Below are 72,089 nucleotides of genomic sequence, written 5' to 3'. Positions count from 1 at the left end.
ATTTGTATCCCATAAATTCAGTTGTCCTTGGCTAAGTGGGATGAATATGGTCAGAGGGATCAATGGGTGTATTGCCCCATCATCCAGCAGTCTTTCTGGGTAGGGTGAATGGCAAAAGGGAAGAGACACAATTTTATAACTCCCTTAAGGCTTCTGCCCTTGCCAAGGTGATTAATGCTTGACCAGTGAGCTCATAATCACTTGCCACTGTTAGATGCTCGGCAATATTTCTGAGACCCAAGTGGAAAAATGCAAAGGGCCAAGAGACCTCATGTGTTCCAGTTCTCACAAGTGGTCAAGAAAAGAACATCTCACTTTTAGCTAATCTCTTTGATGTACATGCCGTTAACCCCAGTGGACAAATACATTTTTGATGAAATACACATAATGATTTTTAAATTCTCACTCACCAGGGCAACTATGTCCTCCTAAAATAAAACAAGGCTCTCACTTAGACTGTCAGATACATGTGGATTACAAATTGTAGGACAACTGACATTGGGTCAGTCCAGGCAAAGTTGCTACAAACTGATAGCCCAAGCTACCGACTGGCCTGGAAGAAGAAGGAACTTGAAAATCAGGAGACTCAGCTCAATTACCTCAGTGTTGACTTGATTTACTTATTAAGCACTTGAATGAAATCATTAGCTTGATGAACTCTGATTATGTAGTGCTTAAAGAGTCCCCATTGAAAATGTGGAATTAATAATCCTCGACATTATGACATTTGGGTTTCTAAACTTAGACGACTCACAGAAAGGGGTAAACTATGAGGCACAGAGTGAAGGTTAGAAGCATAAAAGGAAAAAGTCACTTGTGCAGGTAAGTTGGCCTCCACAATTTGATGAAAACTGGGCAAAGCACAGCACTTTTCCACCTACTTAGATGGAGCAAAAGGTCACTTCCTTAAGCAGAAAATGAAATTAGTAATGAGAGGTTGGCCACAAATGGAATAGCAAACACAGTTCTATCTATGCTATATCAAAGTCTTTTTTTTTGCATGACAACTTGCCAAAATGATCTTGGAAAAGGAAGGTGTTGCCATTACATTTAAGAATAGAATAAATTGAGGAAGTTAATTTATTTAGTGTCTACCCCTTTCCATTCTTTAAATGGAAGATATCTGAATCTCCATTAAAAACCCAGGTAATTTGCTTATCTATTATTCCTTCTGTAGCTGGAAGAATCATTACATTTCTGCTATTTACTGGACTTTATAGTAAGCTAAGGAAAATTCTAACAATTTTGGAACATAAACACTTAAAGAGGAATGCATTTATTCTGAATTCTAAACCTAACGCTTCTGACAAATGCATATAAAGTCTGCTCTGCTCTAATGGGTTGTTTCACTATACAGTCTGAACAGATGCTAGGAGAGATTGTTAATTTGGAAAACTTCTTCCCTCAACACACTTCTGTCTGAATATAGCATGAGGCAATGTCAGAAGAAATAGTTCTGTGCATGTATGGCAGTGCCAGCTATGGCTAAATAACTATGAGTTTTCCATAGTGCAAGACTGTTCAGGACAACTTCTTTATAGAAGAACTGTTAGGTGAGTTTTCCTAGGTATCATATCAAGAATGCTGTCTCTTATTTCTATTCATTTTTTCCTTTCTGCTTTTCCTCTAACACCCTCTAAAACCTTCCTCTACACTTCTTTCTACAGACATGACACATTACTAGCTCTCCTGATACTTGCCTTCATAAAATACATTTTCAAACCTTTCATTGTTTGCAAATTAATTTTTCCTTTGTTGCATTAATTACTTTGTTGCTTGAGCAACTTTGCCTTTCTTCCACACATTTTTTCCCCATTCTTTAACCAAATATCCCTCAGCCAAGGAATATGGCTGAAGGCATCCCACTCTTATGCCAGTAACTTTCAGGGTGTCTTCAACCTAAAAATGTTGTGCCTTCAATACTCAGTGGCTTTGCTTTTAAAGAAAAGTGAGTGGTCTGACTCACTTTGTATTTTATTTTATTGTAAAGCCTTTAAATTTTAATAATAGTATTTTTTGCAAGCTTAGTATTTCATGGATAATTTATTTCCATAAAATGATTTACATGTGTTCAAATGTATTATTAGTTTTATGGTGGTAACATTACTGCCCTGAATTGCTTGACTTCATTCAGACACCATATTAGTGCGCTGCATTGCAAAGAAAACACTTGCAAATGGAAAAGTTCTCGAAATAATGAAAATCCAAGGTGATGAGCATTAACAAAACTCTTTAGAGGTATATTAAATAAAGCAAAAAAAAGTAGATTTTGGATAAAGTTTATCATTTTAGCTGCATCAGTCTCCCATCATTTAATTTTCTCTTCTATAAACTCTTTAGTCTATTCATCAGCTCTTATCTCAACCTTAGGAATTTCTTCATTCTGCACTGTTTGCCTAAGGATGTTGGCAGTGGAATAAATAAGATCGAGGTACAGGGAGTTAGGGTGGCATGAGATGAGAAGACTGTGTGGGGTAGGTTGTAATAGAAGATCAGTGAGGGTAGGTAGTAGGGAATGAGCTGATTGACTGCCTTAAAGCCAATGGCAAGGAGTTTCTGTTTGATGTGGAGGTTAGTGGGCAGCCACAGGATGTTTGTAAGAAATGGGGAGATATAGGCTGAACAATTTTTCAGAAAAATGTTTTGGGCAACAGAGTGAAGGATGGACTGGAGAGGGGAGAAAATAAAGAGGAGGCTGATGGAGTAGTCTTTACCTCTCTCAATAACTATTTAAAAATCACACCTATAATATTTTATGGATAAAAATTAAACAGCTGGAGTTAAACTAGTTTTTTTGCTACATATGCTTAAATGTGGCATCACCTAGTTAATATTCCTGTTGCTCAGTCTTTAATGGTACTGGGCTTCTGTTCCTAAAGTGGTAGAATTCTCACTGAATTTGTTTCAGTGCTTTCAATAAAAATACCTGACATCCGCAAAATTGATCACAGACAGTGGCTTTGAAATAATCCTGTAAGAGACCACTTTAAATGATTAGGCACAGTTGATATAAAAACAAGCTTAGATAGACTTGCTTGGAAAAAAAAATGCAAAGGAAATGGCAGGAAAAAAAATGACAGGAAATGAGGAACAGGCTGACCTAGAATTAAATGATGGATTGGTCTCTATTGTCTTGTCAGACAAGGGATAATAGAACGTTCTGTTCAAGGTCTTCAGTGCTGCTTTATCCTTTGATATTCTGAACTCATTAACGGTGTCTCAGTGCCCTCAACAATGTCTACTTTCATGTCGCAGCCTCACCCCAGAGCCATTTGGCTGCAAATGTTCACCTTAGAGGCTTTTTATTTTTACACCACTCCAAGGGCACCTCAGGATGGCAATAGATCATATTTAAAACCTGAATAAGCCTGAGGTTTACCAGAACCTAACCTTTCTGGTCAGTATCAGCATGCCACCTAAAAGAAATACTCGAATATTGTCTTTTAAAAAAGAAAATGGGATTTGTTAAGCACTTACTATGCACCACACATTGTACTAAATGCTGCTGGGGTAGTTACAAGCAAATCAAGATGGACACAGTCCATGTCCCACATGGGGCTCACATTCTTAATCCCCAAAGACCCTCCCCATGGAGAATGCTTGAACTTCACCTTCTCCAGCTCATCCTCTAGACTATAAGCTCCTTGTGAGTAGAGAATGTGTCTACCTACTCGCTTGCATTGTACTCACTCATTCATTCAATGGTATTTATTGAGTGCTTACTATGTGCAGAGCACTGTACTAAGAGCTTGGAATATTCAATTCGGCAACAGATAGAGACAATCCCTGCCCGATGACGGGCTTACAGTCTACTGTCCCCAGTTCTTAGTACAGGACTCTGCACACAGAAAACATTCAATAAAATACCATCAATTAGTGGGACTAGAGACCACATTCTGCTCCTAGATGATTTCCACATCTTTCAAAGATATTTTGTTTTAGAGGCATTTAAGTTGCTTTTCATCTTTTCTAAATCTGCCAAGTTTTAAAAAACTTGTTAGAATGAAAGGAACTGATGATCTGATCTGTGTCTGATTTTTTTTTTCCATCTTGGGCACCAAAGGCCTAAGCTATCCAAATGAGGTTGTTGGTCAGAAATTCTGCCTTTGATGTAACTCTCTTACGAAAACTAAGTTGTCTCTTAGTTCAGTCCCAATCTTCATATCAACTTTAGGGTAACGTACCTCACCACTGCATGTAAGTGATAGAGTTCTTTTATGTGGGACAGACTTCTGAATCAACTCAGTGGTGCCTAGGAAGGATAATGAAATGTTTGACTAATGCAGCTTTGGCACTAGCTAAGCATTAGCAGGTATGATAAGAATCAAATCAGCATCTTATTATTCAAACATTTTCTCTAATTCAGGTGTTTAAATGGGTGTGTGTGTGTTCTTCCTCTGGTATAAAGTGGAAATTTTATTTCAGCTGTGTTTGCAGGGTAAGTTTGCTGAAACTCATGTAAGCCCAAATTATCTATGCAAGCAGTTTTATTTATTGAGATTTCTTTCAGGAAAAAAGCTGCAATCAAATCAGTCAGCCCAAATTATCCTTGACATTAACAAGGGGCTAGAAGATCATTGTAAAAAAAATGACTTTCGCTTCTTATTACCAGGCTGATTGTGTTGTAGCTCAGTTTCCAAAAGACGGTGTGGAACTCGGCTCCCAAAAATGTTTATAAAGAAAATGTAATTTGCTTAGTAAGCATTTATGTCATATTCAACGTTTGAATAAAACTGGCCCAAATATTGAGTCAGCTGAAGGTTGAATTCTTCAGTAAAGAAGACAATAAACCATCAAGGTAAATATTTACTGTTGGTTGCTGAAGGTAGATGTGAGGACAGCAAGTTTAATGCCCCTGCAGTCTGTTTTCAAAACATTAACCACCACACTAAAATATTAAACAAGAGTTTGTCTTGTCTTCAAACGTATTAAATCAATCTTGATACTCAAACTGAAGCTATAATTGAGTTATTCAAAAGAAAGACATATTAATACTGTTCATTTTTCAAAAAGTGAATCTGAAGTGAAGAACAGTGTGTATGCCTGAGCATTTAGTGTTTCTGAAAGGCATGGTGAAGTCAGGGAAGTCAAAATGGGGCAGAGTCTTTTTCTTGTTCTTAAGTAAATGCAAAGAAACCAAACTACTTTTCAGGAATGAAAGCATGAACCATAAAAACTCTGACTTTCCATGGAATTCAGTTGAAAGCCTTCTTTCTAATAAGGTACTATGAAATGACTCACCACTTTCAGGGGTCACCAATCAGGACTACACAGTATCATTTCTTATCATTATGGTCCATGTGCAAATCCCCTCCTGAAATACCAATCAGTCAATTTTATTTATTGAGCACTTACTATATACAGAGCACTGTACTAAGCCTTGGGAGAGTACAATACAAACAATATTACAGACATGTTTCCTGCCAATAATGAGTTTATAGTCTAAAAGGGGAGACAAACATTAATACTAATAATTTGATATATAATTTAAAGATATGTACATAAGCATTGTGGGCTTGGGGTGAATATCATGTGTCCGAAGGACACAGATTGAAGCACATAGATGATGCAAATGGGAAAATGAGCTGCAGAAAAGAGGGTTTAATCAGGGAAGGTCATTTGCAGGAGATGTGACCTCAGTAATGCTTTGATTGAAAGTGGAGAGAGTGGTGGACTGGCGTATAGGAAGGGGGAGGGAGTTTTTTTTTTAATAGTCTTTGTTAAGTGCTTAATATGTGCCAGGCACTGTACTAAGCACTGGGATAGGCAAAAGTTTATCAGGTTGGACACAGTTCTTGTTCTACATGAAGCTCACAGTGTAGCACTTACAACAGCACTTGGAACATTGTAAGCACTTAAATACCAGTATTATTATTATTTATTCCCCATTTTACAGATAAGGTACATCTGTAAAATGTGCTTCTCTGAGGCACAGAGAAGTTAAGGTGCTTACCCAAGGTCACAATCGGGATTAGAACCCAGGCTCTTCTGACTTCCAGGCCCATGTTCTATTCATAAGGCCACACTGCTTTTCTAGGCTAGGAGAATGACATGAGAAAGGGGTTCACGGTGAGATAGATGAGACCGGCGCACAGTGAGTGAACTGGCACTAGAGGAGTGGAGTGTGGGTGCTGGGCTGTAGAGAGGTGAGGTAGGGTGGGACAATCTGATTAAATGCTTTAAAGCCAAGGGTACTGATATCTTGCCTCTGTCTCTCCCACCTCCAGTATCTATTTCACTCTGCTGCCCGAACCATTTTTCTACAAAATTCTTCAGTCCATGTTTCCCCACTCCTCAAGAACCTCCAGTGGCTGCCCATTCACCTCCAAATCAAACAGAAACTCATTGCCACCTGCTTTAAAGCAATCACCTTGGTCCCTCCTTTCTTACCCCCCGATTTACTACAACCCAGCCGGCATATTTCACTCCTCATGCCAGCCTATTCACTGTACCTTGATCTTGCCTGTCTCAACACATCTCTCACTACACCCTGCTTCTAGCCTGGCAACACCTTTCCTCTTCATACCCGACAGAGGATCGCTCTCCCCAACTTCGAAACCCTATTAAAAACATATCTTCCTGCAGTGCCCTTCCCTAAACCCTCATTTCCTCTTCTCCCACTCCTTTCTGCATCACTCTTGAACTTGGATTTGCAAGTTCACTCCTTCAACTTCAAGCACTCCTGTACATATCTCTAATTTATTTATTTATATTAATGTTTGAGTCACTCATTAAATCTAGCTCACTGTGGTCAGGGAACGTGTCTATCAACTCTGTTATATTATACCCCACTTACAGTGCTCTGCAGTCAGTGAGCCACTCAATAAATACAATTGAGTCTTGATTGACTCCCATCCCTACCTGCTGCTGCCTTCAAACTCAGCCAGAAAAAGAGTTCCATTTGGGGAGGTATTGGACACAGTCTCTGTTCTACATGGGGCTCATAGTGTTTATTCACCGTGACACAGTCTTCTTTCTGCTATACTTGGGGTAAGAAAGCAGTGAGCTAATTTTGGGTTCTTTTAGTCTAATCCTTTTCCAGCCACATCTCCCAAGCAAAGTCTCAGGATGTCCATGTGGCCAAATACATGGTAAGCAGCTAAGAGTAATAATGCAATCAAATTTTTGTATGTGTAGCTTTAAACCTCAGGGCTGTGAATACATCATAAACCTTAGTCTTTGTTTCTACTGATATTATTGATTAATCTTGACTTCAGCCATTATTCTATTTGGGAGCCTGGTTTGGCCATAATTACTGAGCTATCAACAAGACTCTTGGCTGGATTTTCCTATTCCCCATTGTTTTTAGACATTCCCTCTGAAAATACCAAAGCCACTTTTAGTCCTACTTTGGTGTTATACAGTTAAATGGACCCAATCTCAAACTTAAGAAACAAATGCTTCTAAATCTAATAATTTGATGGCCAGCATAGGGCCAGTTTGCTGTAATGTAGAGGAAAAGATGCAGGCCCGCAGAATTTAATACATCTCTGGAGATTGCGTGATAACACAGAAAAATTGCAGCAGAATGACTAAAAATCATTAGTGGATGCATAGCTACAGCATACCTAGATTTTATTTGTGTCACATTTCTTGCATAAAGCAAACAATATGAAAAAAATCATTATTCCTATTTTATTACACTTTTAAAAAAAAAGACTTTTCCATTCAATATGGTGTATAGCTAAATCCTTCACCAGTTCGGCATCCAGATTACCAGAGAGAAAGATCAATGCTGTGATAAGAAAAAAAGGCAGAGAGGAGGGGAAGGAAAAAATGAGAAGAATGATGAGAGGGAAGAATGAGGGAAAAAAATGAGGGAAGAAAAAAAGGGAGGAAAAAAAGAGGGAAAAAAATGAGAGGGAAGAAGAGGGAAGAACCCAAAGGGGAGAGAGAGAAAGAGTGAGAGAAACAGAGAATGCAAACAATTCTGAACTGCCAATAGAGAAAATTATTGCTAGTGTCAAGCAGCATGGCTTAGTGAAAAGAGCATGGGCTTGGGAGTCAGAGGTCATGGGTTCTAATCGCAGCTTCGCCACTTGTCATCTGGGTGACTTTGGGCAAGTCACTTAACTTCTCTGTGCATCCGTTACCTCATCTGTAAAATAGGGATTAAGACTGTGAACCCCACATGGAACAACCTGATTACCTTGTATCTACCCCAGTGCTTAGAACAATGCTTGGCACAGAGTAAGCACTTAACAAATGCCATCATTATTTTCAATTTGCATCATTTTCTCAGATACCCAAGCTTGGAAAAGAATAAAAATGCATGAACTTGAAAAAATGCAGAGAAATCTCATTTTAGGTAACATAAGTTAATATATCATCATCATTCTTCCAATGCCGTTGAGTCATTTCTGACCCATAGTGACTCCATGGACACACACACCCTCTTCAGAGTGTACCATCTTCTGTAATAGAGTCATTCTGGTATGTGTATCCATAGAATTTTCTTGGCAAAGATACGGAAGTGTTCACCTTCTCATGCTGCTGAGAAGCAGCTTACCTCAGTGAAAAGAGCCCGGGCTAGGGAGTCAGAGGTCATGGGTTCGAAACCTAGCTCTGGCTGATGAAGCTGTGTGACTTTGGGCATGTCATTTTAAATCTCTGTGCCTCAGTTACGTCATCTGTAAAATGGGAATTAAGACTGTGAACCCCATGTAGAATAACTTGATCACCTTGTAACGCCCTCCTCAGTGTTTAGAATAGTGCTTTGCACATAGTAAGTGCTTAACAAATACCACCATTATTATTACCATTGTCTTCTTCCACTCAGTAAAAACTTGAGTCTCTGCCACTGTCTTTGATTTTGATCACTTGATCATCTGCCTTTGACTTTTCCCAAGCCGCTGCTAACCAGCACAAGTCAATCAACTTTGTCTGATGCTTTGGCTTAGAACCTTCCATTATGGGTAGCCCTATATGGCTTAGCTCTAAGCTTCATCAGCAAAGGCAAACTCTCCTGACACGATAAGGCACATCAATTCGTAGGAAAAAGGGAACTGTAGTATAACGAATTTGTATCTCCACAGTTTATTTTAAAAAATTATTCAATTCGGCCAAACGTCTCGATTTCTGATGTAGCATGATATATTACTCTCCTATGAATTGATGCCTATCATGCTACTCGAGAAGTTCAGCAGAATTGAATAATTTTCAAAAATCCACTGTGGAGATGCAAGCCTGTTACACTACAATTCTCTTTTTCTTCTCTGGCATTTTGAGGAACAGATGTTTTCAAAGGGAAAACTGCTCATTATTGTTTTGCTAATGTAGTGGCCAACATCTGGTCTCCCTTCTGCTGTTTATCAACTATAGAATATCACTCACTGAACTAGAATTCTGATTAAAATGTGAAGTATTGTTTAAGCCAAATTATTCTGGGGAAACGTCAAGCCAGTAAAACATATTCAGGCCAGTCAAAGAAATGACTCCTGGGGTTCTGTATATATTTTGTGTATTCTTAAAGACTTTCAGACAATGTGGATTCTTATTTATTAAAGTAGCAGCAGCATTTACTGGTTACTGACTTGAGGTAGTGCAATGTACAAGAGGCCTAGGAAGTACAGAATAAGGAAATGGCATTTCCTGGGCACAAGGAATTTAAACTCTAATGGGGGAAAGAAACAGAAAAATATTTACAGTAAGTAATTCAATATGCTTTTAAAAATGAGTGCTGAGGAGGGTAAAATTATGTTCCTAAATACTGAAATTCTTGTTAAGACTTCCAAAAGGTTTTTCTTTACTCCCTCTTTCTGTTAAAATTTTGGGTGCTATGGAGATACATCGTTTCTTCTACTTGATATATGATTTGCCTATAGCAATAACAAGACCATGGTATTACTAGGCTTCAGAAAGATGTGTTAAACATACACTTTAAGTTGATTTTGTTTCTGAATTTGAGAAAAATCACGATTTCTATGGCATGACCCAAGATTTTTTTTTCCTTTTAGAAATGTAGTTTTTAAACACAGTAAAATAGTGAGCATGTGTTGAAAATCATGTAAACCAGTCTAAGCCTAGGCACTTTGATTATCTTTGTCTAACATGCATTTGAGTTGAGCATGTCACATGATAAATGCTGCAACCTGCAGCTTCTAAATGAATAATGGAAATTGGAAAAAAATAATTCTTTACTGTGGGTCACCTTCTATCTTCCTAGTTGTAAAATATAAATAAGTAAAACTACCAATATTAAACTCTAAATATCTGTTCAAGGAAGTTCAAGAGTGCCTAAGAAAAAGACATTCAGGCAACTGGGCTAGGTAGCCTCTTTCAACAGTTTCTCTATGACAACTAGTGTTATTTATTGAGTGCTTACTGTGTGGAGAACACTATTCAAGAGTTTGGGAAAGTACAATATAATAGAATTAATAATAATATAATAATACTAATAAGAGAATTAATTATATAATACAATATAATAAAATGCAATCCCTGCCCCCACAGAGTTTATAATCTAATGACAGTCATCTTGCAGGTCTAGACACCACTTACAAGGTGGACACAACTTGACCTCTAAGTACTTGCAGGACTTTTGCTTGGCATATAGTAAGCATTTAACAAATACCAACATTATTATTATTATTCTTTTCCTATGGAACAGTTGCCTTTAGAGTCTGATATTTACTGTTAAATTAATGCTGGTTCCAGAAATTTCTGCTTAGGGGCTCTGAACATCTATTAGGCATGGCCTAGAAGAACGAGGAAAAGATTGGAAGTTAGGAATCCTGGTTCCTAATCCCAGCTCTGTGACATGCCTGCCATGTGACCTTGAAAAATATTATGGCACTTCTTAGTATCTCAGCTTCCTCATCTGCAAATACCTGTTCTCACTCTCTCTACAACTGTGTACCCCGTTGGGTACAGGGACACTGTCAGATTGGATAATATCTTCCTTGCTTTTAGGACAGTGCTTGGCACAGAGTAACAACTTAAACACCACAATCAGTATTTCATTATTGGTGGCTATTTCATTTAATTTTTCTCCTCTTAAGTTTTCATTCCTTTGGGTCTCCCTTATGTTGACAATTGTCATCTCTTGAGCTCCTTTTCTAGACTCAATGCTTCACCAATTCATAATTTCTAGAACACATCAAAATCCCACCAAACGTGTTTCAATTACCAAATTACTACATAATCTCATCTTGCAGTATGTGAATTTTCACTGAATCGGGATATAAAAGCTGTGTCTACTCAAGAAAAGGGACAAAGCAGGTTGCCTGAAAAATTTAGAAAAAAATCTGATTTTTTTTTAAACCTTGTTTATCTTAATACATCTGTAAAGACAGAATTATCTAGATATACCCAGTTCTTCCAGAAAGTATTTTCACTGAGTATTTTTGCTAGACTTATTTTAGGAAATTAGGCAGTGCCCTTCTTCAATATGAACCTCTTTGGATTGAGGACATAATAGTGTTGGAATAAATGATTTGTGTGTATAACCACAGCATCATACAATACGTATGCTAAGGCATACTTCCTCAATGTGGTATTTCACAAGAATGCAGTATCTACATTTTAGGAGAATTTGGAGAGAAATTGCTCAGCTCTACCTTTCACCTAGCCTATAACTATTCAGGTGGAGCCAAACTTTCATACCTACTTTGTTTATACTAGTTTTCATTTCATTTAGTACTATAATATTCTATCTTCTACCTACATGTCTTTCCCAAAAAAGCAAATTAGTGAGCATATATTTAGTAGCAATAATAATAATAATAATGATATTTGCTATGTGCCAAGCACTGTTCTAAGAGCTGGTAGATAAAAGGAAATCAGGTTGTCCCACGTGGGGCTCACAGTTTTAATCCCTATTTTACAGATGAGGTACCTGAGGTACAGAGAAGTTAAGTGACTTGCCCAAGGTCACACAGCAGAGCTGGGATTAGAACACAAGTTCTCTGACTCTCAAGCCTATCCTCTTGCCATTAGGCCATGCTGCTGCATGTGATCTATAATCTATCATAACCTATTCCCTTTAAAATGTTTCTCAAATCAAAATTCAACTCTGTTGTGTACTCAATAGATTAAAATGTTTTCAAGACACTCTAACAGAGAAGTGGTAAAAATTTAAGATGATCCTGAGCTGATGTTTCAAACAATTCTGTTTGCAGGAGAGAAGAATATTTTCAACCATGAATCAAATCCATCCCTCAATCGATGGTATATATTGAGCATTTACAGTGTGCTAAGCACTGTTGTGTTTGTAATTGTATCTTGGAAAAATTTGAGGGTGATGAACAGTGCAACATGTTTTGTATTTTTTGGGGGGAGGAGGGAGATGACCAGAAGAGTGAGTTAGTAGATGTAGATAAACTCTTTCAGGATTCTGCAAACAAATCTGTTTGCAGTATCTGGCCATTGCTTCTTGACCTACCTGCTATTGATGACCAAATTTTTACTAGTTCCAGAAACCTCACTGGATATCAGTTCATTCAATCACATTTATTGAGTGCTTACTGTGTGCAATGCACTATACTAAGCACTTACTTTCAAGAAGAATTCAAGGGAACAATTTTTTACATCTTAATGGTAACAGAAAAGGCAGGGGAAAGAGGAACAAAAACATCACTATTGGCTTTAAAGCTCTCCATTACCTTGCCCCTTCCTACCTCACCTCCCTTCTCTCCTTCTCCATCGCAGCCCACACACTCTGCTCCTCTGGTTCTATCCTTCTCCCTGTACCTCAATCTCACCCTGTTTCACGGCCAACCCCTGGCCCCTGTCCTACCTCTGGCCTAGAACACCCTTCCCTCCTCAAATCTGCCCGATAATCACTCTTCCCCCTTCAAAGCATCTCCTCCAAGAGGCCTTCCCAGACTAAGCCCTGCTTTTCCTCAGCTCCCCCTCTTTTCCACCTCACCACACTTGCTCCCTTTGCTTTTTCCCTCTCTCTCTCCCTCACAGCATTTATGTATACATCTATATTTCTATTCTATTTATTAATATTGATTTCTGTTTACTTGTATTGATGTCTGTCCATGCCCCACCCCCCACCCACAACACCCTAGATTGTGAGCCCATTGTGGGCGGAAATTGTCTCTATTGCTGTATTCTACTTTCCAAGCACTTAGTACAGTGCTTTGCACACAGCAAGTGCTCAGTAAGTACCACTGAATGAATGAATGAATGGTCTTCCAACTCAAAACTCATTTCCACTTCATTTGACTTCCACAGAGGGGTAGAAAAGATGGGATTACCTTGCCAATACATTCAAAGTAAATCTCCTTTGCTCAATTTTTAATGCTTTGATCGGGTAGTTCAGCTCAATTTGTTTGGGGATAGAACTGCCATTTCAATCCAGTAATCTACTTGCTATCTTGAAGTTGTCCGATTGACTTCAATCTGGTGACTGGAATTTTTAAACTCACGTATCCCTGAACAATAATGAAAAACCATAAAAATCAATAGAGGACAATTTAGTAGAAAAAGCAAGCGAAAATGAAAAAGTTATTATATTTTCAATAAAATAATCATATTCTACAAAAAATACAAAAAATCGCCAACAATAAAAAAGGAAAAAAAGGCCTAAGGAATCTAAAGGTACTACTGTAGTAAGTATTGTAAAAGAAGCAGCGTGGCTTAGTGGGAAGAGCATGGGCTTGGGCTTCGGGGTCGTGGGTTCAAATCCTAACTCTGCCACTTAGCTTTGTGACTTTGGGCAAATCACTTCACTTTGCTGTGCTTCATTTCCCTCATCTGTAAAATGGGGATTAAGACTGTGAGGTCCACATGGAACAACCTGATAACCTTGTCTCTACCCCAGGGCTTAGACCAGTGCATGGCACACAGTAAGCGCTTAACAAATACCATCAGTGTTTCAAAGCAGCATGTCTTAGTAGAAAAAGCCCGGGCTTGGGAGTCAGAGGCTGCGGGTTCTAATCCCAGCTCCACCACTTGTCAGCTGTGTGACTTTGGGCAAGTCACTTACCATCTCTGTGCCCCAGTTACCTCACCTGTAAAATGGGGATTAAGATCATGATCCCCAGGGTGGACAACCTGATTACCTTGTATCTACCCCAGCGCTTAGAACAGTGTTTGGCAAATAGTAAGCATTTAGCAAATACCATCATTATTATTACTAATGTTGTTCCTTGGTATATAGATCTACCTAAGTACTGTGCTAGCTGTACCGAACAAAAAAAGATGCATCATTGTCAAAAATAGTAGAGATGAAGTAGGACAAGTGGACAAGTAGGACAAGTATTAAAAGTTATTTTAATACTTTAAAGGCATGCCTACCTATGTCTTGTGGCTTTAAAATTAGATGTTACATCTTTAAAAATCAATTAATGGTATTTATTGAATGGTGTATTATATGCAGAGCACTGTACTAAGTGCTTGGGAGAGTATAATACAACTGAGTTGGTAGACATATTCCCTGCCCACTATGAGCATAACGCATAGAGGAAAAAAAGTCTCATTTCTAAAAGCATAACAGAAAGTTGAAATGTCAGTTAAGAATGCATTTTTTTAAAAAATAATGACCATTTTTTTAAAGGCAACATCACCAAACCTTAAGACATTTGGAGGAGTCTTTTTGGTGTTATGCATAAATTGGAGACATTCTTAGTCAGTTCCTATTAGACAAAAATAATTTGAAATAATGAATACACATGCATCAAATATTCTCAATGGTAAATTTGCATTATGAAATGTAATTATGATATTGACAGGTGTTATAAAATACAGTGGGAGGAAAAGTGTCCTCTAAGTCCCTTTTGTGCTTGGGAGATTTGCCTAAGCTAATTTGAAATTAAACATTTTTTTATTACAACTTGAAATGTCACTCTGTTTGCATTAATGTCTACCCAACATGCTCTTCAAAGTGTGGTAATTAGCAATTAGTCAAGAAGCGCTCATCCTGTCTTGGGTCTCATCTGCATGGTTATAAATATGATATTTCTTTTCCTTGAAGTTTTGCAAAGACTCCTAGGACTTGAAGATATCTCAAGAGGCCCTCCAGCCTCTAGAAAGGACATACTTGAACCTCATTAGAATGGTGGAGGCCATCTCCCAATTTGTCCCTCTTTCCCTAGAGTGGTCTCCTGTGGATGAGCTGGGGACAACCAGCATGGGTCTGGTAGACAGAAGGACTGGGTTCTAATCCCAGCTTTGACGAGAGTATGCTGTGTGACCTTGGGTAAGTCACAATTTCTCTGGGCCTGTTACCACATCTGTAAAATGGAGATTAAGACTATGAGCCCCATGTGGGACATGGACTGTGTCGAACCTGATTAACTTGTATCTACCCCAGCACTTAGAACAGAGCCTGGCACATGGTAAGTGCTTAACAAATACCACTGAAGAAAAAAAATCTTCAGACCCCTCGGTAACAGGAAGATGGAGGGGGGAAAGAGAAATAACAGGGCAGAGAGGAAGAGAGACAAAAACCAAGAAAGTGAGAGAATGTATCAGTTCTTGTTGTTATTTGTAAAAATCACCAAGGAAGGTAATTTCACAACTTCTTCAGTAACCTCTTCCAGTTTTTCATAATCAGGAAATTGAGAAATCCTTCCTGTTGCATTCTGTCAATTTTCTTACGTGTTTTCAGTGGAGATAAAAAAAAAAAACCTTTTAATTTTTAAAAAGTGTACTTCCTAACGATATAATAATGAACAAGAATCTAACCATTCACAGAGAGTATCATTTTTAACTGTCTAAACCAAAGCAAAAATGTTTGAACCATCTGAAAAACAAACTATGATAGGAATAATATATATACACCTTACTGTACAGGAAACAAGAAGAGGGGACACATAATATGAAGCGAGCAGTGAGGTAAGGAAATGCATCATAAAGAGGTTGCCAGTGCTTGTTAAAACCAGACCTTCTCCCTCACCTACTTTAATACAGTAAACTCTCACTGAGACGAAACCCAAGGGAGAGTCTAAATTATTTATTCTGAAGCTTCTTCATACTAAATATCTGATGTGTACATGAGTCAGTGCTTAAGTAATAGGTTATATAAGATAGATACATAAATGTTATGAAAAGTGGGGAGTAATTGGGTATTTCTATGGGGCAGAAGTGTGATGTATGACATCTGGGGAATAGACATCATTCCTATCCCCTACTTTAATCCTTTGCCTTCTCTCTATCCTCCTAGTACTACTAGTAGTGTTCATTGAGTCCCCACTTGATATGGTAAACTGTACGATGTATTTGAGAAGCACAAAATAGTGTAGTGGCATACTGCCTGCTCTCGAGGAACTCAAATTGGACAGAAACAAAAAGAAAAAAATATTACTACTATTACATTAAAAAGACACCATTCATACTTTCCCTTATCTGATTTTTTTCTCTCTCAATATTTTTCCTTTTACTTCTGTATCTCCATATCCATTCATCTCTGCCTCTTGACCTTTCAGTCTTGACTATATTTGAGTCCCACTTCCTGAGGTATCTATCACCTCCATCCCTTGGTCAATCAATCCATTCAACCATATTTATTGAGTGCTCACTTTGTGCTGAGCACTGTACTAAGTGCTTGGGAGAGTATGATATAACAAAAAACAAACATTCTCCACCCACAATGAGCTTAGAGTCAATGGTATTTATTGAGTGCTTACTTTCTGCAAAGCATTGTACTAAACGCTTGGCTCAGTTGACTCTTCCAAAAATCTGGTCACCGGGCTTTTATTGGCCTTTTTAAGGCACTGGGAATAAGAGCAGTATTAACAATCAATATGATGAATAGTTTTTCCTCTAAATTATAGAGCCTCCTTCAGTCAAATACAAGAGAATGTAAAATGCAGTAACTATAAATCTGAAATAAAAATCATACACTTCGATGAGGAGAATAAGTTTAACACCCACTACAGTATTTACAATTCAATGTTTAATACTTAATTTTCCTTCTAAAGCTTACCAGATGATGGCAAGAATTCACAGTAGCCTTTCAAAAGGAAAAAAAAGAAAGCATCTTTTAAGTTGGAGCTGTCTTGTTTGTTTCCTGACAATGTGCCAACTTTAAGAACACCTGGCAAATTCACTGAAGAAATTATAGCTCTGCTCAAACTACTGCCCTGCTGGAGCAAACCAAGAGGAATAAGGGGAAGAGTAATGAAACTGCCAGAAAAGATAGATAGAATGGCAGTTTTAAGCACCATGATAAGTGACTAAAGTGAAGGAGGAAGGATAGGTGTTACCGTAGAAGGCATAAAACCTAATGACAGTTTGTTGGGAGAGTTGGAAGTTGTATGACTTAATATCAGGCTGCATTTGAAGACTTCCGTGAGTGTTTCAGAGGACCTGATACCAGGCTGGCTCCTTTTTATTTAATCTATGGCATCCCACTCTATGCTGGCAGATCAACATGGACTAATGGAGTCAAAAGACACAGGATCTAGTCCTGGTTCTGCCATTTCCCTGCCCGGGGCAAAGTCATTTTACTTCTCTATTCTTAATTTGTAAAACGGGGCAAGCCAACTGTTCTCCCCCTTCCTTTTAGGCTCTGCATTTGGGTGGCACAGGGACTCTGCCCAACCAGATTATCTTCAACCGATCCCAGCTCCTTGTACAGTGATTGGCACATAGGAGTGCTTGACAAACACTATTCAAAAAAATCAGTTGAGCATAAGGGATCAGTACTGATGATGACTGAGGTATCCTACTTTGCTGACAACTGGGTTATGCTTGAGAATGATGCAGCAGAAATGGAAAGGAACACTTAAGAAATTCAAAAAAAGATCACGAAGAGTGATATGCAGAAAGGAAAAAAAATAAACTGAGTAGGACAAAACCTAATAAGAAAGGAGGGGTGAAAGTGGTAAATTAGGAAGAGAACTAGTGTCCCTGCTTCTACTAACATTAGATCCCCAGTTATTTATCCTCAGTGGAAAGAGCTCGGACTTGGTAGTCAGGGGTCATGGGTTCTAATCCCAGCTCCATCACTTGTCAGCTGTGTGACCTTGGGCAAGTCACTTCACTTGTCTGTGCCTCAGTTACCTTATCTGTAAAATGGGGATGAAGACTGGGAGCCCCACGTGGGACAACTTGATCACCTTGTTTCCCCCCCCCCCAGCGCTTAGAACAGTGCTTGACCCATAGTAAGTGCTTAACAAATGCCATTATTATTATCCAGTAATCCTATTAATGCCTCAAAACATATGTTCATTTTATAGGGGATAATAGAGGTTTCCTACCTGGCCCCATCATGCCCAGCTGCCCAGATTTGGGGCCCTGCCTCCTGGAAACTCCAGCCCAAAGATATGCCAGCTGAAATCTGTCAGACTTTCCCTCCTCTCTCTCTTCTGCTGCCTGGAATATGTTCTAGTGAACTTGCAGAATATCTGGAGCCACATGCTGGCTTCTGAATACACACAGGACTATGTATCTAAGGGACTTGTTTTTTTACTGACAGTACATCATGTATTTATCTAAGGGTGTTTAAGCCTTTGGATCTGGTTTAGCTCTTCCTTTACTCACTACACATAATAAGCTAAACATCTGTGTCTAATTTCTAAGTGCTTAAGAAATACGTGAAGGCACCATGGCTTTTTTTCCCGTTCCTCCTCCTCTACCTCTGCTAGATTAACTTTCATTAAGTACCATGTGATGTCAATTGCAGTCCTGTGGTTTGGAATTGTGATTAAAGATCGCTTAAGGAATCCAGAAGCCAACAAGTAACAAGTCCAGTATAACTGTAAAGCCCTTTCCTGGATAGTGCTTTCTTGCTTGACTCCTCATTAAGGGTTTATGTGGCTTGACTGGTTGAATGTTATGATTTCTAAAAAGTAACGGGAGTGTTAATCCTCCAAGGGCTGATTCTATTCCATTCCCATTTAATGCAATGAAAGCAGTGATGATTTCCACTAAATCAAAAACTTTCTTACCTCTCCAGTTCTAATGACTCCTTCTCTGCAGTCTCGCATTCCCTCCTGCCTTCAGAACATCTCTACTTGGAAGTCTGCCCAAAGTCTAAAGCATAATGTGTCCAACACAGTTCTCATCTTCTCATCCAAATCTTTTCCTCTCCCACACTTTCCCATAACTGTAGATAACCCCACTAAACTCTCTCACAAATGGATAACCTTGGCATTAACCTCAACATCTCTCTCATTCAACCTGCATATCCATTCTGTCATCAAATCAGTTCTACCTTCACACCATTTCTAGAGACCGTCCCTCCCTCTTCATCCAAACTGTTACAACACTTATCCAAGCAATTAGCCTAAAAAAGGAAAACTTGACTACTACATCCGTCTCATCGCTGACCTCCTTGCCTCCTTGTGTCTCTCCACACCACACTTCACTTTGCTGCTTGGATCATTTTTCTAAAAAGCAGCTCAGCCCATAACTCTCCTCAAAAGTCTCCAGTGGTTGCCCAGTCATCTTGGCATGAAACAAACTCTTTCCCTCAGTTTTAAGACATTTAATCAATACTCATCTTACTTTGCTTTCCTACTACAACCCACTCTGCACACTTCACTCCTCCAGTACCAACCTACTCACTGCACATTCTTCATTCTCTTCCATGCACACCAGTCCATTGAAGCTCAATCCCATCCAATCACTTCCCACTCCTCAGGGTGTTCTTCCCCATTCCTGCTCCATCCCTGTCATCCTCTCTCAGGGCCGCCCCTCATCTCCTACCCCCTGCACCACCCCTTGGGAACTTACTCCCTTCCAAACCTTCCTATTCACTGTGCCATCCCTTCCTCCACCATACCTCCCCCACAGCTTCAGCCAAGTGCAGCCTGTGGGATTCCTTTCTCCATCATGGGAAAACTTACCTTCATCCTTGACCTACTCCTGACCCAGTCACTTCTCCTCCTTGCATTACGGAAATCCGACTCTCCTCAGATAACACTGTCTCACCTGCCACTCTCTAGAGGGGGAATCTCATCTTCTCCCGCTCCCAAAGGCTCACTGGGAAGGGGGGGAGGAGTCTGTTCCAGATTCATTCTCTGTTAAATGTGATTTATTTGCACCTCATAAGTAGGAATTTTGGAGTTTTCAATCAGTCAGTGGTATTTATTGGGTGTTTACTAAATACTTGAGAGAGTACAGTACTATACAGTTTGTAGACATGATTACTGCCCATGAAGAGCTTACAGTCTAGAAATGGAAACAGATACTAAAAAGAAATTAGAAAGGAGAAATGGCAGAGTACAGAGAGATATACGAATGGTGTGGAATCAGTCAGTCATATTTATTGAGCACTTACTGTGTGCAGAGCACTGTACTAGGTGCTGGGGAGAGTACAATATAACAATATAAGACATTTCCTGCCCAAAACAAGCTTACAGTCTAGTCATAATATTTAATATAAATTAAATTATACATATATATGCTGTGGAGCTGGGAGAGGGGAGATGAATAAAGGGAGAAAGTCAAGGTGGCACAGAAGGGAGTGGGAGAAGAGGAAAGGAGGGCTTAGTACGGGAAGGCCTCTTGGAAGAGATGTGCCTTCAGCAAGGCTGTGAAGTAGGAGCTGAGGGAAGGTTCAATGTAAAGGGCTTAAAGTGCAGAGAGCTAAGTGCATAGGTGATGCAGAAAGCAAAGCGAGGGCTCGGTCAAGAGAAGATGTGATTTTAAGATGGCTTTGAAGGTGGGGCTTTGAAGGACTGTCAGATATGAAGAGGGAGGGAATTCCAGAGGGAGGAAGTGGGCAAGAGGTCAGCAAGACAGATGAGATCAAGGTCTGGTGAGTAGGTTGGCATTAAAAGCAGCAAAGATTGCAGAATGAGTTATAGTAGGAGACCAGTTAAAGATGATGGTAAGGAATTTGTTTGATTCAAAGTGGATGATTAGAGGATTTTGAAGAATGGGAAGAAATGGACTGAGTTTTCTTTTTGCAAAATGATCCAGGCAGCAGAATGATGTATGGACTGCAGTGGGGAGATGAGAGGCAGGGAATCAATAAGGAGGCTTCGGCAGTAGTCAAGGTGGAATACAATAAGTGCTTGGATCAACATGATAGCAGCGTGGATAGAGAGGGAAGAACACTCTAGAGATGCTGTGAAGGTGGAACTACCAGGATTTGGAGAAAAATTGAATGTTTATGGGTTTTCTATACAGTTTGTCTATTTTGAATGTGTTTGATAATCTTTCACCATTTGCATCTTTTATAGGACAATGTAGTCCAATGGAAAACACAAGAAATTGAGAATCAAGATATCTAGATTTGAATCCCCATTCCTCCACCAGCCTACTGTTGACCTTGGGTGAGTAAAGTTTATGAACCTTGTTTCTGTATCTCTAAAACGTTTGTTTTTTTATGGAATTTGTTTAGCACTTACTATGTGCCAGACACTGTGCTAAGCACTGGGATATATCAATCATATTTATTGAGCATTTACTATGTGCAGAGTACTGTTCTAAGTGCTTGGGTGAGTACAATACAACAGAATTAAAAGATACATTCCCAGGCCTTAACGAGCTTACAGTCTAGAAGGGGAGACAGACATTAATATAAGTAACATAATATAAAATTCAAAAATATGTACGTAAGTGCTTTGGGGTCGGAGAGGATATTAAGTGTCCAAAGGTCACAGGCTGAGGTGCAGAGACAATGCAGAAAGGAGCCTGAGTCAGGGGAAAAAAGGGCTTAATTGGGGAAAGCCTCTTGGAGATGTGGCCTTAGTAATGCTTTGAAGGTGAGAGAGTGGTGGTCTAGTATATATGGAGGGGGTGGAGGAAGGAACGGGAGGTAGACACAAGCTAATCAGGTTAGACACAGTCCCTGTCCCACATGGGGCTCAAAGTCTTAATCCCCATTTTACAAAAGAGGTAACAAAGGCACAGAGAAGTGAAATGACTTGCCCAAGGTCACACAGCAGACAAGTGCATACGTATCATCATTAGAACCCATGTCCTTCTCCCGGGCCCATGCTCCATCCAATCGGCCATGCACATTGTGAGGCTGATGTGGAACCAGAGCTATATCCAAACTCATAACCTCATATTTACCCCAGTGCTCATCAAGGGCTTAGTACAGTGCTCAGTACACAGTAAGCTCTCAATATCATTTATTGAGCACTTACTGTATGCGGGAAGTAGCCAGGACAATAACCCAGAGTCTATGAAAGAGCCACAAAATGGGCTCTTCCCATTTTCACAGCCACTGCTGCTCTAAGATCCCCAAATATTTCTGAAGCTGTAGATCTGAGAAAAATCTATCTTTCCTCCCTGTGCCACCACTTTCAAGCGTGGCTTAGTGGAAAGAGCATGGGCTCGTGAGTCAGAGGTCGTGGGTTCTAATCCCGGCTCCACCACTTGTCTGCTGTGTGATCTTGGGCAAGTCACTTCACTTCTCTGTGCCTCAGTTACCTCATCTGTAAAATTGGGGATTAAAAAATGTGAGCCTCACGTGGGACAATCTAATTACCCTGTACCTACCCCAGCGCTTAGAACAGTGTTCAGCACAAAGTAAGTGCTTAATAAATACCATAATTATTATTATTTTAGCCCAAGGAAGACAAGGCTTGTGATAGCTCCTACCACACTTCTCTTTTTCTCCTGGTGTTGACCTTGACTTCACAGGTCAACTCACCCATGCACTACCCTTTAAAGCCTGAAAAATACCTTACCTGTGATTTTAGAAATGTCATTTCAAAGGCTGTAAAACTTTCAGATAATGAGGAGCCAATTCCATAGGAGGAAGATTAACTCAGGGGATAACACAAATACTTTTAAAGGAGAAAAAAACAACAGCCATAAAATGTTGATTTCTAGTTTCCAAGATGTGCTCAGAAACACATGTAAGGCATCTAGCTGGGATGGAGCCTGGCTGAATGAAAATACTAAAAAGAAAATTGGGGGTTTAGATTTGTTAGACCCTGGAATGATAAGTTAAGAAAAACTGCTGAATTTACTGACTTACAATCACTAAATCATGGTATTTATTTCATTTCTGTATGTGGAGCACTGTGCTATACACTTGAGGGAGAACAAAAAAAAAGTTAAGGGACACAGTTCCTGCCCTTTAGTAATTTACAATCTAATCTGCAAAACACCATCAGAAGTAAAGATGTGTTTCTTCCCCTTTTTGGACTGGGTGGTGGGAACAAGCATAGGAGACAGGACGGCATTCAAGACAGCAAACTAACCCCAGAAGGGCAGTCAGTCAGTTATTCATATTTATTGAGCACTTACTGTGTGCAGAACACTGTACTAAGCACTTGAAAGACATAATATAACAATATAATAGACACATTCCCTGCCCACAGTGATCTGCTAAAAAAATCTCCTGGAGAACGCATTCACAAACAAAAGAAATGCAAACTTGAAGGGGAGGAAAGGGCACAAGACTTCAATCAGACTGCAGCCTACCTCCCCCAGTGATGGCCATATTTAAAATATTCCTCACGGTGAATGCAACATATGCTGTATTGAGGCCCCGATACTTCGGGCCCCACCAAAAAGCTATACTTTAAGGCTAAAAAAAATCTGCCCTTAATGGTTAAATTCAATCTATGCAGAATCCGAAGAAGGAATACGATGATCACTAGGGTCCCTTTCAAGTCTGTAGTTTGATGACTATGTAAGTGGAAGAAGAGTTGTTTTTGTTATTTTGGTGGACTTGGAATTTTTACAAGAAGATTTTAGAAGAGAGGGACAGGGAGATAAAAACAATATCATATTCTTCTTCAGCAGCTTCAAAATAGCCAAAGATTTTTGCCTTTAGATTTTCCACTGCACTTTTGATGCCAGCTAAATTTCTATATCTTTCCCTGTTTATTTTACCCAGGATGGTGGCTAAGCATTTGTAAAGAAAATCACTCTATCTGCATAATATATTTCTGCAAATGGACTAAAAGTAATTTGAAGTTCAGTGTTAATGAGAGAGCGAATGCAGGGAAAAGTGACATAAGGAGCAGTTGAGGTTTATTGGAAATCTTCACAAAGTAGACAATTACGAAGCAATTCTTTCTACAGGTCACACTTTCTATCTTCCACCTTGGTCTTCTGTTCATATTAGAAATTTTAATGAGACCACTATATTAAAGAAATGAAAGGATGGTTCTTTTTCTTCCATATATCGGTTGTGGGTGGTTTTCTTCTCTTTATCAAGGCTCATTTTCACAGCAATCGTTTGTTGGATCAAAAAGAATTTCATAAGCTCAGATGAGAAAATATGCAATGAATGTTTAACCCTCTGGAGGCTTATTTCACACTGCCAGTCTCCAGGATTTGTTCCTATGCCTAATTGACTCCTGAGAAATTAGGCATGAAAATTACTCCGCCGGTGATGAAAAATAAGAAAATCTAGGTTTCTACAATATAATTTTAATGCTAGATCTTACCCAAATCAAATTGCAATTGAGAAATAAAAATTCATCTAGCTAGTTAGGGTTCAAAAAAGGACCAGTAAGAAGAACAATCAAGAGGGAGCTAGATGGGAAGTTAGAATAAAAAGTTAGATATAAGTAGGTACTGAACTAAATGCTTGGGAGAATACAACAAAGACATGGCCTTGCCCTAGAGGAACTGACAATCTAATAGTAGAAACAAGAGTAAAAGCCTGGTTTTGACTGGTAAAAGCAGAGAATGAAAAAAAAAAATAATAATAATAAAGGGCATGTGTAAATGTTACAACCCTGGCTATTGGGATGAATTGACCCAGAGATGGAAATCAATCTGTCTCTTGGCAGAGATGGATTTTTAGGAGAGCTCTGATTATGGAGGGATCTGTGGTCTGGTGGGATGAAGGGGCAAGGAGATGGAAACGGGAGGAAGGGATGCATTGAGAAATGGGTCAAAGGTTGGTGAGTTGAAGTGAGACAGGGTAGGAAGGTATGATACTCTGAACGTTGCCCTGTGTCTTTTCTGGCTTGAGGAAATCTTTTGGAGGACAGTTGGGTCATCCCCAGGCAAGTCCAACTTTGCACACCCTTCCAAAAGTGTTTTCCCCTTCGGCAGGGGATAGGAGAGTCGTAGCGGTTCTCCCACAGATACCTATTGAAGCAAGCCCCTTTTAGTCACTGCCATGATTGCCCCTGGATTACAGTCCCTCTAAACTCTAAGCTCATTATGAGCAGGGAACGTGCCTGCTAATTCTGATGTTGCATTGTTCTGTCTCAACACTTATTACAGTGCTCCGCACATAGTAAGTACTCAATAAATTCCATTTGACTGATTGAGATATCAAAGTGTCCCATCTTCTAAAGAAGCGAAGTCAAAAGGTCATGCAACACTCCCAGGTAGTGTCTGAGGGTGTCAGCATGGGGAAATTGAAAGCCTTTATGGCACTGGTGCCAAGCCTCAAGTCCCACTCTACTTCCCATGAAGTGAATGTGACAAGGTTATGAGGCTTAATCTAATATAAAAGCAAATACTAAAGACCAGAAGTTCCTAAATAACAGACCAAACCAGATCTGAACAGAATTACTGAGATCTAAAAATACATCATCCCTCACAGCCCTATAGTGTTTTTCTTGCTTTCTTAAGAAGAAAACTTGATGCAATAATACTAACCTGGTTTTCCTCCTACTTGTCTGACCTCTCTTTCTCATTTCCATTTGCTGGCTCCTACCCCACCTTTCATCCTCTCCCCAAGCATCTCTTCTAAATACCTTACTCTTCTTGCTTTACACTCACTCTCTCCGGGCACTTGGCCATTCACATGGCTAAAACTAACACTTCTACCTGTCTCTCCAACCTCGACTTCTCACCTGACCTATAATCTTCATTCATTCAATAGTATTTATTGAGCACTTACTATGTGCAGAGCACTGTACTAAGCGCTTGGACTGTACAATTCTGCAACAGTTAGAGGCAGTCCCTGCCCAATGACAGGCTCACAGTCTAATCAGGGGAGACAGACGGCAGAGTAAAACAGAATGAAACAAAAACAAGACAACATTATCATGATAAATAGAATCAAGGGGATGTACACCTCATTAACAAAATAAATAGGATAATAAATGATATATACAAATGAGCACAGTGCTGAGGGGAGGGGAAGGGAGAGAGAGGAGCAGAGGGAAAGGGGGCTCATCTCCTCTGCCTCCAGGATATCTCCACTTGGATGTCCTGCCAATATCTCAAACTGAACATGATTAAAACAGAACTAATTTTTCCCCTTAAATCTACTCCTCATTAGAACTTTCCCATCTCAGTTGATAACACCCTGTCCCCTGTCTTCTAAAACCATCACCTGAGTTTCCCCTTGACTTTATTCTACTCTCAAATTCTACCAACTGCCAAATTCAACACACACCTCGTGGATCAAGCCCTTCCTTCACATCCACATCACTATTACCCTGGTACAAGCTCTGATCTTGCCAAGGCTAGAAAAGTGCATTAATCTATCTCCTCGCTGGTTTTCAGGCTCTTCCACTCCTATCTATCCTACACCCTGTGGCATGACTCACTCTAGAAATATAGCTTAATCCACATCTCTCCTCTCTTCAAATACCTCCACGGTCCTCCTGGGTCTCTATGAATCAAAAAAGCACTCAGTCTGCTTCAGGGTTCTCCATCTGTGGTCCCACCTTACCTATCCACTCTCTTCATTCTTATCAAAACAATTTCCTGGCTGTACCTTGCTTGCAACTCTCTCACCTCAGTCCCTTGCTCACACTGTTCCACCTACTTACAACTCTCTTCCTCCCTCCATCCCCATATCAGACAAACCAGCTGCATGGCTCAGTGGAAAAAGCCCGGGCTTGGGAGTCAGAGGTCATGGGTTGAAATCCCAACTCGGCCGTTTATCAGCTGTGTGACTTTGGGCAAGTCACTTCACTTCTCTGTGCCCCAGTTACCTCATCTGTAAATTGGGGATTAAGACTGTGAGCCACACATGGGACAACCTGATCACCTTGTACCCTCTCCAGCGCTTAGAACAGTGCTTTGCACATAGTAAGCGCTTAACAAATGCCATCATTATTAGCATTATTATTATTATTTCAAAGCCCTCCTAAAATACCATCTCTTCCAACAAGACTTCCGGATTGACTCTTTCCAGCACAGTGATTCATACCATCCCTTAAACCACCTCTAGTTTGTATTCACTTGCATATACCCTTTCATTACCCATGTACATCTGTGCACTCTATTTTGATGCCTTTTTTTGGTGTTCGTTAAGTGCTTACTATGTGATAGGCACTGTTATAAACCTTGGGATAAATACAAAGTAATCACGTTGAATCACAGTTCATGTCCCACGTGGGGCTCATGGTCAATCCCCATTTCACAGATGAGATAACTAAAGTCCAGAGAAGTTAAGTGACTTATCCAAGGTCACACATCAGACAAGTGGTATAGCCGGCATTTGAACCCAGGTTCTTCAGACTCCCGGGCCCGTGCTCTATCCACTAGGCACACAGCTTCCCTAGTTGTAAATATATTTTAGGTTGGTCTCCCCCATTAGAGTGTAAGACTCTTAACATGTCACGTCTGTTTCTGTACTTACTAACTTCCTAGTCCAGTGCACGACATAACACACCACAAGCGGGCACTCAATAAACGCTTCTACCTTAACTCAATAGATACAACTGATTACTGTAGGAAAATGAAGTGTGGGCAAAGCCTTATAACTTTCTCCACCAGGGGAGAGAGAAGAGAGCATAGTCCTCCATCTTTCCTAATCTTTGGTGGTCCTCCATAGCTATATGTCATGGTGAGATGCCTCTCCGATTGCAGTGGGTCTCTTATGATGCTTGAAGAGCACTGTCAGATAGGTTTTATTATTCTATATTCTGGTTCTAAAAATGGGACACTCAGAAAAGCAGATGGGTAGAAAATATCTTTGAAATATAGTTTTCAGTTTGAAGTTCTTCCTAATTTCATTTGCAACACTTAAATATATACATCTCTTATTAATCATTCACCAAGTCATGGGAATCATAGAACCAAAACAATTAACCAAGGCAGCTTGCTCCTTTGGTGATTTCTGGGGTGTACAGTGGCTGTACCTTTTGTTTGTTTTTATAGCACTTGTTACACTTAATCTGTGCCAGTCACTGTACTAAGTGCTGGGGAAGCTGCAAGCTCATCAGATTGGACATAATCCATGACCCACACAGAGCTCACAGTCTTATTACCCATTTTAAAGATGAGGTAACTGAAGCATAGAAAAGTTAAGTGACTTGCCCAAGGTCACAGCAGACAAGTGGGGGACCAGGATTAGAACCCAGGTTCTTCTTACTCCCAGGCCCATTCTCTAACTAAAAGCCATGATAGGGTGTTTTTTTTTCCATCTCCCAAGTCTCCTATACCTTCTGGAACTCATGAGGCAGGGGGAAAAACATGATCACAACGGTGGTTTCCTCAGGGTGAGACATCCATTATACTTTGGGTACGCTGATCCCTGGAATTCCCCCTAATGTGGGAAATTCAGCTGCATAATTTGTGGTGTAGGGGTGCCATCAGTGCTCTTTTTTCCTAAAGACTGTAAGCTCCTTTCAGGCAGGGATCACGTCTACCAACTCTGTTGTATTGTTCCTTCCCATGTGCTCACTCTACACAGAGTAAGCACTCAATTAATAACCACGGATTGATTGACCATGTCCTCATCTAATATCAGAATTCAACTTCACCTCCAGATGAACAAAAGGGATCGACGAGTCAAAGCCATCTCCAAGGACTATGCTTTCTCTCCAGTACCAATGTTTGTCTTTGCCCTTTTAAGAATGCATTTCTATGAATATTCTACTGCAAGATTATCAAGACATCTACAGTTATCTGCAACCTCTGTTCATCAGCTCAAGGATTTGAGTGTCCGTGATGTGACAAGCTGTGCGGTGGTTAATGGTGAAAAGGTTTAGACTGTCACCACAAGAAGTCAGAGTTGGCACCCCTCTGAGACCACTCTTAGAGATTATAATGTTTTGATTGCTGACTGTTTTTAGCCCTGGGCAGAGTATGTAAGGGAAGAGTCTGCACTTCTCTCTAAGAGACACTGCATCTGTCTCCTTGGTTGCGGGCTCTGAATCTTGCTGCATCAATTTACATTCTGAAGGTTATCTTTTCTGCCAGAAGAACTGGGAACAGAAACATTTTAAAAATGAAAATAGAAGCCCAGCTTCTGAGGCCACAACATTTATACACCATCTTTGGAATTAACTTTCTTAGAAATTTTTATTTTTCTTGGTAGTTGGAAACCAATTATTTTTCAAAAACTTCTGTAACCTCATGTGTCTGCTTGGAGTTATTACATTTTTGAAATGATAACAGAATAATGGTTTCTGGGTGTTGGAAGAAGATGCCCATTTCTCCACTCAACTCACTCTGCCTCAGTGAAAGTAGAATACCAAAATAAGAGCCCTAACTAGTGTCATCAACTAAGCCTAGCTCTAGGATTATGAATATCCCTCCTCCTTCCTCCTAATTTGAGAGTGCTTCCTCAAGATCATTGCCTGAGTATCTTGCCTTAATATCAGTGAAAAAAATTATATAAAAAGAAACTATACTGCATCTGCCCGCATTACCCCATTGCCCCTAAGAACAGAATTCTGGATTGGCTTCATTGGCAAGAAAATTAAGTTGGGCCTTGAAGGAGATATGATTTTAGTATGGCTTTGGAAACTGGGAAAATGGTGGTCTGTCAAATATGAAAGCTGAAGGAGTTCCACACCAGAGAGGTCAACATGCAGAAAGATGGTAGCAAGATACAGTGAGGTACACCTAGCTACTGTTAGGTGGTAACAGTTACATAAATAATTAGCTACAGTTAATGTTTCCACCATTGTCAGCTATGCACTTTTTTCCAGATTTGAAATATTAAGCCCCTTTCTCATCCCTCTGAATATTTGGGGGGGCTCTTTCTAAACCATGTTTTTATTTATAAGTCTATAATACGTACTATTATTATGAATTGAACATTCCAACATACTCTACTGACAGAAATGCAGGACATATTTAACAGAAATGTATTCACCTTCCTTTTCAAGTTGACAACTTAACTTTTAATAACTTTCCACAATGTTCAAATGCTGCTCGATTTTGACTTAATTACAATAAATAACTGGTTATGTCAGACGTCAGTTGTTTGATAAGGTTCTAATCTTGGGTAAATAAAATGTACCTCATTCATTTGGCAAGAGATGAGACAGATTAGGTATTGATGGAAGGAAACCAAAATGTTCACTTAATTAAAATGGTCATCATTGTCTCAGAAAGAAAATTACAACAGGTATTCCCCCCCTCCTAACTTTAAAAAACCCATCCATGAAGGAAATGAAGTTGACAGAGCTGAAATGAAAGGCATAGATGCTCCTGTTATTGAACGTTAACGATACTTTAATGAAGAGCAAAATGATGCCAACACTGAGAAATCTAAAGTATTTTGCATTTCAGCTTCTGTAAAAATATCTTCACTTATCCGATTAATCCTGTCTCATGACAATACTCAATATTAATAGGTACATTTTAATGCTGACCAGGTAACACTATTGGCTTGTTCACGGTCACCTTTTCCAGTAAAAAGGCTATATAAGGTACTGGATTTTCCTACTCTGAAATTGGACCCCAAATAGTTTAGATCCAACCAGAGCAGGAACAAAATAAAAGCACAAAATTGAACTTTTGGGCCATGATCCAGGTAAGTGGAGCCAAAAGAACCTTGAAATTGAGAAAGGGAGATTTTTTTTTTTAATCTGGCTTATTCATATAAGCTGTTACTTTCATCAGAGAGTTGCCCCACACTGCATTTCACTTTGCCTGGATAGGCAAAGTACATTTTCAGATGATTGTTTTCAGTCTCCTGGGGTAAGTAGAAAGCAACTGCAGAAGAGAACTGGCAGAATGAAGTTGATCTCTAAAAACTCATAAAGCTTGTGCAAATCAAAGACTTCAACAGTTTCTCTTCAACACAGAATATCACATGCATAATATATATTTTTCCAGAGAATATAGTTGTTATAATTGCTTTTAACTATATTTGACCCTAGGCATAAGCTTCTGAAAGGCAATAATGACCTCTCCTTAGTCAATGATTTTAAACTCTCAACTTTTTAATGTAATTTATATTTGATTTAAAACTTCCTGGCTTATGGTAATTCTGATACTGAAATGGCATTTTAAGAGCCCAGGGAAACTGCTAATGTCACTAAATGGGGAATGTCTGGCTGCAATCCAGAGAGTAATTATTAGTTGAGTTTATCACCCCGTTCAAGGCAAAAATCTTTAGAATGCTGAAACATCTATTCTTGGGTCAGGGTCAACTCTGATCAACTTCCAGAATAAATCAAGAATCCAAAAAAAAAAGTTGAACAAGACCAGCCTAATACCCTTGAGAATAATTTACATGTTTCAAGTTAAAAAACTAAGCAAAAATTGAGTGAGCAACAAAAAGTACGGATTTTTTCACCAGACTGATTATCCTAAGGAACTTTACTAATGCCACCAATGTTTCACACTTTTTGCTAAAGCTGGACAAAAACAAAGGCAAAACACACCATTCATACCAAAGATCACTTTTAAATATCCAACTTGAAATGCTTTGGGAAAGAGGATTTATCTCATGATTATAAGACAGAGTTTTTCAAGATGAAATAAGATTCAGTGCCCTTAAAAAACCTATAGTGAAGAATTCAACCTACTGCCTCTGACAGCTGTAACATATAGTACTTTGGCTTTTACATTTAGTTGTGATACTATTGAATGAATTTCTATTGTCATCCTATATAGCTGTCTTATGGTTCAAAGATGATGCTACTGATGCTGAGATTTTTTTTTTTCCCTCACATGTGCACAGGTGACTTATAAGCCTGACATAAGACAACACAATCTCCTTGACCTCATATCTCCTGACAGGAGCTCTTGTTCACGTCCTCCCTTCTGTGTGCTTGGCACATAGTAAGCGCTTCACAAATACCAACATTATTATTATTCTGCCTGGAAGTCCCTTCAGCTTCACATCTAGCAAACTACTGTTTTCCTCATCACTCAAGACCTTCTGAAATCAAATCACCTCTCCCTCCATAGAAGAGATGCCTTCTCTTATTAACCTGTCATTTCCACACACTATATATCCCACCCCAATTCAACTCTTGGATATTTACACACACAGTTACTTCATCCTACCTGTAATTTTAGTGCCTGTCTCCCTCCAACTAGATTGAAAGCTCCTTGAGGAGAGGAATCATGTTTACTAATTCTACTGTACTCTCCCAAAAACTTAGTACAGGCTCAGTACACAATAAGGGTTTAATAAATACTCCTGGAATAATATATGTATGCAACAAGTCTAAGCTCCTAAATCCTGTTAATTCTTCTGCCATAATATTAAGTGGAATCACTTTATCCTCCCAACCTTTAAACCATCCTGCTGGTACATGCTCTTAGAACTTCCCTGATAGGCTACTTTAATCTCCTTTCAGTGCTGGTCTCTGTGGCTAGTCTCCCTCTTTTCAGTTGATCCAATATTTCGCTGCACATGTCTTCGTAAACAACTAAACATCAGTCTCCTCTTCCGAATTATTCCAGTAGCTCCCTATTAATTGTACTGTAAAACAAGCCTCTCCTTGAGTTAACTCCTTCTTACTTATTTCCTTCCTTTTTTAAAAATGGTATTTGCTAAGGACTTACTTTGTACCAGGCTCTCCACTAAGTATTCCCTGACAACCTCAATAATGACCCTCTCTCAACTCTCCTATTACCAAACACATTGCTCCTGGCCTCTCTCCGTGCATGAAGTGCCTGTCCTAAACAACTTTACCAAGCCATACCCCTTCCTTCTTCAAAGCCCTGCAAAAATGTCACCTCTCCAGAAGCCAGTCATTTGACTAATTCCCCTCCTCTTATCACCCCTTCCTGTCATCTCAATACCCAAGTTTATATGTTTTGTTCATTCACATATTTGTTGCTTATATCTATTTTCTTGCTTTTCATTATGATGTAGTCTACTGTCTCAACTAGTCTATGGACTAGTTGAGATCAGGGATAGCAGTTGGTGCATTTTTTGTAGGTTCTCCAAGTACCTGGACCTCTTTTTCAATGACTTTCAGTGATGCATTTACCCTGTTGGTCTGGAAGAGTTTCCCAGTAGATTAGAAGGGTATTCTGACTCCATTTTCCAGCCTCTTGTTGCATCCTCAGGCACGGCAGCATAGATTAAGGTGAACAGAACCAGACTTTTTACACAGCTCCGCTTCACTCCAGTCATGGGAAAATGATCAGACGGGATTCCTTGAGTACTACCTTAATCAATCATCCCATCATGCCATAGCCCAAGAAATGGTAGGGAGTTAAATTTAATTAGCGGTTTTCCAGAGCAGACTTCAATGCTAGGAGACCGACTTAGTTCTAGGACTCATTTGTTTGTGATCACATTTTGTCTTTAATGTTGACGGTAGCCTACCTATGAGACTGATGGAACTGCTGAAGGAGTCAGATGCGGCATCTGTAGTACTAAATGCTTTTGTAAAACATAGTGTAAGCTTGAGATAAAGTCAAGCATCAGTGGCCAATGATACATTCACTGAGCTTTACTGTTTGCAGAGTGCCGATGCTAAGTACTACCTGCTTGAGGGAGTACAATACAATAAGGTTGGTGGATACGTTCCCTGCCCACAAGGAAGCTTGCCTCTAGAGACTGTAAATCTTGGAAAATATATCCCTGAACCTGCCCATCCTGATTTAGAGTTTACTACCAGAGCAGTGAACTACTCACTGGGAGAGTACAACAGAGTAAATAGACTAGATCCTTGCCTTCCAGGAGCACTGTCCCCTTAGCAGAATTATCCATTCAATCGTACTTAGAGCGCTAGCTGTGACAAAACATTATTTCGGTTCACTAATACTGAATAGGGAATTCAGTATATCTTTAAGGTTCAATGTTACCATATATTCAGTGCAAACATCAGGTACAAATTCGTTCACTGGAAAATAGTCATTCTAATAGGCTGAGTAATGCAGGACTGCACGGACAAGCCCAAACACCACTAACCTTCTCCATGTCCTATTTCACTTATTTTCAAACCATCTTTCCCCTCCTAGTCCTCTGTTGACCCCTGAAACAATAGTTAACCATACAACTTTGTTAACCCAGGGATTTCAAGAACAGAATCATCACACTGTGTCAAGAATGACTATCTAGATTTAATAAACGTGCATTTATGCTTTTCTCATCACAATTGGCTATGATAGCGGTAAGACGATCTTTTCTCACCTTTTCTTCTCTATCAAAACCTCAAGGATGAGTCAGCAATTAAATGTTAAAAGAATAAAAGATGGACTTTGAAACAGGCTGCATGAATAATTTGCATACCCTGGCCTCATATAGTAACAGTGAAGATTTCTTTCTTTTCCGTAACATCACCAAGTCTTCTGTGCAGTCCTGAATTTTTAAAGAGAACACCCACCCACCACACTATTGGTTAGTCATAATGTGTAGAATATAGAACAGAGTACTTCTCGGAACTAGTCCTACCATAAGACTAGTACATTCTACCTAGAATGAGCCATTCCGATTAAGAGAGATCAATCGATGTCGCTGCTGTGCATATGCTGCTTGGCTTGTATTTCATTATTTATGGCTCTTGTTGCTTTTCAAAGCTCATGCGGCTTCTTTTTTTTCTTCTGTTTAAGAATCTACATGTGATTTTCAGTCCAGTTCTCACTACCGCTAAAAATCTTGCTGTTTGTGCTCACATGGGGAGCCATTATATGAAGTTATCAGGGGGAGGTGGTTGCCCTACATCACAGTACAATGTCAATGCATACAATGTCAGTCCATATGACAATGTTCCTTGGGTCTATTAACTAATAATCATAGCTGTGGTGTCTGCTAAGCACTTACTATGTGCCAGGCACTGAACTAAGAATTGGAGTAGGTACAAGATAATCACGTTCTACATCAGGTTCACAGTCTAAGCAGGAGGGAGAGCAGATACTGAATCCCCATTTCCCAGATGAGACAACTGAGGCACAGAGAAGTTCAGTGACTTGTCCAAGGTCACAGAACAGGGAAGTGGCAGAGCAGAAATTAGAACCCAGGACCATGTTCCTGATATTTAAGTACTTATTAAGTGCTAGGCAAGTATACTATGCACTGGGGGAGACGGAAGCTAATCGATATCCCACATGGAGTTCACAGTCAAACCCCATTTTTCAGTTTGGGAAATGGGGTACAGAGAAGTTAAGTAACTTGCCCAAGGTCACACTGTAGACAAGCGGCCAAGCTGGAATTAGAAACCAAGTCCTTCTGACTCCCATACCTGTGCTCTATCCATTAGGCCACACTGCTTCTCTTGTCCTTCACTCTCTTCGCTTCTTCTCTCTCTCTGTCCTCCAGACTGTGAGTTAACTGTGGGAATGTGCCCCTATCTCTGATGTACTAGGTGCAGAGCGCTACACATATTAAGCACTCATATGAATGATTGATTTCTATTAAGACAGTGGCCCTGATGAGGGACAGGAACTGTGTTCAACCTGATTTCTTGTATCTATGACAGTGCTCAGCACAGAGTAGGTGCTTAACGAACATCACCTTTATTATTTTTACAAAGATGAAGGATAAAGGACGCAGTGTTGCATAGTGAAAAGAGTACAAGTCTGGGAGTCAGAGGACATGGGTTCTAATCCCTGCCACCACTCGCCTGCTGTGTGACCTTGAGCAAATCACTTTACTTCTTTGGGCCTCAGTTCCCTCAACTGCAAAATGGGGACTCATTCAATACCACTGTTCCTCCTAATTAAACTCTGAACCCTTTGTGGGACAGGGACCTGTCAAACCTGGTGTAGTGGATAGACCACGGAACTGGGAGCCAAATATCATGTCTTCTTCTCTCGACTCTGCCATTTGTCTGCTCTGTGACCTTGGGCAGGACACTTCTCTGTACCTCATTTAACCTCATCTGTAAAATGGGGATTGAGACACACATGGGACAGGGATCATCCAATTCAATTTGCTTGTATTTAATCCCAGCACTTAGTACAGTGCCTGGCATAGAGTATGTGCTTAATACCATCATCATTATTATTATATTATCTACCCCAGCATTAGAACAGTGCTTGACACACAGTGAATGCTTAACCAATACCATTATCATAATTATCAGTGATCTTTGGGCATTTAATCATCACCCCAAACTCAACCCCACAGCACCTATGTACATCCCGATTATATAAATTATTCATATTTATTAATCTCTGTCTCCCCCTCTAGACTATAAGCTCATTATGGGCAGGGAGCATGTCTACCAACTCTCTTGTACTATACTCTCCCAAGCGCTTTTACAGTGGTCTGCACACAGTAATGACTCAGTTCCACTGATGATATTAGTAGTAGTACATAGGCCAACGTCCACTTCTAGCCACAGTTTTTTCAACTTTTAATAGTGAAATGGACCATTAATGGTGGCATAGACCACTGGAGGAGAATGCTGGAGTGTGCACCCTAGTCCCACCTCTTCCCACAGCTAGCTATCTGACCTTAGGCTAGTCGCTGTTCTTTAATTACTCCATATATTCAAGAGAGCAACTGAGGTGGAATGGATGAATGACAGTCGCAGCATGAGAATTCCTGCTATGCCTTTGAATATGGTGAAAGAAAGAAACTGTAAATTAAAATTCTGATCATTACGAGCACTAAAAACAGGGTCAAGAGTAAATGAATTAAGCATCAGTTCATAAGCTGACAAGCAAAACTTAACAACAGTGCCAATGTTTCAGTTCATTGCATTCTTATAATTAAGGCAATCCACTTATTCAATAGCATTTAGTGGATGTCTACATTGTACGGAGCACTGTAGTTGCCATAAAATGAATTTAAAGCAAGGACATGGCCTATTAAAAGGGATTGGCAGGGCTCTGTTTGGAGGACCTTACCACATAAATACTATAATTTTCCTACTTTTATAGAGGAACATGAAGGACTTTTCTGTAGAAGCCTTTGGAGTTGGTAACTTTGAGTCTCACTGACACTCATAGTAAACATTTTGGGAAGTGCATTTCCCTATGCGCATTTTCCTATTTTCCTATACTGAATTTAACAATAGGGGAACAAAAATAAAATGGGTTATCTTTCTCCTCTTCAGGCCCATAAAATAGTCCCTGTGTCTACTAATCAGCTCAAATCTCCTTTCCCAGGCAGAAGGGCATTTAGCGACATGATTCCCTGGGTTCTTCTGGATAGTCTCCCTTCCAGCCCAAATATATCTCGAGGAAGGAAATAATTCTGCTTCTAAGCTTTCCCAACAGAGGCTGCTGCCAGAGAAAATGGCTTCACCTCCTTTACTGAATCCAGTTCCTTCCATCCGTGAAGTTATGCTGCAGCATAAAAGCTATCACGGCTATGCTACAACCAATCTATCTTTCCCAGTATCTAGGACAAGTCACTTTCTGGGCTTGCTAAAATCAAATACATACAATCCTTCCCCCACATCATAAGAGTGTTTTTTCCCCCTCTCAACCCATTCCCGTTATGGAGGGAAAATTCGAAAGATTATAGACCAAAAGGTAAAGGGGAGATGAAAGCTAGGAATTATGAAATCCAAGTTCTTTCCTGGTCATTAGGCAAATGGCCACATTTCAAATGGAATATCTCAAATAAGGATTTAATCTAGCTTAATAAGATATCAATGATATGTGAATTAAATACCACTTTGTTGTTACTATCTTTATTGAAGTGTTGCAGCTATTCACTTACAAACATAAGCTTGTGCTTAAGATGTGTAATTGAAATCTGTTCAATCTCAACATTTTTATTGGTTTTTAATGAACACTGAAGGTCTAATGCATCCAGCATGGACTAAATGTCTTTGCAAAATTTAATCAAGAAGCTTCTGCAGCAAAAGCAAGTGTGGTATTGGAAATTGAAAAGAATTTGGGGTCTTAAATACTCAATAAATATGATTGATTTTTATTATTCATTCATAGTAATAAAAATAGTATGTGTTAAGCACTTACTATGTGCCAGACACTGTATTAAGCACTGGGATGGATACAACCAAATCAGGTTGGACCTAATCCCCATCCCACATGGGGCTCATAGTCTTTATCCCCATTTCATAGATGAGATAACTGAGGCACTTAGAAGTGAAATGACTTGCCCAAGGTCACACAGCAGACAAGTGAGAGATGGGATTAGACCTCACATCATTTTGACTTCCATGCCTGTGCTCTATCCACTAGGCCATGCATTCCAAGTTCACTGAAATAGCGTAACCTACTGGAAAGAGCACAGGCCTGGGAGTCAGAGGATATTGATCCAGGCTCCCCTACTTGCCTAATGAGTTATCTTGGGCAAGTCGTTTGATTTTTCTGTGCCTCAGTTTCCTCATCTGTAAAATGAGGATTCATTGCCTGTCTTTCACTTCCCTTAGACTGAGCCCCATATAGAACAGGGACTGTGTCTGACCTGATTATCTTGTATCTAACCTACCACTTATGTTGCACATAGTAAGAACTTAAATATAAGAATTATATTATTATGATACTATTAAGTTTAACCAAGGACATAATTTGTGGTGCAGGTAAAGCATTTCTTTTTGTTTCAGATTTTCTATCCTTAGAGAAGGACATTACCTGCTATTAAACTCTCCAACCTCTCCCGCCCTACCTCCTTTTATTCTGTCATGCTAATAAAAAACACTTAGAATTCTGAGCATACAGATAGATGGACAAGTAAGGAGACTTCCAATTACACTTGCAATTTATTGAGTAAATGCTCAATAAATACAACTGGTAGAATATTAGGATTACTCCAAATCACTCCAGGTGCAAGCCTCACAAACCAGAAATACATTCATTTTGCAAATAAACTGGAAATTCAAAACAGTATGAAAGATATTCTTTTTGAGGCCTTATATGCATTTTAATGGAAGTAATATTGGCTCTTTTAACTCTGAAGAAAAAAAGAATCAATACCCAAAAGAGATGATGGCATGAGAGAGGAAGGCAGAAAAAACCATCAGTAGAATAAAGGAGTTCTGACTTGAAGACCAGGGAAAAGGGTGAAAGTTTAGGTTGTAGCTGGAAGTAGAGAAAAAGCAAACTAAACCACATCATATTACTATTAAAGTAATTGTTAAGTGCTTACCATGGAATAAATATTGTTCTAAGTGCTGGGGTAGATACAAGTTAATCTGGTTGAACGCAATCCCCATCCCATATGGGGTTTACAGTCTATGTAATAGGGAGAACAGGCACAATTTCCATTTTGCAGTTGAGGAAGCTGAGGCTAACAGAAGTTAAGTGACCTGACCAAGCTCACATAGCAACCATTTGGCAGAGTAAAATGAGAAACATAGGAGGAAGGGTAAAACAATAACACTAGCAACAACCACCCAGGTCCTCTCACTCCCAGCTTGTGCTTTTTCCCCCAGTAGGCCTGTTTAAAGACATGGAGTCATTTGGAAAAGGAACAGTCAGAATTATGGGAAAAAAAGTAAATCATCTAAAATATTTTATAACTACCTTATCACTTCATCCTGACATTCATCCTATTTAATGTCATCATTGGTTTGTATTTTCATCTATCTCCATGAGATTGGAAGTTTCTCAAGGTCAGGGAACATATAATTTCCTTTCACTTTACCCCCCTCAATCCTTTGTTATAATGCTCTGCAATTTAGGTGCTTAATAAATACTACTGATAAATTATAAAGTTACCCCCACTCAGACTGCAAATTCAAGTGCAATGGACAGAATCATTACCTGGTCTTAATCAAGTTGTTTCTTGTGTTCAAAGACACATTTGCTTAACCTACCGAAGACTACTCCAAGCAGTCTTGAAAAGACATATTTATTGTCCAAATGAAAAGTGCAAACAAATGGTTGCTCACACATCAATTACCATCTACATTTGCCAGCATAACATTTCCACTGTGTCTCTTTGGCCTCTAACTTTTTTTTAGTTGAAACAGGAGATTAGTCAAATGCTCCATTTCCTCCACGTGATTCTGGCTATTTCCTCCCTCCGGTCAACATTGAGGAAATCGTGATGGGCAACCTGAAGTCAGGGGCACAAGATCGGGAACAGCACTGACACCCCCTTCTCTGACTCCACAGATCTGGGTTTTAGAGGGAACTCAAAGGTCATCACAAAGGGAACTTCCTGGTAATTTTCATTTGCATTTATCCCCAAATATGACATCATCCCAGGAGATTGATAGTCACACCAAAAGGCAGTCTAAAAACCAGGTTAAAAAATGTAATTATGATTTCTGACCATCAGATTTTCTTGGCAAGGTCCTTAATGCCACAGCATTCCCTTAGTCTGTATCTATAGGCTTCAGTGTTACAGATTATTCAGCTGAGTCAAACTTGAAGTTCCTGGGCCAAAGGTGTCAGGAAAGAAGTCTGTTTTGCAAGCCTGGGATTGGACTGAGAAAATAAATAACCTCTACACCTCATGGGACCTCATCCAAGTCTGAGAACCTAGGGAGTTTTAGGGAATGAAGTGCTTAGAGACAAAGTTGTATCTTTTTCCCTTTCAGTTTATAATCATAGAATTTACCTCTCTTGGGCTGATATAGGTGCTGCCTAATGACAGGAGAATGATCTAAACCCTTACTCAAGCCTCACCTCCTATCATGTATTCCTCCATACACCCAAAGCTTTGTTAATTTATCCAAAATATAATATCTTCTCTAAGGCCTTACAATTATATAACTGCAACATCACACTCCTTGATCTCCCCAAACCTGAAAAGCTAAGCAAACTCCCAAATCCCTGATGTCCTCCAACAATGTTACTGAAAGAGCATGGGCCTCTAAGTCAGCTCTAGTCCAGCTCTACTACTGGCCTGTGGCCTTGGGCACATCACTTCTCTGTGCCTCAGTTTCCTTATCTCTAAAATGGGGGTTCAGTACCTGTTTTCCATTCCCCTTAGACTTTTAGCCCCAGGTAGGACAGGAACTATGTCCAACCTGATCATATTGTATGTACCCAAGCACTTAATACAGTGCTCGGCACACAGAAAATGCTCAACAAATAGTACCATCATTATGATTATTATAGTCGGAGTGATTATCTGCCCTCCACCATCAGGGGCCACAGGGGACTGGCAAAATGGCATGTCTCCCTCCACAAAATTCGAAGACTTTGGTCATGACTGAAATCAATCTAGCAATAGTATTTACTGAGCACTTACTGGGTGCAGAGCACTGTAATAAGCACTCTACAATAGAGTAGATAGACTGAATCCCTTCCTATAAGGTCCTTGTAGACCAGAGGGGTGGAGAGACATTAAAATGAGTTACAGGTAAATATGTGCATTACTGCTGTGGGGATGAAATGAAAAATCAAAATGCTAAGGGGACTCAGATACAAGCGCAGCATCCTCAAGCCCTGACTGGCCTCTTCAACACTGAACTTGCTAAACTTTGAGGCTTGTCTTTTATGTCGTTTCTGTGTTTTTACTCTTTTCATTTTCAGTGTGTGTTGCCAAGCCTTTCCTTTCTATATTCTTAGATTTGGAACCCCCTGATTGTGAGGGAGAGTGTCTAGTTCCCAGGGAGGTTTTTGTTTTGTTTTTTTAACCAGTATACAGTCAGTGCTTAGTAAGTACTATTAGTACTAAAATATTCATTAAGAGCAACAAATAAAAATCTAAAACTGGAAGAAGTCTCAAAACCCTAGTAATAACAGAATAGAAGCATGGTCTAATGGTTAGAGCAGGGGTCTGGGTGTCAGAAGGACCTGGGTTCTGACCCCAGCTCTGCCACTTATCTTTTGTGTAACCTTGGGCAAGTAACAACTTCTCTCTGCCTCATTGTGTAAAATGGGGATTAAGACTTTGAGTGCCAGGTGGGACATGGGCTGTGTCCAACCTGATTTGATTGGATCTGCCCCAGCACTTAGTACAATAACTGGCACATAGTAAGAACTTAAATTGTATATATTGTATATATTTTATTATCCTATTTATTTTGCTAATGAGGTGTACATCCCTTGATTCTATTTATCGTGATTATATTGTCTTGTTTTTGTCCATTTGTCTCCCCCAATTAGACTGTAAGCCCGTTATTGGGCAGGGATTGTCTCTATTGCGGAATTGTACATTCCAAGTGCTTAATACAGTGCTCTGCACATAGTAAGCACTCAATAAATACTATTGAATGAATGAATAAATTCCATTTAAAAAAAAACTTTAGGAGCATTTCAAAGATCATTAAACTGAACTCTCCTCATCCTAGTTGAAAACCTCTTTTTCAATTCAAAAAATCAATAGATGTCACCTGAATGGAAAGTCCAGGGAGGATTGATTTGGGAGATAGAGGAGATCACTTATCAGGTGTGAGATCTGGTATCATGTTTCAGTTCACCCACATTACTCACCAAGGTCTCCAGCAACTTCCTTCGTACCAACGGTAGCGAATTCTACTCTGTCCCAAAATCCTTCTTGATTGTATCTAAGGGTGTTGAACACTCCCTCCCCTGGAATTATTCTGTTTGGCCACGATGACTGGTATTTCTACAGACCAATCAACAATATCCTGGATAGTGTTTCTAATCCCTCATCTTCCTTGGACTGCACAGCTATAGGAAGGCCAGTTATAGTCCTAGTTAGTTGTGATACAGATAAATATGCCAAAAAACTCAATCTCATGGAATAAAACCTTCTGAGTCGAGTCATCTTTCTACTTACTGGATCAGTATTTTTCAGTGTTCTTTGCTGGGTCTTCTTCCTTCCACAAGTGTCAGTTCTGGTTTTTCTGCTCATCTCACTGTACGTTTACTCACTTGAGGAGTTCGTTTAGTCGCAAGACTTCAGCATGTCGTGTGGTTTCAGCTATCACTTCTTTATGGGAAACTCCCAAATCAGCTTGGCCTGATCCTAACCTATCGCTCCCCTCCTATTTGATCGTTCACATTTCCTCCTGTATCAAGGATGTTCCCTCATAGATGACGCATGAGAACTTACATTTAAAATGGCAAAAACTAAACTCATCCAAAATTTATCCCTCTCCCTAATGTTCCCTTTTTAATTGACAACAACCCCTGCCTCCCTATCCCAGAAGCACAAAAGCCTTGGAATCATTTTTGACTTCTCTCTGTCTTTTACCTCCCTCTTTCAACTCCCATGTTGTCTTTCTATAAAACCTGTTTTTGCGCTATAATGTTTTCTGGATTCGCCCCCTTCCTTTCTGTTTATCACCATCAATACTGCCTTGTCACCACTGTGGTTCCTGAGTTGACCTCCTTACTTGTCTTTCTGCCCCGAGCCTTTCCCACCTTTCCCCTATTCTACAGCCAGTTAACCATATCATCTTCCTAAAACGCCATTTATGAGGTACTACTATCATCCCCCAAAACCTTAAGTGTCTATTTCCCTCTTCTCTAACTCAGCTTGCACTCGTTGCACCTTCCAAGCTAACTTCTGAAATGAGCCTTATTCTTGACTCTCCTGTTTGAACAACGGCACACAGTTACCTTTGCATGGAATTTGTTTTCTTCAAAATCCAAACCACATCCCTCCCCACTTTAAAAATCCTCCTCCAACAAACGTGCCAGACTCTCCATCCACCTTCTCATATTAGAGAAGCAGTGTGGCTCAATGGAAAGAGCCTGGGCTTGGGAGTCCGAGGTCATGGGTTCGAATTCCCGATCCACCACTTAGCTGTGTGACTGTAAGCAAGTCACAACTTCTCTGTGCCTCAGTTCCCTCAACTGTAAAATGGGGATGAAGACTGAGTCTCACATGGGACAACCTGATGACCCTGTATCTCCCCCAGCACTTAGAACAGTGCTCTGCACATAGTAAGCGCTTAACAAATACCACCATTATAGCAGCGTGGCGCAGTGGAAAGAGCACGGGCTTTGGAGTCAGGGCTCATGAGTTCGAATCCCAGCTCTGCCACGTGTCGGCTGTGTGACTGTGGGTGAGTCACTTAACTTCTCTGTGCCTCAGTTCCCTCATCTGTAAAATGGGGATTAAGACTGTGAGCCCCACGTGGGACAACCTGATTCCCCTGTGTCTACCCCAGCGCTTAGAACAGTGCTCTGCACATAGTAAGCGCTTAACAAATACCAACATTATTATATTATACATCACACTCATCTATGACATGTGTATCTGCCTACCTCTTCAAGATAGAGATTTTTGTCTTCTACCTTGATTTTAGGTATCCAAATGCCCAATACAGGCTTCTGCTCGTGAAGCATTCAATAAATTGGAAATACATTTTGGGGAAAAAAAGATATTAAGAGTTGAAACTCTTTATAAAATAAAGTTGAAAATAGATCCCCATGTTGCTGTTGCGTTTCAGCTCTTTCTGGATAAAATTCAAAAACGGTGAAGATTTAAGTGTTTGATGTAGTCTGGAGTTGAACACCTAAAATGGTATTTACTAAGTCATGTTAGAGCTAAAGGTCACATCAATCAACTGCAACTTGCTGACAACTCTACAACATCAGGGTATCCACTAAAGACATTAATTTCTAGAATCTGATGCTACAATACAGGTAACAGTACAGTCACCCACCCCTCCACCCCCCAGCCTGAAGTAGTTACCAAATTGCCAAAATCATATTTTTAAATTAGAGGGAAAAAAATCCAGTGAATTGTTCTTGTTCTCTACATAATTAACTGTGGGGCCTTTTGCATCATGCTGATATGATTGCAGTAATTATTATGGCTACAAGAATAGAACACACTGTACAGATGAAAAATATGCTTAGAATATGCTTTTAAAGAGTCTAAACTTTCAGTTGGCCCAAGTTGCATCTAATTTGCAAACAAAAGGAGTATGGAGGCTAGCAACATTGCCAAAGAGATATAATTACTTTTTCAAGTGAATACTGCTCTTTTTATTTGTTCTCCTCTATGAGAAAATGTGAGACCGGCTGCACAAGTTACCTCAGTAAATTATTATATTCTGGAGATGAACTACACAACCCTGGCACTAAACCCCGATTCATCACCAAGTATTTCCCCAGTTATTGCTATGGAATTTGTCAGGATGCAAATTTGGCTTCTTAGTAAAAAGTGTGCTGGTGGCTGTGAAGGTGTCAACATAAGGAACTGATTTTATTCAGAATTATTTAATTGGAAAGTTAATGTTTTTCCGTTGGCATCAATAAATTAGTAGATTCTTCAGAGAAAAAGGAGTTGGAAAAGCAAATTTAAGGAGGCCAATGTCTAATACATTTAATTCATACTATTCTCTCCCTGAGGAAGAAATTGCTGCATGACGGAAGGAAAATGAATCCTTGAAAACGGCTGATATTTTAAGTATTTTTATTACTAATGAGACCCAGATTACATGACAAAATAGCAGGTATCCAGCTTCCTATCTTTTTCACTAAGCAGCACAGATTTTTGTGATCTTCCTTATTGTCTTGGCCTCTCCTCAATCAAACAATGGTATTTAGTGAGGGCTTGTTGTGTGTAGAGTACTGCTATAACTACTTGGGACAGTACAATACAATTGAGTTGGTAGATATGACCTCTGCCCTCAAGAAGCTTCCAGTCTAGAGACCATAAGCCCTTATAAGTATATCCCTGAACCTGTCCATTCTGCCTCAGTGTTACTTTCATTATATTCTTGAAAAAAAAAAGCCCACACCTAAAACAAAACAGATTGTTCTTTATTCCTCCCCTTGGGTATTAGGTTAGGAAAAATATGACATGCATGGTGATATCAGAAATCAGTCTCCCTGGACTGACAGCAAGGCCTGCTTGAAGTTCTGGTCTGATATAGGACACAGTGATAATGCAGCAAGCATTACATAGAGAGGTTCCTTGAAAAGGAAAAGTAACTAATTAATATATAACCTTCACAGCACCTAAATATGAATTTGAAGTGTTTTTTTGACAAATTAGATTATCAGGAGAGGTGTGCAAAAATCTCTTCAAACTTCCAAAAACCTCAGCACAGATGGACAATCTGCTTTTTCGTAAAGCCCAAGGACTTTGCTGCTTGGCTGGCCAAAGCTAAAGAAGGTCAAGCAACTTGTTTTGCGATAAATGGTCATTCTTTTTTTCAACTGACAATTCAAATTAACTTTTTCAGGTTTTCGTTGTTGAGTTGTGTCCTTGACTGTGCTGCCTACTATTTAAAGTTTAAGCACATAGTTACGCTTTATGGTTGGGGGAAAAAGATTTTTGAGACATTTAGACTCGGGTTTTAGAGACAGGCTTCTGCTATAGTTTGTTTACCTTGATGACAGAGCAATATTTTTTACAAGGTGTTCTCCAAATGAAACTCAAAACTTTGTGTAAAAAATAATTTACAACTGACCTTAAAGAGGACTATAGAGGTCTTTAGAAAATGGTCCCAAATCTTATGAGGGCACACAAAGCTATTCTCATAATGTTCACATTTAAGTTATTAAATGCCATACATTCTTAAAACTAAGAACCTACTTGTATGTAGCACTTCTTAGGTAATTTGAACCACTGAAGTTCTCTACATAAAAAAAATTAATGCAATAAATGAAAGTTACATTTGAATAACAAAAAGAAAATAGGCTGCAAAGAATATGGCATACTTAAAAAACACCATTTGACCGCATTAGAATGGCTTATTATTATGAATAATAGGACATTAAAAGAATAAATCCAAAACTCAAATTAGTTACTCTTCTGAAAGACTGCCTCCTGATTTCCATCAGTCCTTTATGTGCCTGGCCCATTCAGACTGATAATTTTGAGAGGTAGACTCATCATAATGCGTGAATAGATTATTTTGCATTAATGAGTTATATTTAGAAATTCTGAACAAAACATTTTACTGGTGAATTTCAAGTCAAAGTCAAGGGCAAATGAAAGTTTATGAACTTCAAAATGAACAAAGAAGATATCTTATTGCAAACATTTAAAGGTAAAATTCTGCTACAGAAAATGTTAATGAGTTTCTAGGAATAGGTTGTAGGAAAATAACTTATAATGAAGGCATTATATGGATTCTGGCCATACATCCTCTTTACACTTCATATACAATTATAAGGTATACTGCTTAACTTATACATATTTTATATTCATTTTTCCTCACACGTCAACAGAACAACAGCTAAAGATAAGTTTTGAATAATTTCCTGATAACTAAAATTACAGGAAAAATTCTGCTTGTCTTCCCCTCTAACCTGTAAGTTTGTTGCCTGAAGGGATTGTGTCTACCAACTCTTATACTGTATTCTTCCAGGCCATTAGTATAATGCTCAATAAATACGATTCATTGATTGAATAGTCAGCTCATTTGAGGACACTAAAACTTCTAAACTTTTCCCTATCAGATAAGGTATGGGTATGAACTATGTGCCATGGATGCGGGTAAAAATTAAAATTACAACGTAAAAAACGAGACAAGATCTTACCTTCCAAAGAACTCAGTCTAGAGAGGAATATGACACATATGGACTGTACAAAGAGTATGGTATATATGCTTTATAGAGCTAAAAAATGCTTCAAAGGTAAAAAAAAAATAGGGCTGTGAGATTTTCAGACAAACAAGTGCTCATGATGATTAGAGTGACCACAGTGCTCACACAGGAGGAGACATTTCAGCACAAATCTGTCTGACATGTTGCCTTTGACCAGGGACCTGAAGGAAGACAATGATATGTTATGGTGGGAAGATGGTTCCACTACCCAAACAAATGCCTTTTATGCCCATTCGTACTCTTTCACAGCCCTGGATGAGGTGAACCCACAGCAAGCAGCTCTGCAAGGGCCTATTTGTGATCCTGCGGAAAACTCCAGAGAAGAAGAAGAAATTCGTGAAAGACCTGAGCTGCTTCAGCCCAGGACTGATTGTTGCCGGCCCGTAGGAACGGTGGACTTCTCTCCCTGCTCTACCCAGTAAATGCCTGGTCCAATCAGCGATCACTACGTAAAGCACTGCAACACCTAAGTCGGTCGATTTTAATCCTGATCTGGGGAAGCAGCATGTGGAGGTTTGAAGACTCAGGGTACTGTGCCGCCATCACGGGCTCAAGAGTAGCCAGGCCATCAGGAACCTCTCCAAACTTTCCAAAGGGGATCGGCAGGATGGGCTCCCTTGACTGGCAGACTGGGACCAGACTCTTGTTGGACTGGGTGTGAGTAAGTGTGTGCAGGTTTAACCCAGGTGCAGGGTTAAAAATCTAAGTGGCTTGGGTGATTTGGCTTGGACTCTACCAGTCATGGAGTCTAACCTGATCTAGGAAAGTTCTGGTTGGTAGGAGCTGGGGGCTCATGACATTGGAAAGATATATCCCAGGAAGAAGCAAAAGACAAGAATGAATGACAGACGCATCCAACGGCATACAGGTTGGCTAATCTGAGCTCTCAGTTAGTGAAGTCTCTCTCATTTCACCTTGTCAGCAATAAAGTTACCAATCATGTATGCAGATCAAGGGGGTCAGACAGCATAGGTGACACCATTAATGAGTATGGATTAGTGCACCAGAAAGAAAAAAAAAAAAAAAAAAGGAAGAAGAGTAACATATCGTCTGTAATAAGGATGCTGGTTTTTGCCTGCAGAGCATTCACTTTAGTGAGGAAGTTAATCAAAGCTTCATTACTTTTAATGAAATTCTCATATTAAATGCAGGACACTTGATATAATTTATCTAAATTAATTACTCTCTGCTGCTAAGAGGAAGTTGTATGACAAATTATTTGTTCTGCCTATTCATCCGTTCTTTATCAATCCTTCTTCTCTCCTGCTGCCTCACGAGGTGTGGAGATGACCTATTCATGATACCGCATGAATTAATAAGCACTGGGCTTGGGCTGCTCGGCATCTAATGTGGGAGTTATTCACATTAGACCTTGTCTAATTTTTCTTTAACAACAATATTTCTTTGACTAAATGAATAACCATCTTCCAGGCCAGATAAATACAAGAGAGCCTTTGGATTCTTTTTATGGAATGATTACCTGATGTTGGAAGAATGATTTATTAGTAGGTATGATAAATATATTAAAAATCCAAAGCACCAATTAATATTTATGCAGAAATTTTACATAACAAATATTATGATTGATTTTAGAAGAAATGATCTGGGGAATATCAATGGTACTTATTGAACACTTACTCTGTGAGCGCTGTATTGAGCACCTGGGAGAGTACCATATAACAGAGGTGATAGACGCATTTCTGGGCACAATAGATTCATATCAGAGGAGCATTTCTCACAGTCAGATAAAGAGTCAGAGGTCATGGGTTCTAATCCCGGCTCTGCCACTTGTCAGCTGGGTGACTGTGGGCAAGTCACTTCACTTCTCTGTTCCTCAGTTACCTCATCTGTAAAATGGGGATTAACTGTGAGCCTCACGTGGGACGATCTGATTACCCTGTATCTACCCGAGCGCTTAGAACAGTGCTCTGCACATAGTAAGCGCTTAAATACCAACATTATTATTATAAAGAGTAAAAGGTTTGGCCCATTATTGCACAGAGGAGTTGGAGTGTCCTATTTATTCTAGAATGCTAACACTCTGAGTTTACCAGACAGCATTAAGCTGGTCTTTACTGAATGGGCATGTGTCCCAAGGTGACCCCAAGGTACCCAGCATCTCAAGGTCAAATGCTATCTCGTGACCCCTGAGCCAGCAGGAGGAACTCTGAAGAGCAGGTGGGATAGAGTCCCCACAGCCCAAACTGCTAGATTGACAGCCCAAACTGGGAACACAGAACGTGTCCCTCACCTCTGTGCCAATCAAATTAGGTATGGAGAAGGGGGGAAGGGCGAAGACTGGATTAACTGAGGCCGAAAGCTGGAATGGCCTAGGAGCACAGGTGATAAATCCTTGTCGTCTCTAATCTTCTGTGCTGTGGATCGAAACTTGCAGCAGCCGGCTGCGGGTCACCTCTGCCCACAACATGATATGCCCCTCTCGGCCTGCATCAAGTAAGGAGCCATGGGATGGGAGAGTGTCCTGTCCCGCTGAATGCTTGTGGGGCTGGAAGCTAGGCGCTTCGTCATGGGTGTGGAAGGCATACAGTGGATTCCTCCCAAGTGGGAAGCACTCGTGGCTGGAAGCTAGGCCCTTCACCATGGGTGTATACCGCAGAAGTGGATTCCTCCCAAGTGGGAGGTGCTCATGGGGGAGCTAGCCTCCTCACCACATACGAACAAAGCATAAGTGAATTCCACCTGGGTGGGACCTGGGTGTTTTTGCCACGCCAGAGTAACACAAGTATATTCCTCCTGATAGGGAAGCTCTAATATCATTAATCATATTCCCCTGCAAAGAGGGGTTCAATTCACCACATCTAAAATCAAATAATTCAATTTGCTGAGTCCAAAATAATTCAATAATTCAATTCTCCTCACAGAATAAGTTTTATATAAAACTCGGTCTCTCCCTATCTCCCCCTCTCTTCCCGAACGAACCTTTCCCCTAGCGACGGCATGGAAGAGGTTTGCAAAATTCTAGAAAGTTCAGTCTTAAGTGTGACGATTGTGATCTCCCTAGGACAGGGACTGTGTTTAATTCCCACCTGTGAATTCTGTCCCAGTGCTTAGTAGTGTCCTTCTGCACAAAGTAAGCACTGGATAAACACTACCACTACACTACAGCAACAACATTTGCAAGGCAAAATGTGTTCTCACCTCTACATCACCAAACTGGGAATGAAAGCTTTCCAAACCAAATGACACTAACAGCTTCCTCATTTCTCCTGGCTGGAACTGAAATAGAGCTCTGTCTTCAAAACTCGCAGGGAGGAACAATGGGTGTCCTCATTATGTGAAACAAAACAGAGGAGCAACAACAACAACCAAAAAAAAACCAAAAAACCACTCACTTACACCACCTTAGGCCAGCCCAATTAAACCTGGAACTAGCTGTGGCTCCCCATTCCCCTGCAGGGATAGCCTGGCTGCTTTTTGGTTATGAAGAATAGAAAGTATAGGAAACTGGGTCCCATTTAGCAGGCCCCGTTGACAGCAGACTCAACAAATCTTTATTAGCGCATTAAAGGACAGAGTTGACATTTACAGCAGCTTTTATAGCCACATTAAAGTTCTGTACTAACATGAATCAACTGTGTTACCTGAAGGCACACAATTTCCCCCTTTAAGAGGGAAAGGTGCCTGTGCCTTTACTTTCTCTGGAAGAGCCCTGGAGGGGTGGATTTTCCTGACCTCATCAGACAGGTGGCTTTGAATTCCCAGCAGGCTGGACTAAGCAGGGCCTTGACACCCTGGGGTTCAGGCCTGAACCAGCTGGGACTAGAAAGGCCACCTGAACTTGCTTTCAGGGTCCCCTTTCACCCATATGTGGTGCATTCAAACAGTCATAATTGCCGGATGATTTCTGGCATAAGTGGTGCCAGTAGCCAGAGACTCTACTGTATATGTGCAAATACGTTATTATTACTAATAATTATAGATTGAAGTAGCGTAATGTTTCTATACCTCCATTTCCTCTGTACAACGGGGAATGGATGGCTGTTCCTTAGACTATGATAATGACTGTGATATTTGTTATCTGCCAAACACTGTAATAAACACTAAGCACTGTAGTAAGAATCAAGTCAGACAAGTTTTCCATCTATATGGAGCTCACAGTTTAAGTAGGAGGGAGAACAGCTAATTAATTACCATTTTACAGATAAGGAAAGTGAGACACAGAAACCTCCAGTGACTTCAGTCAATCAGTGGTATTTAATTACCATTTTACAGATAAGGAAACAGAGGCAGAAAGCTTATGTTACTTCATTCAATCAGGGGTATTCACCAAGAACTTACTGTGCGCAGAGCACTTGTCCAAGGTCACATGTTAGGTAAATGGTCGAGCCAAGATTAGAATCCAGGCCCTCTGATAATAATTTAAAAAAATAATATCTGTTAAGCATTTACAATGTGCCAAACACTATTCTAAACATTGAGGTAGATACAAAATAATCAGGTTGGACGTAGTCCTTGTCCCACAGAGGGCTCACAGTCTTAATTCCTATTTTATAGATGAGGTAACTGGGGCACAGAGGAAGTCAAGTGACTCGCCCAAGGTCACACAGCAGACACGTGGCAGAGCCGGAATTAGAACCCACATCCTCTGACTTCCAGGCCCTGCTCTCTCCACTAGCTGTCCTGTGTTTTTTCTATTAGGCCATGCTGCTTCCCAAACCTATATACCACAATTCCCTGATGGAGCTAAATACATTAAGGAGAAAACTAAGTTCCTTGTTGGGTGGAGAATACATCTACCAACTCTGTTATACTCTTCTCTCCCAAGTGCTTAGTACAGTATTTAAAGGGTAGCAATAAATACCATTGATTCATTGGTTCTTCAGACCAACTAGTTCAGCTCAAAAAAGTCCAGCTGTACAAATCAAATTAGGTGTCTACCTGTCCAGATTAGTCAAATCCAATTTTGTTGAGTTTCAAACTTTCAATTATTTGAGTTAGCCTATGTCCTAATTAGTTTGGATAATTGGCTTTCTGCCAATACAATTCTTATCTTTTTCCTGTTGTAAAGTGTTCTCGGGAATCCTTTAGAGAAGCCAGAGGGCCTTTTTGCAGAATTGAGATTTGGTCTGGTGAAGAATCCCCAGGAGCCTTCCTGCCTCATCTAACTGCCTTTAGGCTCTGCTTCTCATTAGTATCCATTAGCATAACTTGAGCTTTGATAAAAAAGCAGGAGAGAAGCAAGAAGAAAGCAAATTTTCCATTTGTTCTCTTTGCAGGAAATCTGTACCTAGCACCCTGTGGGGGTCCAATAAATGTTAAAGAAGAGTAAACAAGAAATCTACTTTTAAACGATACAGAATTCTTCTTGGATCACTGGAACACCACACAAGGGCTTACAAAATTTTTAGGTAAGTGTTTGTTTACCAAGCACTTTTAGAAGAGGAAAAGGTAGCAGTAGGGAGTCTTATAATGAGGAGAATGTCTACAGTTTGGTTTCAACTCTATCCATTCCTTTGACGAGGCAAAGTTTATATCTTTCACATATGAGAAAACTATGTAAACCCACCCTTTCCTGCAAAATAACATTTGGTAACCACTTACTATGTGCCCATATACAGTTCTAAGCACTGGATTAAATACAAAATCACCATTTTGGACTCAGTCCCTGTTGCACAGTTGAAGGGGAAGGAAGAAATTTTTAATCCCCATTTTACAGGTGAGAAAACTGAGGCTCGGAGAAGTTCAGCGGGTTGCCCAAGGTCACACAACAGGCTAGTTTGGGAACCAAGATTAACAGGTCCTCTGACTTTCCGACCCGTTCTCTTTCCAGTAGAGCATGCTGCTTCTCTATTATGGAATACTGAACAACTATTTGAAAGCTCTAGTTCAGTGCTCTGCAAACAGTAAGCACTCAATAAATACGACTGAATGAAAGGTCTGGTCATTTCTTTTTAGAGTAATTTCACTGGACTGGAAGGAACTGGGAACGTTAATTCTATTGCTTCCAGTTACCATTTATCTAGGAACTACTGACAACTAAAGCTTTCTAATTCCCTATCAGAATGCCAAGAGTAGAAAGAGACAAAATCTGATTTAAGTGAGAGAAAAAGAATGTTGAAAAAAAAAAGAAAAGAAAAAGAAAAAGAAAAAGAAAAAAAGAAAAAGAAAAGAGAAAAAGAAAAAAGAGAAAAAGAAAGGAAAAGGAAAAGGAAAAAGGAAAAGGAAAAGAAAAAGAAAATGAATGTTGATAACAGGAAAGGAGAGCCTCCAAAATTCTTTGTCTAAGAAAATTAAGATTCTCTGAAGGAGATCTTACATTTAGATTCCTATCTGGTTGACCAATTGCAGCCAATGTAATAGTCATCGATTAATATTTAAAGAAACCTACTTCTCCATTATTCTACTACTTAAAATCTCTTGCTGTGTCAGTTGCAGATAAGATAAAGATTAGCTAGAATAAACAGGGTCTAAAATATTGTGGTCATTAATTCTAGACACTAAAAGGATGCTGGTCACTTTGCTCAGCCCTCAAGTCCCAAATGCTTAACTATTTTAAGACAAACTGAAATTTCACTTACCAAAAATGGTCTATAAATTTGGTCAGTCTGATTACTGATGTTAAAAAGTGGGCTAACATGCAGTCTAGTAGAAGATCAAGCCCCATCCTGAGCATCATTAAGCCAAGCATCATTATACTTCATAGGCCAAATAATTCTCAAAGCCAGGTTCCATAGGTTTGGTCTGAAACAAAGAGAGGTCATTTTCTTAATGGTGCAAGTGAAAAACACTAAGCACTCAATAAATGTCAACAGCCTCAGTTGGAGAGCACACCAGTAGGCAAACAATAATTCAGCTCGTAAAGCAAATGGAGGAGAGGGGTTTTTGAAAGAGCTGCCAGGCTCCTATCACTAACTTTGCACACTGCTTCCCATACCATTAATGTGGTTATTCATCTAATTTTATATCTGAGGGTCTGGTTTCAGACAGTTTCTCCCCTACCCCATAAGTTCTCAGCATCTCATGTCTTTTTGTCCATTATTTATATTTTAAGCCCCCATGCCCCACCTCACTCTTCCTCAGCTAATGTCCCTGAATTCCACTGCTCAGAAGTGACATCTATATTCCGAAGTAGTTGGTAGGGAAACACAAAGGTTCTGGAGCAAATGAGGAGGGGATAGAACACTGCATATATGGAATACTAGAACACAGGAGTGGGTGTCAGGAGACCTACGTTCCAGTCCCAGCTCTGCCACTTTCTTCTTTGACCTCGGGAAAGTCACTTTTCTTGATCTCAGTTTCCTCTCCGGCTCTCCCATCCTCAGCCTGTGAGGTCCAAGTTGGACATGGACTGTGTCCAATCTGATCTGCAAAATGCTGTGTATGTCATCATTACCTTGCACTGTTATATCATTTTTAATGGTATTTGTTAAGCACTAAGTGTGTATTAAGCACTGGGGTGGAGATAAGCTCATCAGTCCATGTCCCTCTTGGGACTCAGTCAATGCCCACTTTACAGATGAGGCAAATGAGGCACAGTGAAGTTAAGTGATTCACCCAAGGTCATGCTGCAGACAAGTGGTGGATTGTTGTCACTCGGTGCACCATTTTGGCATATACCTTAAGAGGCCACCATAGAAGTCTTACCCACAAACTTTCCATACACTTCTCAGCTACAGATTCTTACCCACCACTCAATCAGAACTCTTTTTTATGCCGGGAGAAAAATGTACCTTATAAAACCAAGTCTTTCACATAATTGGCATTGTTCTTAAGTTTTCTAACTAGTTGTACCATGATGCTTCTGAATAATAAACGATGTTGATAATGTCAGCACAATTATCCAATAAGAGGGAAAGTACCCATTTAAAGGCAATAAAAAATATAGCATTAATACAAAGATAAATGACTGTTCCTGAGGCTTCCACATTTATTTTTATTGCTTTTATGAAGACAGCAGGATTTCAACATTTTATTTACTTTGAAATTAAGTGGCTTTGTGAATAATTATTTTAAACATCAGTTTGACAGAGGAATGCGTGGGAGATTAAGGAACAGTCTGACACCGAGAATAAAAGAGGGGAAATGTAGATTCTCTTATTTTGACTGAAGAGTTGCAACAGTAGAGGATTTTGTTTCTTTATCATTCATTTCACACTTGTAATATTTCAGCACTGGCATGCAGATGGAATAGGAAGCCACGTAACAGAAGTGTTTGGACCTTACAAAATGAGTCATGAAGAAAATGTTCACTTGAGCCTCCTGAAAACAAAATTACAAATGATTTACAATGTACTCAACATGAAGTGCATGCTGAATACACAGCAAGGTCAGACTTTTTACAACTCTGGATAGAAAAATCCAGTGCTCAAGTATATGTCTCTTCCCTTTTCATTTTAAATTTCAAAAATTTACCTCATTTCTAGTTTGAAATTTTTTATTTCCCAATTCAATTTTCTTCATGAAAAGATCTCAGAAAAAAACAACAGATATGAGTGTAGATTAATATAGAGAACCAAAAGGTTTGGTCCATTTTAAAAATTTTCAAGTTTCCAATGCTAACCTTCTATATCCACAGAAACTCAGGTACAGATCTTGAAACGGGTATCAACATTGTCTACATGGGGCTCACAGTCTTAATCCCCATTTTAGAGACGAGGTGACTGAGGTATAAAGAAGTTAAGTGACTAGTTCAAGGTCACACAGCAGACAAGTGGCCAAGGGATTAGAATAAATAAAATTAATAAATAGTGGTATTTTTAAGTGCTTACTATGTGCAAGCATTGGTCTAAGCACTGGGTGATACAAGGAGATCAGGTTGTCCCACATGGGGCTCACAGTTTTCATCCCCATTTTACAGATGAGGTAACTGAGGCACATAGAAGTTAAGTGACTTGCCCAAGGTCACACAGCTGATAAGTGGCGGAGCCGGGATTAGAACACATGACTTCTGACTCCCAAGCCCGGGCTCTTTCCACTGAGCCAAGCTGCTTCTAGAACCCAGGTCCTCCTGATTCCCAGGCTTGTGCTCTATCCATTACACAACACTGCTTCTCTAGAATCATCAGCAATGAGTCCCAGACATCTCCTGACCATTAGATATCAAAAATAAAATTATTCCAAATAGGTGAGACCCTAATCTCTTTTTGTTTTTAGAACTGAAAATTCACTGTAGTTGAAATAAATAAAAGAGTATTAAACAATATATGGAGTATTAGAACATAGTACTAGGTGTCAGAAAACCTACGTTCAAGTCCCAGCTCCTCCACTTGCTTGCTGTGTGACCTTGGGCAAGTCACATATCTTTTCTGTGTCTCGGTTTCCTCTCCTGCTCCCCCTTCCTCTTAGACCGTGAGTTCTATGCTGGACAGGGACTGTGCCCAATCTGATTATCTTTCATATGCTCTTGCACAAGTCACAACACACAATAAGCACATAATATTAATAGAAATAATTAGTATTAGGCTCTATTTCAGCGATAGCTTTTAATAGATCCAGCTACAATATATCCCCATGAAATACTGCTGAATGGCTGAAAAATAAATATTTCTGTTCTAACCATCCCTCAACACTACTGACTATAACTATTTAACAGTATGCTCCTGTTAGATGCTTGTCTGGGCAGGGAATGTGTCTTTTATATTGTTGTATTATACTTTCCCCAGGGCTTAGTACAGCACTCTACACAGTCAGAACTCAAACTGACAAGATAGGTTTTGAAGTTCAGAAATATGCACCCAATTAAATTATCAATTCTTCCAATAGAAATGCACGAATATGAAGATTGGAACTCCGATATATTCTTTTAGCCATTTCCCCATCCAACCCTCCCTCCAAGAAGAATGTTCAATGTTGTTTCATCTTGTGTCTTTTCCACCTCTGCTTCTTCCTGACTTTGTTTGTGGTCCACTATTAAAAATTAGGTGTATGGTATTAATTTTAACTTTGTATCTTCAGAATAGTTGTCCAGATAAAAAATAATTTATACTATTTAAAAACCTGACCTCCATTTCTTGTTTTAAGTTATTCAGCTCTGATTTTACAACTTTCCCAAACTCATCTCACATTAACTACTCCCTTTCCTCATCCTAGTCTATGAAATGAATTTACTCACAATAGTTCTGCTTAAATTTTTAATTTTTACCCTAATTAATTCCAAGACTTTTAATTTATCCAGGTCCCACTGCTTTCAGTGTTCCTTACATAAAGTCCTTCAGTTCAAAGCTGTCCAACTATTCCTGCCTTTCCTCCAGCATTTTTAGGCTGGCAGGACTAAAACTTTAGATTTTCTTGCCCCCAACAAGTCTTAAGGATGACAAAATATTATCGAGGTTGTAACAAACTGTCAAGCTTCCCAATTCACTCGTTTTGCTTTTTAGTCTTGCAGCACTATCTTGCAAAAGCATTTGCAGGCTTTGATTTTGCCTATTTGTAAAATCTGTGAAACCTAGAGTTTGTCGCAACAGAAGGTGAAGTGTTACTTATTCCCTGACCTTTCTTCCAAAAGTATGACATTCGCCCTCCAGATTCCCAAACACAATAGTGCCAATTTCAAGCAGTGGGCTCCTGGTCAGAACGTGAGGTGGAGGGAGTCTGGATATTGAAAATAAAAATGTGGGCCTTAATGCTATCTGGCACAGTATATCATATCACAGAATGGATATGGGACAGACCAACTGAAACCTGAGCTGTCTGGTACAAAATAAGATGGATGCCCACCCTACTTCCAGTGCCAAAGTATTATCAATGCCAAGCAAGACCTCATCTAAGCCAGCCTCCTGCCACCTTAGCCACCTCCCAAATAGCTTAAATTTGTTGGTATACCAGGTACTCACACAACCTCTACTCAATCCGTGTGCCATCATCACCAACAGGTGGGCAGTAGAATGTGCCAAATCCAGGAAAGGCTCAGAAGGCCATATACCCATGATCTAGCCTCACTTCACATCCCAGTTAATGGGGAACCAGTGTGGTTTGACCCAACCACATCTCTTCTTGCTGCTATCTGTCCTAGTTCCTTGTTGTACATAACATATCTCAGAAGCTACTCTAGTTCATTCATTCATTCCATCGTATTTATTGAGCGATCACTGTGTGCAGAGCACTGAACTAAGCACTTGGGAAGTATAATTCACACAATAGTTCTCTGTCAGCTTTGGCAAACAGGCATCTCTTCAGCCCAGAGGCTTTTCCAGCCATGGATAAAAGCCTGAGAACTGAAATTGAAGCCAAAAAGAAGCCATGAGAAAAGAGATGGGATTCCTCTCCCAAGCTACCACTCCCTCCTCTTCGACCCCACTGAAAGCAGCACAGAAAGAAAAGGAGACTATGATATCTGCCTTTTCATTCCTGCCCCACCAGTACTGCCTCCCTACTGAGTCCCATTCCAAGTGAAAATCCCTGCCTACAAATCACTGTTTGGGAATCTGAGGTGTGGAAGTGGGACAAGGGAAGGAAAGCACAGCAAGGTAATCAATTTAGAGAAGCATGGCCTAGTGGAAAGAGAATGAGTCTCGGAATAAGAGGACTTAGGTTCCAATACTATTTTTTCTACTGGGTGATCTAGGGCAAATCACAACTGTTTTGTGCCTCATCTTCCTCATATGTAAAATGGGAATTAAATACCTGCCCTTCCTCCCACTTAAACTGTGAACCTCTGTAGGACAGGGAGTGTCTGACCTGATTAACTCTTATCTATCCCAGTATTTAGTACAGTGCTTGGTACATAAATGGTTAAGACAGCAATGGTATTTGAGCACTTACTGTGTACAGAGCATTGTATTAAGTGTTTGGGAGAGTACAATAAAACAAAGGTGGGTAGAAATATTCCCTGTCCACCAGGAGTTTACTTTCTAGATGGGGAGACAGAATAAATTGTGGATGTGTATGTATGTACTGTGGGATGATATCGAGTACAGATCCATGTACCAAGGCAGTGCAAAAGGCACAGGGAGTATGGGAAATGGGTCTGTCACATATGAAGAGGGAAGAGGAGACCAGAGGGTGGACATGGGCAAGTAGTTGGTGGCAAGACAGATGAGATTGTGGTACAGTAAGTAGGTTGACATTGGAAGAGTGAAGTGTGTGGGCATTGTTGCAGTAGAAAAAAATCAGCCAAGTAAGATAGGAGTGGGCAAACTTGCTTGAGTGCTTTAAAGCTAATGATAAGGAGTTTCTGTTTGGTGCAGAGGTGGATGATTAACCAATGGAAGTTTTTGAGGCCTGGGGACATGTGAACTGAACGCCTTTTTAGAAAAATGATCCAGGCAGCAGAGTAAAGTAAGAACCGGAGGATAAGAGACAGACAGGTCACCGAGGAGGTCAGGCTGATACAGTAATCAAGGCAGGATGTGATGTGCTTGGATCAGAATGGAAACCGTCTGGATAAAGAGGAAAAGGTAGATTTTAGCGATATTGTGAAGGTAAAACTGACAAAATTAAGTGATGACATGTGGGTGGAATGTATTGTACAATAGTGTATTTAATGTACTTTCCCAAGAATTTAGTAAAAGCTTTGCACAGTTTGTGCACAATAAATACCACTGACTGATTGAATGAGAGAAATAATAATGTTGGTATTTGTTAATAATGTTGGCATTTAAGTGCTTACTATGTGCAGAGCACTGTTCTAAGTGCTGGGGTAGATACAGGGTAATCAGGTTGTCCCACGTGAGGCTCACAGTTAATCCCCATTTTACAGATGAGGTAACTGAAGCACAGAGAAGTTAGGTGACTTGCCCACAGTCACACAGCTGACAAATGGCAGAGCTGGGATTGGAACCCATGATCTCTGACTCCCAAGCCCGGGTTCTTTCCACTGAGCCATGCTGCTTCTCAATAATAATAATGTTGGTATTTGTTAAGTGCTTACTACATGCAGAGCACTGTTCTAAGTGCTGGGGTAGATGCAGCGTAATCAGGTTGTCCCATGTGAGGCTCACAGTCTTCATCCTCATTTTACAGATGAGGTCACTGAGGCCCAGAGAAGTGAAGTAACTCGCCCACAGTCACCCAGCTGACAGGTGGCAGAGTGGGGATTTGAACCCATGACCTCTGACTCCCAAGCCCGGGCTCTTTCCACTGAGTCAAGGACAATGCCAAGAATACAGGCTTGACAGACAAGGAGTATACTGATGCTGTCTATAGTGATAGAAAACACTGGGGATGACAGGGTTTGGGTGGAAAGATGAGGAGTTCTGTTTTGGACATGTTAAGTTTGAGGTATCAGCAGGACCTCTAAGTAGAGATATTCCCGAAGCAAGGAGGAAATGCAAGCTGCAGAGAAGGAAGAGGTCAGGGTGGGAGAGGTACATTTGAGAATCTGAATAAAGACGGTAATTGAAGCTATGAGAGTGAGTGAGTTCTCCAAGAGAGTGGGTGGAGTATGAAAGTAAAAGGGTATCCAGACCTGAGCCTTGAGGGGCTCCCTCAGTTGGGGGGGGGGGGGAAGGCAGAGAAGGAGACTGAAAGAGATTGAGGAGGAGCAGAGAGATAAACAGGAGAACCAAGAAGGGACAGTATCAGTGAAGACAAGGTTAAATGATGTTTCAAGGAGAAGGAGTTGGTCCACAGAGTCAAATGGAAGAGAGAGATTAAGGAAGATTAGGATAGAGTTGAGATCTTGGAATTGGCAAGAAGCTCTTTAGAGATCTTAGAAAGGGCAGTTTCTGTGGAGTGAAGGGGCCAGAAGCCAGCCTGGAGGGGGTCAATGGGACAATTGGAGAGGAGATGAAGGTAGTTCGTATAGACTACTCACTCCAAAAGTTTGGAAAGAATGGGAGGGGTTCTTTAAGATGGTTGATTATGATGATTACTATTTACTTCTCTGCAGTGATCGGATGGGACACTGAAATGAGACTTACAATTCTTGGTCCTTTTCAGCAACTAGTGCAGAATATATCTTTGGATTTTATATATTGTGGTCTTTTGGGAAGAAGGGGCATGCCTGTATTTATCAGGCACCTATGTGAGGTGTTAAGAAGTGCTTAATGTAAAAAGGTCCCTCAAGAGCAAGGACTGTATGTTTTACTTACAATCCCTACCCTTGAGATGCTTATATAATGAGATAAACAGGAGGACATAAATTATATCCACAAAGGGAGTGAGTGAAGAAAGACAGACATGATCACAAGAGTATGGAATGAATGTGAGTGAACAATGAAGAGGATAAATTGATACGCCATAAGTGGCTTGTTGCGATGACAAGAAATAGGAGGGCTAAAATTGGGTAATTCTGGAAGGTTGGGTGGGGGGGAACACAGTAAGCACTCAGTAAGTACCAGTGACTGAGGCTTTGAAGATGGGAGTGGCTGCAATCTGTAAACCTGGAGTTATAGGCCTTGGAATAACATGAGCAGTGGTTTGAAGACAGGACAGTGGAGAAAGATAAAGACAGAAATTTTGTGTGGAAGGAGCAAAAAAATGCAATCTGGGATACAGTGGGGGAAGAGAGCAGAAAGGTAAGGAGAAAGCTGTGGAGAGCTTGATAGTAAGGACATTTAGGATATCTTGCACCAAATAATAGTTTTAGCTTTAAATTTCCCCCAAAACACTTGTTTGCATTACACCAAATCTCTAGAAGCTGCATGTGATCTTAGAAGAAAAATTCCTATGTATTGCATTTTCTGAAAGCATTTGCATACCCATCTTCAAAACAGGCATGGGGACATTGTCTTCCACAGCATCCAGTTCTTTGTTGAGAGCAATCCATAGAAACGGGTACTAGCTGTTAGTCACCTGACACCCTTGTGATACAGCAAATATACTTCACTGAAGTGTTTTGATGTGGCTTCATATTGGAACCTATTTCATCACCTGTTAAATCATCCATTGTTCTTCTATGAGTCACAGGTATGCCACACAAAGCCACCCACAGTGCGCAAAATCACCATACTCCCCCATCTGATTATAGCTGAAAAAAATTCACTGGGAATAGTCTATAGTTTTTAGGGTTGTTTCCCCCCCCACCATGTCAGAATCATTTCTAAGGTTTCATCACATTATTCTACTATGGAAGTTTGTTTTGTGCTCCCTCCTCAACATTCAGAACTTGCAAAACAAAGGGATTGGTCATTCCATCAGAGATCTCACAATAAAATCACTTTTATGTTTGCGAGTCATTCCATTTCCCAAAGCCACATCCTCTAAATTTCAAGATTACAGGGAATAAGAGCAAAGCCCCGTTCTCTACTCCAGGAAAGAAATTGACTAAGAAGCACTCACATGCACGCGCGCGCACACACACCACCCCCAGATCTTAATTGTTGACCCCTGGTCTGTTCAGAACTACCCGAAAAGGAGATATTTTACAGCCTATTTCTAAATTAGGTAGTATACATATGTGCAAATAATTTTCTTTCAGTAGAAGAGTACTGGATAAATACAGTGAAATCATTGCTTTATCTTCCAATGTCAGACAGTCGCTCCCCCCCACCTTTCCTAAACACAACAGAAGATTTGCAGCAAGAAAAGAAAGATTCTGATTGCAGATTGGTTTTTATTTAATAGGAATGTTTTATATAATTAGAAAAACAAAACCGAATCAATTGGATATAATTTGGGATCGCTACTTTGCATTAATGCTTTGCTAATATGTAAAGCATAATAAAACTGAATTCAAAAGGCTTTGCTGATTTTAAGGACTGCAGTTCCTGACTTTGAGTTTAGAGATGGTCATAGAAAAATAGCACGTGTTCTTAATATCAGAAAAAAACCTTGAAAATATGGTACACAGGCAGTGCATTGAATCATCATAAATGGCAGATTATTGTGAGCCCAAAGTCAATGCAAAGAGTTTAAGGTTCTGGACGGGCACTGCTTTAGGAGAATGGTTTAATCTGTTTATTCACCTTTTCTATGTCTCAGTCCAGGGCCGCAGACACTTTTATGAACAAAAATATACTATTAACGTCAGACATAGTGTGTCAATGAGAAACATCCCATTTGCACTGGTTCATTTCTTTCCCCTTGAATTGAGCTGGTGCCTTAATTTGCAATCAGACTTCTGAAATTTATTTTTTGGCTCATTTACACTTAGCATATGAACTCTTGTCCAACTTCCCATCTTCAAGGAGCTTTTACAAGTCCTTTGTGTCCAAGAAAGTGGCTCAGTAGAGGTTTGGGTGTGGGACAGAGAGCCAAGACACTCAAGCAATTCAGGGAAGCAGGGCTAAGTGGTCAATAAGCTTGAGATGGCATGGGGTCCCCATATTGACCTCTGCCAGACCCTGCCTCCGGCCAGAGTGGCACAATTAAGGAAGCAAGGAAAGATGAGGGTGGGTGAAGGACATGAGGAAGATCTGCCTTCACCATGCTAGCTCATATGTCTCCCCGCCCATTTTCAGCTCAGATGCTTGCCCCACTCACTCACCCTATCCTAATCCTGGCCTGTCATCCTTGATCTGATCCACCAACCCTAAACTCTGTCCCCACATATGCGTAGTTCAAAAGCTGTAGGGGCATTTGGACCTTTTTTGTACAGTTCAGTCTTCATCACTGCCTTACCATATGGCTTTAAGAAAGGTATCTCTGGCTTATGAATCTGGACATGGCTTCACTTCAGATCTGAGTCCAAGCAAGCAGAATTAAATCCAGCTTGATTTCTGCCCCACTTGTTGACTACTTTAGGCAAAAACCCAACCTACTTCTACTGGTACCATCTGATCTTCCTTTCCCATTCCTATTCTTCCCACTTGTCCCAGTAGTTAAAACAGTGATATGGAGGCTATCCAGGGTAAACTGCCCAACAGGTTAGAAACACAAAAGAGAATCAAACCACAAAATGGTCACTGAGGGTTCATTTTTAGTTCATTGAATAGCATTTTTGTGGTAATTTAGTCCAGTGCCCCTTAGACTCATTTGGATTTATGGAAACATGGCAGCAGTACCCAGTATGTGCTTTCTTGTTAGTGTAATTGCCAACTGTTCATCCAGGTTGGCTGCCTTCCTCCTCCATCCATCCCTACCAATGTCCTCCGACCTCCCTGTGGGCAGCAGTATAGGTTCAGGTACGAGGGGATTGAGGGATGGAATTTTGTGTGCCAATCACATTGATGTGTTGATAATACTGCTCCTGGAATGCCCAAGTGGAGAATGAATGGTGCATACCTTCTTAATGCTGTACGTACATCAGATTTGTCATATCCGGCATCAGCGCTACAGTGGAACTTTCCTTTCCAAGTTTTTTGGGGAAAAGTTATTTCTTGATGTAGACATGCATCGAATCCTGGATCAAAATGATTTTGAGTCTTGTAGCCCAGCAGCTTTGCTGGGAAGTTTCTTAAACCTTTTTCACTGGGAAGTGACACATACACACACAAATCATATGTCAATTACTGCTCTTTTTCAAGCTAAATTTATCTCCTTTGAAAAACCTCACAGTCTTATAGGCTCCTCTTGCTTCATATCTTTATGCTCTGCTCCTCTGCAGCTGTTTATGGTGCTGTAATCCAGGGGTTAAAAAGCAATGAAGGAATACTCTACTCCTGTGGAATGTGTCCTTTAAAAGAAAAGGTTGAAGGAACTGAACCCTTTCCTTCCCTTTCCTGTGCTCACTTAGGATCAGCCCTCGGCAATAGCCCAAGAGTGCCATCTTCAGCTCTCAGGTAAGAAGAGGGACTTCTCAGGTAACATATCTAAGGAAAAACCAGGTATGAAATAGATTCCGTTTCTCCTAAAAAGTCAACTCCATATCCTCTTTTCATTTTGAAATACTTAGGCTCAAAGCATTAATCTTCTGTCTACAGGTTGAGAAAGTTAAGAGCCTGAGCCTTGTGATGTGGCATATTGAGATTAAATAGAAATGATAAAAATGATTACATTTTCAGTAAACTCCTCTACATATTCATGTCTTAGTTCCTATTTTCTTTATAGCCCAGGGAGAGTGAGATATGGTCCCGCATTCTAATATTCCCGTGATTTCATTTCTCTGCTTTTGCAGTTAGGTAATAAAGCAGAGGCTCACTACATGTCCAGTGGGATGTTTCTTAACCAGAATGGTATTTTATCTAAAATTTGACTGGATCTTCATCTGTTTAATAGTATTCACTATGGTATTTGTTAAGTACCTAGTATATGTCTAAGCACTGGGCTTAGACCTTTCCACCTTAATCAGGTTGGACACAGTCCCTCTCACATGGAGCTCACAACTTAAATAAAAACAATAGGTACTGAATCCCCATTTTACCTATGAGGAAACAGAGACACTGAGAAATTAAGAGACTTGCTCAAGGTCACACAGCTGACACATGGCCAACCTAAGACTAGAACCCAGGTTCTTTGGCTTCCAGGCCCATACTCTTTTCACTAGGTCACTTTATTCTTCACGCTGCTTCTGGAATAGAAGCTGAAATTTCTCTTGCAGGACCCCATCAGGCATATAATATTTGAAGATCTGAAATTACCCATAGTGGTCGAAGATATCACTACACCCAGTTCTCCTAGAACAAAGGGGCTGTTGCCTTGCAAAACCTCATGCTAAGGAAAACTCTTATGGTTAGACTGTGTCCAACCATGCACAAACTGTTTCTTCCAACACCACAGTTCTGTATCAAAAGAAACTCACGATGTGGGAGGGACATCTAATACATTATATATAGCCCAAATAGACAGTGAAACTATCATTATGGAAGAACTGAGTATCATGTTTTAACTGTGACAGCATTCTATCACCACAAATATACAATTTTTTTTAGAAAAAAAAAAGCATCCAAAAATCACTTAAAGACCAGATTCTAAAGTTGGATATAAGTACTCTGTGCACTTGTACTGAAAAAGTTTGAAGATAATTTTTCTTCCCTCACATACTGCATGATAATCTATTAGAGGCAGGTGGCAAATGCCCACTTATGTACAACTTGAAGAATGTAGGAGTGAGATGAGTCATTTTTCACATTAAAGTGCATTGGAAAATGTTGAGCATACACTTACCCAACTCTAAGAATAATACTACCAGGGCCATTTTTTTAGTGGCATTTGTTAAGTGTTTACTATGTGCCAGGAAATGTACTAAGCACTGGGGTAGATACACTATAATCAAGATGGACAAAGTCCGTCCTACATGGGGCTCTCCGTCTCAATCTCCATTTATAGAAGAGTTAACTGAGGTCCAGAAGAGTGGCTTGCCCAAGGTCAAATAGCAGACAAGGGGAAGAGTCATGTCCTTTGACTCCCAAGCCTTTCCATCTGGCCACACTGTTTCTTATAAACCCATTCCTTACCTCTGGCACGCTTGTGATGTTTTTATGTGGCGCATATAAAATAAGTGCACAAGAACACATCACTGACATGGCAAACCAATGGTAAGGGGAAAGTTAGGGAACAATTAATTCCTTCCCACCAATAACTAGATGAAGATATGGGCTCCCTCTTCCCTAAGCCCTTCCCTGTGGCCTCCACTGTTTCTCAGTCTTTCAGAAATGAAGCCCCAAGTGCTCTAGAAAAACATAATAATAATAATATTGTTGGTATTTGTTAAGCGCTTATTATGTACGTAGCACTGTTCTAAGAGCTGGGGTAGATACAGGATAATCAGGTTGTCCCACATGAGGCTCCCTGTCTTAATCCCCATTTTACATATGAGGTAACTGAAGCACAGAGAAGTTAAGGGACTTGCCCACGGTCACACATCTGACAAATGGCAGAGTCGGCATTTGAACCCATGACCTCTGACTCCCAAGCCCGTGCTCTTTCCACTGAGCTTTGCTACCATAAGGCCATCTTCTACAAACTAGTAGGCCCAGCTCAGATTCATCTCCCTCCCACAGATGCCACTGCAGCAGCCATTCCCATCAGATTTGGGTTCTCTTTCCCTCTCTGGCCAGCCCTTCCTTTCTCTTACCTCCTCAGACAAGTGCTAAAATGGATACATCAATTTCCCACTTTCTCCAAGGCTGACAGGGGCCCTCAATCATACAGCGATGCTAACAGTAGGCAACAGCGGAGGAGGAGGAGGAGGCCTAACTTTCTCTTCTCCACCTCAGTCACGGCTGCCATCACCATTAGGAGCTGTGCTTGATGGGATTTTTCCAGAATAATTTTTCCAGAATAGCTGCAGCACAAATTCCCTTTCGGGCTGGCTGCCAAGACTGTCGCCATTCCCTCTGAGTGTTGGCAGTCCCATCTCATCTGATTCCCGTAGAACTAAGCCCTAGAGGGGCAACCGTCCCTTCCACCACCTAAAGATCTGACACTGCATGAGCTAGCTGAGCCACTATCAACATCCTCTGCCACTTCCACCCTGGTATAAGCGGTCCCTTTACCCGGCTTTATTGCCCGTTAGGCTCACCGAGGACAAGAATTGTGTCTACCAATTCTATTGTACTGTACTCTCCTAAGTGGTACAGTGCTCCGCACAGGGTCAGTGGTAAAGATCAAATACCCTCCATTCTCTCCTCCTTCCCTCTTTTCTCTTAAAAACTAGTTTCATCCTTTATTTGTCCCCTGCCTCTCCCTCTCCAGAAGTCCTTCTCCAACTCCAACCCTTTTAGGAATCACACCTGCCCCAACTTGAACTGCCCACAGTTCTAACCATTGTTCTAGCATCTCAGCAAAGGTGACAGAAAAGCTAAAAGAAATAATGCATTGTAATTGTCCCTCTGCCTTTTTTTCTTCTTGCTTCTATAAACCGCTCAGATTCCTGATTGCCGGTGACTAATCCTGTCAAGTGAGAAGAATTCAATGGCTTTAGGCAGAGGTGAGGTATTTCTGGATGGCTAAAACAGGAAAATCCTACTTCAAGGAATAAACTGCCGGAAGTTCCCAAGTTCTAGCTGGAGGAGTTTCCACTACAGGCTGTTATTTTCCATCAAGATGAGCAGCCATTCTGGCAAACTGTGACTGCTGCCTATGAATCCTGCAGGCTTCAAGCAGTACCTCGTAAGTCTCTGCTCTTCCTGGTGCGTCTACAGAGCTGGGCAGGTGTCCCTTCAGAGGACTTGGAAACCACTCACCACACCTCCATTTCAAGTCTCCCGATCCAAACGGAATATTTGGATCCCTAGAACTGTGCTAGTTACTTTCTAGAGCATCTCTCTAGAACAGAGCTGCTGACCTTTTTATTAGAGGGCCACTTTCAGAAAGTACTAAGTACCTCCAAACGGTTTAAGCAAACTCAGAGCAAGAGGGTGTTGGATTGGCCCTTCACATGCACAAACAGACTAAACAGGAAAGGATAAGTCATGTGTTGCTTAACTGCCCTCATTCGCCTCCACCATTATTAGTTCTTAAAAATCAAGAGGGATTCTCCTAGGAGAGATGGCGTGAACATGGAAGTGGCCAGGAAGCGAGAATAAAATTACTGGATTTTTTTCCCCCCCAATCCTTTCCCTCTCAACTGTGCGATCAGTCCATACCAACTGATTTCCTCTCAAGTACCACTAGTGGAACAAGTACCAGTGGCTGATTGAAACGTATTGCTCAAAAGGTAAGTAGTGCATGCACAGTGGCTTGAGGGCATGACTTGGGCACTGATCCAGTATATTTGCCAGCCTATACATTCTATGGCAAAGTAATTTCCCATTAATATTTGAGGTCTTTAAAACTGTGCTGGCAGAATGGAAAAATAAGAGGTGTCAATTCCAAATTTAACTCAGGTCTGGGAGTTCTCAAAGCTCACTCAGCGACACCATGGCAGTACAGAGATGCTTTCAATGAAAGGCAGTGGAAGTTACACTGAAAGGAGGAACTGTTCTCTTATTGGCTTCATTGCTGCTGTCCAGGTTACCACTTTGAATTGTTTGGAGCTTCCTTATCAAGAACCAGCAGTCCAGAAGAAGGTGCATGATGGGTCTGCTAATCTGATTCCCTCATAAATGAAAGGCTTCCATGAAATCTTTGGTGTTTGAATTTCTCCAATTAAAACATCGGTTTATAATATGCCTCTCTCCTCCTCTGATTGGTAGCATCAGGCAGGATCTGATTTGTGAGCAAATCTCCCCGTTGAGTCCCCCAAACCGGTGACATATTCCCTCAGGTTCTGAATCCAGGAGGTGGGTAGAGTGGGCTCTCAGCACCCTCTGTATCTTGATTCTCATGGCAACAGTATTCTCTTTCCCAAGTGTTCCGACAATCAGTCCTGGAAATTTTCTGTAGCTCTAAGCAAAGGGAATACTGTGGGAGGTGGATGGGGAGCATTCTGTACACAATCACTGGAGCCTCGCGTGGAAAGTCGAAATGTTTTGCTCCCTTGATAAGCCTGGGAGAGTTTCAGTGACTTTTGAAGTCTCATAATGAACTGCAAACAAGTAGGAGGAAAGCAGAATATATTTCTCAGCCCCTGTCTGCCCTTCCTAACAGCTCTTCTGCTTCCCTGCAGCTTTTTTCCTTGCTGGGAACTGAGCAGGAGGTGGTAGGGGGAGGTGAGAAGTCTGGACCTAGGCTACCAGCTCCAGAAATACTGGGGGGTAAATGGCTAATCTCCAGGAGAAGAGAGAGGCAGCTCTGTGGTTGGAAGGGACAAGACCCAAATCCATCCTACTTCCTTCCCACCTCCACAAAGCACTGCTGAAACCAAATCTTACGAGACTGGCCAAGGGAATAAAAGCTTTGTAAAGTGGCCTCAAAAAAAAAACTTGAGAAATTCGTCAAAAACAAGAATCTCTCTGTCCATTAAGTCAGATTAGTTTTTGACACTACCTGCTGGCTTCAATCTGTAGATTGTAAACTCATTTGGGGTGGGGAATGTGAATGTGCCTGTTCATTTATATTGTACTCTCCCAAACACTTAGTTCAGTGCTTTGCACCAGTAAGTGCTCAAATATGATCGAATGAATAAAACCACTTAACTAACCTCTCTGCCTTAGCTTCCTTATCTTTAAAATAGGCCTGATAATACCTTCTTCCAGGATGTTGGGAGGATCAACAAGATGACTGATATGAAAATCCTTTGAAAAGATAAAAGTTGAAGGCAGTATAAAGAGGAAATATGTGTCACTGGCCAGAAAGTCAATTGTCTCAGCTAGGGGAATAGCACCACTGATGTGGTCTGTTCTTCAGAACAGATTTTAAAATGCAGAAGTGTCATTTTGGTAAAGTCTAATAATAATAATTGCGGTATTTGTTAAGCACTTACTATGTGCCAAACACTGTACTAAGCACTGGGGTTGATAAAAGATAATCAGGTCCCACATGGGGGTCAAATTCTAAGTAGGAAGGAGCACAGGTATTGAATCCCCATTTTGTAGATGAGGGAACTGAGGCATAGATAAGTGAGGTGACTTGACTTGCTTAAGGTCTTGCAGCAGCTAGGTGGTGAAGCCAGGATTAGAACCCAGGTCCTCTGCCTCCCAGTCCTGTGCTCTTTCCACTAGGCCATGCTGCTTCTCTGTACCACCTTCCAAATTTGTTCCCTAGGGAACAGGTGCTAAATAGGCCATATTCTGCTCATTCCTATAACCTGGAAAAGGAGAGGGGCGATTAGATCAGGGATCTCTTTCCAGAGTTTGTATGGTCAGGAAAGAGGGGGAAGGAGGGAAACCTGACCAGATGGCACTATCGCCACACACTCCTGAACACCGGGTCTCTGACCCAACTTCCTGTGATGTTCACTGAGGCAGGAGGAAAGGATACAGTTTATCGCCAAACATCTCCCTCTACTATTCCTCCAGAGAAGAAAGAAAAGTGAAAAAATTTCAGAACTCCAGCTCATTTCCTGTTAAGAGTACAACAAGGAAAACTGGAAATAGAAGTTCCACAGTCAGATTCTTGCTTCTGAGGCTTACATTACTTGGGGAATAGCACAGGAGAATCCCCACCCCCTCTCCCCAGTTGGACTTCTACTAGTGACACCAAGATTCTGATGATAATTTCTCCTAAGGGCGAGTGCTGACTACTCCCACGAAGATTCAGTAGCAACAGCTCTAGATGAAGAAGAACAACCATGGACAGCCCAAATGACCACCTACTGAGGTGTTAATGCTGGTTGAAGATGTGTGATCTTAGGGAGTTTTACGATAACTCCAATTCCCCAGGAACAAGCTATCCAGTTCTTTAGGCTCTGGGATGGACCCATTACATATCAGAATACAGCCTGAACTTAAAATAAAAATGTTTTTCCATAGTCATATTCCTCTCCTAGATTGTAAATTCCTTGTGGGCAAGGAACAAGTACACTGACTCTTAGTAGAGTGCCTGGCACATAGTAAGCACTTAATCCACCATTATTATCATTGTATGGTAATCTCCCAAATGCTTAGTAAAGTGCTCTGCATACAATAAGCACTCAATAAATGTGACTGATTAATAGACAAAGTGGTTCTCAGTTACAGAAAGGGTCACTGAGTCCGTTAGCCCTGCACACGAGCCTCAGTTCTATAGGGTAACGATCACTGGGAATAAGAAAAGAACAGATCTTGCTAGTCTCCAAGTGAGTGAACTTGTGAGAGAGGAAGAAATAATTTGCCTAGCTCCACTATTGCACTCAGGTGTCATTAGTATTTAACCAGTCTCAGTCTCCAAATTCACTCTAGTCTCAATCATCTAAAAGCTTTAAGAAAATAGTACTGTAATAGTACTAAAATTAAGCCCTTACTATGTTTTAGGCCTCATTTATTAAAGGTCCCTGTTTGGCTGACCTTGCTGAGGTGCTGCTTCATTGGATCCTTTACTTGCTGTACTGGAACTACTCCATCACCCTCCTGAAACATTTTGTTTCAGAGGTCTTGGTGTTCTGTTGATCTCAGGATCCCAAAGTCCCATCACGTTTTGCACGAGAATCAACTTGAAGGGTTTCATGCTCCTATTCACATCTTCCCTAAGTACCCTGCTTGTCTCTGACTCATATCACATTGGAATAATAAGACATTCAATCCTCCTCTGACAAATCTGCAACTGAGATGCTTGTTCAAACAAGTACATGGTTTTATACCTTCAACATTTGAATTTCCTATCTCCCAAATTTTACTTTTCCT

At 40.3% G+C, this 72,089-nt stretch overlaps 1 long non-coding RNA gene and 1 other non-coding gene across 2 annotated transcripts; one reads left to right on the top strand and one right to left on the bottom strand.

Annotated features, from left to right (window-relative positions):
• Nucleotides 1–13,214: 13,214 nt before the first annotated feature.
• Nucleotides 13,215–61,959, bottom strand: LOC103164698. Its single transcript, XR_003754621.1, has 3 exons — nucleotides 61,827–61,959; nucleotides 53,766–53,928; nucleotides 13,215–13,382 (listed from the first exon to the last, which is right to left on the bottom strand). It is a non-coding gene; the product is annotated as an uncharacterized LOC103164698 (long non-coding RNA).
• On the top strand, nucleotides 28,179–28,334 carry LOC114806822. Its single transcript, XR_003754880.1, has one exon. It is a non-coding gene; the product is annotated as a U1 spliceosomal RNA (small nuclear RNA).
• Nucleotides 61,960–72,089: the final 10,130 nt, after the last annotated feature.

The sequence above is a fragment of the Ornithorhynchus anatinus genome, chromosome X1 (genome assembly GCF_004115215.2).
Source record: "Ornithorhynchus anatinus isolate Pmale09 chromosome X1, mOrnAna1.pri.v4, whole genome shotgun sequence".
NCBI lineage: Eukaryota > Metazoa > Chordata > Mammalia > Monotremata > Ornithorhynchidae > Ornithorhynchus > Ornithorhynchus anatinus.
Note: the sequence above shows the minus strand (reverse complement) of the source record. Positions and strands in the feature narration are given on the sequence as shown.